The 60,948-nt window shown below is 50.0% G+C and overlaps 5 protein-coding genes and 2 pseudogenes across 5 annotated transcripts; 5 read left to right on the plus strand and 2 right to left on the minus strand.

The window, feature by feature from the left end:
* Positions 1 to 6,828: 6,828 nt before the first annotated feature.
* LOC117841016 (4-hydroxybenzoate polyprenyltransferase, mitochondrial) lies at positions 6,829 to 7,742 on the plus strand. The gene is given in 4 exon segments (XM_072290442.1): positions 6,829 to 6,836; positions 6,945 to 7,014; positions 7,123 to 7,522; positions 7,618 to 7,742. Coding segments are annotated over 4 exon segments (603 nt in total).
* Positions 7,743 to 9,967: 2,225 nt separating this feature from the next.
* LOC117837330 (xyloglucan galactosyltransferase KATAMARI1 homolog) lies at positions 9,968 to 12,518 on the plus strand. Its single transcript, XM_034716937.2, has one exon. It carries the CDS (start codon positions 10,334 to 10,336, stop codon positions 12,176 to 12,178), a length of 1,845 nt encoding a protein of 614 aa, XP_034572828.1. The 5' UTR covers positions 9,968 to 10,333; the 3' UTR covers positions 12,179 to 12,518.
* A 522-nt stretch (positions 12,519 to 13,040) lies between these two features.
* Positions 13,041 to 17,918, plus strand: LOC117835377 (xyloglucan galactosyltransferase KATAMARI1 homolog; annotated as a pseudogene).
* Positions 17,919 to 26,271: 8,353 nt separating this feature from the next.
* On the plus strand, positions 26,272 to 28,408 carry LOC117836975 (xyloglucan galactosyltransferase KATAMARI1 homolog; annotated as a pseudogene).
* A 1,543-nt stretch (positions 28,409 to 29,951) lies between these two features.
* Positions 29,952 to 31,800, minus strand: LOC117835378 (xyloglucan galactosyltransferase KATAMARI1 homolog). Its single transcript, XM_034714740.2, has one exon. The coding sequence runs from the start codon at positions 31,772 to 31,774 to the stop codon at positions 30,215 to 30,217; it is 1,560 nt and encodes a 519-aa protein (XP_034570631.2). The 5' UTR covers positions 31,775 to 31,800; the 3' UTR covers positions 29,952 to 30,214.
* A 2,339-nt stretch (positions 31,801 to 34,139) lies between these two features.
* On the minus strand, positions 34,140 to 36,293 carry LOC117840164 (xyloglucan galactosyltransferase KATAMARI1 homolog). The gene has a single exon (XM_034720625.1). The coding sequence runs from the start codon at positions 36,129 to 36,131 to the stop codon at positions 34,518 to 34,520; it is 1,614 nt and encodes a 537-aa protein (XP_034576516.1). The 5' UTR covers positions 36,132 to 36,293; the 3' UTR covers positions 34,140 to 34,517.
* Positions 36,294 to 47,191: 10,898 nt separating this feature from the next.
* LOC117840452 (uncharacterized) lies at positions 47,192 to 47,993 on the plus strand. The gene has a single exon (XM_072290443.1). It carries the CDS (start codon positions 47,192 to 47,194, stop codon positions 47,819 to 47,821), a length of 630 nt encoding a protein of 209 aa, XP_072146544.1. The 3' UTR covers positions 47,822 to 47,993.
* Positions 47,994 to 60,948: the final 12,955 nt, after the last annotated feature.

Raw genomic sequence — 60,948 nt, forward strand, 5'->3', positions numbered from 1 at the left:
GCTACTCTAGTCGTGTCACTCCACTGCGGTGCCGCCATGACCGCCACGCCCGTCCCCCGTGCAGATCCAAGTGTGAGTGGCAAAATCTGGTTGATTTGCGTCACCGCTGCCATCTTGGAAGGCCTCACGTCACCACCAAGGACTGCGGCTCGTCGGAGCCATTGCTGCACGCTGCAGTTGCCAGCCCCTATCATTGAGCACCGAAAGTCATCCCAGTCCATGGCACGAGTGTGGCACATCGACGCCCAGCTACCACAAGGATGGAAGCCCCTACCCGATGCGACATAGATCCACTCTTTTAACCTAGGGGGTGGCAGATCTAGCCGTCGGCAGACTGGATCTGCGCGACAATGATCTCCATGGCCAGCCAACTGGCCTCCTCAGGTGCCAATGTCATTGGCCACCATTGGCCTTGGAAGGATGAGCGGATGAAGAGGATGCTCCGCTGCCACCGTCCTTGCAGCCAGCCAGGCTTCTAGTGGCTTGCTCGAGCGGCGGTGAGGCAGTAGGAAGGAGGAGGAACCCGTATGAACAACGCAGGGGGCGGAGTTATTGAGTCTCCTGCTCTTTGCCGAGCTACAAATGATAGTTCAGCTATATATAATAGCTTGGCTATATATGACTCTATTTCTTTTTATTAGTGATTTAGGTCCTACAGATACCTTAGGTACTTGCATATTATCTATAGCATTGTTATCTTTATTGGTTTAGACATTAGAAGTAGAAGCATCGGAGTTTTTACCGGAAACTATTCGGCTGATCTTAGCATCTAATTGACTAAAATTTTCACTCATAGCACTAAACTTGTTGTTTATATGGGCAATAACACTAGTATCAAGCAAATTTACAATTTCTGAAATCAACACCAGAAGGTTTACTCACATCGGGTTCTACCTTAGGCTAGGGAGGGTTGAAGACGACATCCTTGATCTTCGTGATTATCCCTTGTCGATCCACAGACAAGTGTGATATTATAGTGTTTCATAGCTTCTTCCTCGATCCTCCTTTTGGATCTCTTGCTCCCGTACTTCTTAGAGCTTTCTCTTCATACCATCAATAGTGTTCTAATCCTCGGCCGAGAGTTGATCAAATATCGGCCTTACAATGTTTTTTTTGCATCAACCTCATTGGGTTTAGGTATTTTATCGATCATGGCAGCCAGTTGATCCTTTTTCTTCCATAGTGGAGTCACCAAAAAGTTTGTTGGAGCCGTCGCACGAGCACTCAAACGTGGACATGCAGGGGCGCACCTTGCAATGCCGATGCACAAAACTGGCCAAGCTAGTTTAGCAAACTGGATAAGCCAGTTTAGTCGGACAGCCCGACGAAGGCCCAGTGAACACTCAAGAGGAAGGGCCCAATCGGGGCAAGTGCACATTGGATTGTTCTAGAGTCGGCAGGACACCTAGAACACCTTCAATCGCCGCCGAGACGAAGGAAGAATAAAGGTTAGGATTTGCAAAAGGAAGACAAAGGAAAAGTTAAAGAAGATAAAGATTGTATTTTTGATCGATTGGATACTCTTAGTTGACCATGACCCTTTATATTTATACGATGGGGAGGTCTTGCCCGGCTTGAAGATAATTTACAAATTAAATACTTGGTTTAAGCTAAAAACCAAGTTAGCCTATTTGGTAAACCGGCTTAGCGAAAAATCTGCTTAGCCTATTTGGCTTTTCACACTAAGAAGCTGACAAGAAGCTCAATTAAATAGACCCTTAGTCAGTTTGGGAAAATCGACTTAGTTGGTTTTGCCTAGTAAACCGACCTTGTGCCAATTTTGATCATCAACAGATATGGTAGCCCTCATTAGCCGGAGCAATAATACACTAGAATTACAAGGCCATGTATTAGAGTTCGCAATGCGTATCAACTTTGTCGTGTCCTAACCGAAATTATTATAACAATGTAAAACATCAGCACATTTTATTATCACTACGGGAGACAGGAGCTTTGCCGAGTGCCGGGGGCACTCGGCGAAGTCTTTGCCGAGTGTAACACTCGGCAAAGAGCACACGGCAAAAAATCACTCGGCAAAGTTAACTTTGCCGAGTGTTTTTGGTCGGGCACTCGGCGAAGACAATTACCGAGTGCTAAACCAACACACGGCGAAGCATTTTCAAAAATAAAAAAATAGCAGGCACCGCTGCCTGCCGTCATGGCCACCACCACGCCGCCGCATTGGCTGCCGACACCATGCCCGCCGCCACCACGCCGGCCCCCAACTGCCTGCCGTCGACACTGCCGTCGTGCCTTGCCTCCTGCCGTTGACGCTGCCGCCGTGCCTTGCACCCGTGCCTCCTACCGGCCGCCGTGCCTTGCCTCCCATCGGCCGTCGTGCCTTGCCTTCCTGCCGCCATGCCTGCCGCCGCCACCATCACCCGCCGGCCACCACCTCCACCACACCCTGGCCTCGATGTCGACCGCCGCACAAGCAAGCTCGCCCCACTCCTTGCTCCGTCGCGGGCCGCAGCAGCACAGCTCGCCACCGCACGACTGCTTGAAGGTCGTCGACGGTCAGGGAGCTAGATCCGGGACGGAGGGGCGAAGTCCCCCTCGGATCCGGGGCGGAGGGGCGGGCGGCGGCCGGATCCGAGGAGGAGGGACGGGCGGCGGTCGGATCCAACTGGATCCGGGGAGAGGGGCGGGATGGCGGTCGGATCCGACCAGATCCGAGGAGAGGGGCGGGACGGCGGCTGGAGACGCCGCCGGAGAGGGGCCGCCGCGCGAGAGAGGGGCGGGGCAGAGAGAGGGAAGAGGGGAGAGGAGGGGGAGGGTCGCCGGTAAGGGAGGAGGGAGGGAGGGGCCGGCGGGGGCCTAGGGAGGGGGGCGCCGGTGGGCGGGTGTGGGAGAGGAGGGGTGCGGGAGGAGAAGGGGTGCGAGAGGAGGGGTGCGGGACGGGTGCCCTGGAGATGGGGAAGAGTGGAGGAGTGGAGGGGCGGCCGGTCGCGGGATTTTAGGGGCGGGGCGTGGGATTTTTTTTCTTTGCCGAGTGTCTTGAGCGTAACACTCGGCAACAAATTTGTTTGCCGAGTGTCGGCACTCGGCAAAGATTTTTTTCATTTCTTTTCATTTTTCCTTCTTGTTCATAACAGTTTCTACTCATATTATTTGATTATATTATGTGGTTTTAGATCAAATTCACTCAACAATATATATTTGATTGTTCTACTCATATTATTTCATTATTTTATGCGGTTATAGTTCAAATTCAATTTATATCAATTAAAATTCTATAATTGCACTTAATACATTAAAATTATCTAACGGTTCCAAAAAATTACAAAAATTTCACATGGAACAATATATGTTCTCTACTACCTATACAAAAAGTTTTGTAGTCAAAACAAAACTCGACCGTCACTCTAACTCCAATTCTTATCGAATCCTTCTCAACGCTACTATTCTTCTTCTGAGATGCTTCGGTTTGTAAACATCGCACGTGATGAAATGTGCGAAACCTTCTCAATTTTTTTCCACAGCCTTCACGTATGATATCATCACATCATAACAAATATCATGATTTTCAGACTTCGCTTGCTTTTTTTACAATTTAAAAATCATTCGGCCACACGTTCGTAGTCGTGTTTCCTAAACAAAATATTCGAAATTTCTTTTCATTTCATGGGTCATGTCTCAAATTTAGCTAAATAACATGAATATCAGTTTTCTACTCATTTTATTGTATAATTTGAATCACTTGCAGTTCAAATTTGACTTATACCAAAAAATTCCTTGAAATGCAATTAAATAAATAAATAAAGCAAATAAATCCAAAAATATACCAAATTTTAACATGGAGTACTACATGTTGTATGTGGGGAGTAGAAAAAATTTCATGGTCGAAAGAGGAAAAAAACTTATTTTTTTGCCGAGTGTCAAAAAAACACTCGGCAAACCCCCCCTCTTTGCCGAGTGTCAAAATTTGCCGAGTGTATTTTTTGACACTCAGCAAAGCCCCCTCTTTGCCGTGTGTTTTTTTTGACACTCGGCAAAGAGGAGGGTTTGCTGAGTGTTTTTTTTTTTTGACACTCGGCAAAGCCCCGATTTGCCGAGTGTTTTTTCTTTGCCGAGTGTTTTTAGCTTGCACTCGGCAAAGAGTTTGTTTGCCGAGTGCTCGAAAAAAAACACTCGGCAAAGAGAAAAATACTCGACAATTTTTAGCTTTCCCGTAGTGTATGTCCAGTACTACTAGTTGGGCTATTAATAACCATGTGAGATGGTGGAATTAGTCAGATCCAACACCACATGAGTAGACTTTTCTAAGGACTAGCTAGCAGCTAAACCAATTATTGCATGCGAGTCTTAGCTAGGGTAATGAATATGTGAAGAGTTATTCCACTGGATTCGCATTAGTTGGAATATTGACGAGTGTGTGCTCATCATATTTAGGACTCACAATAGCGTATCTAAGAAAATGTGAGCTGATGATCGAGAATCTTTTGCCAGGAAAAGTTGACGATGTCCACGTTCAAAAGCCGACGCTACGGAAGCCGCCGTCCCTGCACCTCTGATTACGGGGTTGTAAAAAATCGTCGACGACGGCTAAGGATCCGAAGCTGCTCCGAACCATCGTATCATATATATCCCGACGGCAGCCGAAGCCACCAATAAAATTTGGTCAGTCAAACGAACGGTAGCCTCTGCTGATGTTTTCTTCGTTGCATGCTACGTACAAAAATACAGATGGCCGCCGGCGGAGAGCCACGTCTCCGTAGACCATGACGTGCGTCCGGCGCGCTCCCCAGCCTATATATAGCTGAAAAAGGCGGGATTGTTCCTTCATGCCTCGAACGAAGCCTTAAAGTTGTCGAGGCCTACTTGCTCCAAGCTGAGGGTGGTACGTAATGCATGCATGGCGCAGTGAGCTGAATGAAAGGCTGTCGAGGTAGCAGCCACTGCGTTTTGTCTCTCCTCCGACTGATGATCCATGTCTTCTTCCTCCTGTGTGCAGGGCAGCAGATCGATCGACTCTTTGGAAATGGTGGCTCGTAAGGGTCTATCGTCGTCGTCGTGGCTGGAGCACTGGCTCCCTGAGGCGGCTATGCCGTACGCGAAGCTCGCCCGTCTTGACAAGCCCATCGGTACCTGGCTCATCGTGTGGCCATGTTTTTGGTATGTTAATTAGCAGCACCGCCATCCATTCCTGCCTGCACTCTAGAGTACTCTGGATCATTAGTTCCTACTGTATAAGCACGACCCAAGTATTCGTGCCGTGCTGGCACGGTCCAAAATATATTGTGCCGTGCGGTGCTTTGGGCAGCTCCAAGTAGCTCTACTCCGGACTCTATAGGAAGCCAGCACTGCAGACTGCAGAGCTCAAAGTATAGTCTCTGCAAAATGATTTTGATACACTACAATCATATCCAATAAAAGCAAACATTCACTGTTGGAATGATTTTATTCACTGATCGAACCAGTCAATATGCACTGCAGTCCTCTTTGCAAATGGTCATAAAATTAAATGGGTACGTAGTAAGGATGATTATTGTAACATCTCAGCCTTTCTTCCTGAAGGTGTGTTATTAGATGCTTAGACCTTCATTTCCTGAGAGTATCATACTATTATCATATTGGTTATGCTATGGATAGATAGGAAAAGGTCCATTTTACTCCCCTCACCTATCCACTTTGTTTGTCCGCTTAACCGTACCCCTGGATAAAGTTTTAGCTCATTTTACTTCCCTGAACTATTTCATTTAGTCCAATCTACCCTCTAATTAGATTTCTCTTTTTTGTTTCATCATGTATGAGTTGAATTTTGAGTTTAAATTTTATGAGCATATACAAAACATGATGGCTTATGTTAGAAAATTATACTAAGAATTTTTCATGGTTATTTTCATAGGTTAGGAATATTTAATACGAAATTGATCTTAGATATACAAAATTGTATGAAAAGTGGATGTCAAATTAAATATTCCTAGATATATTTTAGTGTTGAGTGTATAATCTATGTCACATTTTGCCTTTTCATTGAGAAGTGGATGTCTTTGCTTCACAGGTCAATCGCAATAGCAACGCGAAAAGGGGAGATCCCAGACTTGAAAATGCTGGCACTCTTTGGATGCGGATCAGTCATTTTAAGGGGTCTTGGCTGCACAGTGAATGATCTTTTTGATCGAGACATTGATAAGAAGGTGCTTTACATTTCAGTGATATGCTTAACAATTGAACCATTTAGTAAAAGTAAATTTTTGTACTATTTGTTTTTGTTAAAAGTGCCTATCAAATTGGTGTATATGCATTACAGTCATTTTATAAGAGTAAAAAAAGATTGGTACAATTTTGAGATGTGCAAATGTGCAATATGCTCCATCTCTCAGTACAGTTACATGGCGGTTGGCTGGTTGCATCATACTTGCATGAACTAATTAATTAACGAATATGGTGGTTTTATGAACCTCACGTTCATGTTCTTCTTATAGGTTGAGCGGACAAAAAAGAGGCCTTTGGCATCAGGTGCTCTAACCCCTTTGCAAGGATTGTACTTCCTTGTATTCCAGGTCCTACTATGGTTTGGCTTTCTTCTCCAACTGAATAACTACAGGTACTTTAGATCTAATCTCCTTTGCTTCATATTGCTTGTGTGGAGGGTCTTAAAGAAGAAATAATCTCTTGTACGCTATAAAAAAAATTATACTGATCCCTTTAGTGCCATCGGAAAAAAAAAAGACATTTCCTACATAATGCATGAAAATCGGCCCGAGACGCTGTCTGATGGATATATATTTCCTTCAGTAACATAAGGAAACTTCTTTGCAGTTACAATTGAAAAAAAAATAATAAACCTTTTCTAATATTTATGTTTATCTAAGTCCTTTCTAAATGTCACAGTTTGAAAAATTAATCCAGAGCAATTTTCATGCATTATGTGTGTGCATATTTTTGGTGCATAGATTACAATAATATTCACATGTTATATTTTTGTCATTTTCTTGTAGCATTATTCTAGGGGCATCTTTCCTTGTTCCTGTCTTCACCTACCCATTGATGAAGAGGGTCACATATTGGGTACGTATATTAAATCAAATTAAACTAAAAGGTTTGAAATACCTACATATATTGTTCCAGTTTACATGGAGTAACACATGCTTTTAATGATCCACATATATATGACAGCCTCAAGCCTATCTTGGCTTGGCCATAAACTGTGGAGTTGCATTGGGATGGTCAGCTATTAAAGAAGACCTAGACTCTGCAATCATTCTTCCACTGTATACTGCTGCAATATGTTGGACACTGGTATATGATACAATATACGCTCATCAGGTATGTACATGTAATATGTTGGTGGTGGTGCTCGTATGTGTAAGTTGTCCATACTAAAATCAAATTTTGGCAGCATTATTGTGATTGTATTTCCTATACACAAATACATTTCAGGACAAAGAAGATGACATCAAAGTAGGAGTTAAGTCCACAGCCTTATTGTTTGGAGATATGACAAAGTACTGTATTAGTGCATTTGGTGTTGCATGCATTGGCAGCTTAGCACTCAGTGGCTACAATGCTTACCTTGGTTCGTGCTCAGCATCACATTGATATTTTTCTCCAGTACATAACAATACTTGTTTTTACATTATATTGACCGCATACCTCGATCTTGTTGGACAGCATGGTCCTACTATCCTTTCCTGATAGCTTCAGCTGCACAGTTAGCATGGCAGATTACGGCTGTCAACTTATCAAGCCGCTCAGATTGCAACAAGATGTATGTGCTCTCCTGCATTGAAGATTAATTACGTTGTTTGAGGACATTTAGAACATTGGTATTTTTTATGATTGTTATCATACTAGTGCTAAAACTTTGTGTGTTCATGCCTTGCAGGTTTGTGTCCAATAAATGGTTTGGAGCTTTGATATTTGGTGGAATTCTATCCGGAGTAGTTCTACCATGATGGATAAATAAAGCATGTTCTACCACATTATTCTTCCCTACTGCATGATGGACTTTGTTTGAGCTTTGTTTGGAATAAAAAACAATATAATAGTTACGCGTTGGTGGAAAGGATATGTAAACTCATACATGGATTGTCGTACATTTATAAGCATCCTCTTGACAACCAAACCTGGTCGAACTTGGAGCTTCTTACTTATGAGATAGGAACATCTAGATCAAACATGCTTTACCCGACAAAGAACATAACTCCAGCTTAAGGCCTGATCATTCCAGTATATTGGTCTCCCGTTTAATTGGTTGCATCAAACACCTTTAGCGTCATCCACCACTAATAACAAGTAAATGTGGAACGTAAATTGCAATAAGAAATGTGGAAGATAATTGAGGTAGAGAATACAAACTCCGCACACAACTTTTTATCGATGTACTAGAGAATTTTTCCATGATTCTCGTTGGAGGCCGGGGGCAAACCCAGCGTACAAGGAGGGACAGCATAGGCCGCCGCTCAACATCTCAGCATGCAGCGTAACTTAGCACTATTCTACTGTTCTGTTCACTGTAGCAGCGCTGTGGGCCGCCACTCACTTTTGTCGCTTGGGGCGGACCCCAGGCCAAGCTGCTGGTCGAGTAACTCCGTGCATAGGTAGAGCTTTAGTAAATTATCAAGTGCCTCTCCTTTTTCACAACTACCAGAAGCCACTCCACAAATATGGTTGGAGAATCTTGCAAGACTTGCAAGTCTTGGATTTACAATGCTTAGTGCGCACAACCATTGATTGCAAAGAGGTGTGCCAATCTCACCTTAACTCTAGGCTAATCCCTAAAGCAACACGCTAATAGACCTAAACTAGCACTAATCAAATCCAAATCCTTGTTGCTAATTGCCTTGATCACTTTGGTGGAGATAAAGCAATTGCGTGTATATGAAAACCAAGTCTATAGCTTCTTCAAGCTCTAACACTCTTCAAATAGCTAGGCAATTAGTATATTTATAGCTCCAACCAAAAAACTAGTCATTGCAACTTCGAGCTACAAATCTACGTAACACTAACTGATCCAGCGTTGCACAGGTGGGTAGCTCCGGATGAATCAGCTGTTGATGCCAACTTAGGGCCTGTTTGGTAGGGATTCATCTGATTATGATTCTTTATGGCAGCTAATTCTCTGAAAGAAGTGATTTTATGACTGAAGCGATTCTTTGTGATTCTCTATAAACTTTATGGATAAAGGTTTTCCATGCAAGAAGTAAATCAGGAGAAGTTAGTTTTTTCAACTTCCGGTTCATTTCAGAAAAATCACTTCACTAAATCAACACAGAATCACTTTTTCCTGAAAAACTATTTGACAGAGCTCTACCTAGATGAGGCAAGGGAAAAACTGAGGAATCCTAAGACACAAAAGAAAGAAAATATGAGGTTGGACCTCATGCTTATTTTCCTTCAAAATCCCCATGGAAGAGCCTATTCCATAAGAATTTCGAAGGAATTGGCCTTTGTTCCAAAAGCTCTCATACGGAAAAATCCTATAATTCCTTTATAATTCCTCTACTTTTCCTCCAGAGGGGCCCTAAGTCAAATGTTTAATTTGACCGAGTTTACATAAAACCATGTTAACCATCTACGATATCACCTATCACGCGCCTTTCGAAGCATTGTTATATTCAAGCAAATTTGAAGGTGCAGATTTCAGTCAACCCCGTTCATGAGTACGTAACTGGCCTGATCATCGGTTTAATCATGGTCTACCCATCGTGACATCGTGTCAGATGGCTCAGACATCTATCGCGCGTGAGTCAGGCTCCACGATTAGAGGGTGAAACAAACAAACAGTCCACCCATTGCCCTCGAAGCAAAGAAACTGGTAGAAACAGTACTGCCGGCCGAAGACAAAGAAACACGGATAAGCCAATGCCAATGCCAATGAATGAGCCAGAGTTCATGTGACCTTAATCGAGCCTGGTCAACAGTAACCACGCCGGCCATTAACTCCCTGTCTCCACATACTGCCCGGACGCATCCCGTTGACATGGCTGACGAGCTGACTTTCGATTACTCTGCTCTCGCTCGCACGTGAACGGGCACCTTGCCTTTAGCACTCCGGCATCCATCCCCAGGCAAGCCAGCCACGCTTTGTCACGCTCGGAGATTACTGTGAAGCTGATTCACTTTTGAGATCCCCGCAGTTTCCGTGTCAGTGGCAGTGACCAGCTGCGAGCTGATCGCTGCCACTAGCAGCGATTTGATTCGCCCGACGCGGGCGCGCTCGGCTTTTCACGCCCGCCCTCTCCCCCTGCGCGCGCTTCAAACACCGCCACCTCGGATCCCTCGCGAGCCTCAGCCAGCTCCCGCGGGTCGCTCCACTGACCTGCCAGTGCCAGTGCCCCGGCTCGACGTCGCGCCACCTACAGGTCTGCCGTCAGGGTGAGGCGGCATGAAGCGGCACAACGCGGGCGACCTGCCGCTGTCGGCGCCGGCGGGCGACGGCAGCGGCGGCAAGCGGGCGGTGGAGAAGGAGGAGGAGGCGGAGGACAAGATGGACAAGTACGACAAGGGCCGGATCCGCTGCTCCCGGCTCTGCTTCCTCTTCGCGCTCGCCGCCACCGTCTCCATCCTCGCGCGCCACTGCTACGCCGCCGGCCTTGGCCGTGGCGGCAACGCCGGCGTGGTGCGCATTGAGGCCGTGCACGCTCCGCCACCGCCGCCGTCGGTGCGTCAAGATCGGAAGATAGTTCCGATCGCTCGGCGCGAGCCGTCGGTCTCCGATCACTCCCCATCGGCTCCTGTGGACGCCGGCGATGACGCGTCGTGGAAGCCTTCGGCGTCGGAACCGGCTGCGTCTGACAATGGAGGCAAGACGACGTCGTCGAAGGAGAAGCACTCGCCCTCGCCGCCTCGCGGCAGCAAGTACGGCGGCCGCCCCTTCGCCCGCGCCCTGGCGTCGGCGGACAACAAGAACGACCTGTGCGGCGGGCAGTACATCTACGTGCAGGAGCTGCTGGCCCGCTTTAACAAGGACATGGTCCAGCACTGCGACAAGCTCTCGCCGTGGACGGACATGTGCAGGTACACGACCAACGGCGGCTTCGGCCCGCTGCTCCGCGGCGGCAAGGGCGCGTTCCAGGGCACAGGCGCCGGCTGGTACGACACCGACGAGCACGCGCTGGACATCATCTTCCACGAGCGGATCAAGCGGTACGAGTGCCTCACCGACGACCCTTCCCTCGCCGCCGCCGTCTTCGTGCCGTTCTACGCCGGCCTCGACGTCGCGCGGCACCTCTGGGGAAACAACGTCTCCGCGCGGGACGAGCTGGCGCTGGACCTGGCGCACCACATCGCCGGGCGCCCCGAGTGGCGCGCCATGGGCGGCCGCGACCACTTCTTCGTCGCCGGCCGCACCACATGGGACTTCCGGCGGAAGGCCGACGGCCAGGCCGAGTGGGGGAGCAAGCTCCTCAACCTCCCCGCCGCACAAAACATGACGGCGCTAGTCGTGGAGGCCAGCCCGTGGCACCTCAACGACGTCGCCATCCCCTACCCGACGGCGTTCCACCCGGCGAGCGACGAGGACCTCTTCTTCTGGCAGGACCGGGTGCGCGCGCTCAACCGCACCCACCTCTTCTCCTTCGCCGGCGTGGCGCGGCCCGGCGACGCCAAGTCTATCGAGGGCCGCCTCGTCGACCAGTGCAAGGAGTCGCCGGCCTGCGCGCTCATGGAGTGCAGCACCACGGGCCCGGACAACAAGTGCGAGTCGCCGGCGAGCGTCATGAGGCTGTTCCAGAGCTCGACGTTCTGCCTCCTGCCGCGGGCCGGCACCGACACCAGCCGCCCCGCCTTCGACGCCGTGCTCGCCGGCTGCATCCCGGTGTTCTTCCACCCCGCCTCGGCGTACGTGCAGTACAGCTGGCACCTGCCCAAGAGCCATACCGACTACTCGGTGTACATCCCCGAGGAGGACGTGCGCAGCAAGAACGCGAGCGTGGAGGAGAGGCTCCGGAAAATTCCGCCGGAAATGGTCGGGAAGATGAGAGACGCCGTCGTCGGCCTGATCCCGTCGGTGACCTACAGCGACGCGACGTCGCGGCTCGAGACGACTGTGAAGGACGCGTTCGACATCGCCGTGGCGGCCGTGATCAGCAAGGTGACGAAGCTCAGGAGAGGCATCGTGGACGGTCGACCGGAGGAGGAGAAGATAGAGAGGTACAGTTGGAAGTACCCGTTGTTGGGAGAAGGGCAGAAGGCTGAGGACCCTCACGAATGGGATCCCCTATTCAATTAGTTCGTCATCATTGCACCATTTTGCGTGACATTGTTTGGTGAAGAATTTAGGGTCGTTTGGAACGTTGAGAATTTTTTCCCTCCTGGTTTCTAGTGGAATTGAGCTATTTCTTCATGTAAATTCCTGCATTCCAAGCATGCTCTTATTGTTTTTTTCTCGAACGTCGAAGAGAGTTGTGATCATTTGTAGTATTAGTGAGGAGAAAAAGTTTGTGTTATTACAAGCAGATGGTTTGTAGCCTTGTGGGCATACCAAGATTGGGCCAAGAGTGATGTTGGGCCTATTGTAATTGGGCTACTATTGTGATCTTGGGCTAAACAATATGAAGGAAATTGTCTCCCATCTCTGCACAATGCAAGCACGCAGCCCAGGGATAAGGATGCTACATGAAAACAATGCTAACATATATTTCTTCTAGTTTGGCCATGCACCAACAGCAACTATGCACCTATGAAGCTACTAGCTCGTCTTTCCACTCATGAATCAGGATTAAGAATCACCATGCGTGTAACAGATCCTGAACTGAAATAGCAAAATGATTCAGAGCCGAAATGCGTAGCAAGCCATCAAGCACCAAGCTACTACTGTAGTTGACACACCAATCGTTTTACGACAAGGATGCTCTGAATCCTCCTGTGGACAACCAGATCAATCTGGACGACGTGCCGCGCACCGTGGTGCTCCAGCCTCCAGCTAGTGTCATGTCAGACCAAAAATCGCCTTAAAAATGTGACTAAAAATCACTCGTGTATCAACAAGCAGCACGAGTTGCTCGATAAAAGCTGTTCATTTATTTAATTTCTTACTCGACTCTTTCCTAACTATCAATGATAAGATGCACCAGCATTTCGATTCGATTGCGATGAACTGTTACAGGAACTGGCTGCCAGCCAGTTGACCTGGAGAAACCAAGGTTTGCCAACTGATATTAAGGTCGACAAAGCTCCATGATTGTGTTTTGGATGTCATGAAAAATTGCTAAGCGGATGAGCCACTCCAACGCCGGCGAGCAACGAAGGCTATGGACAAGTCCAGCTCCACCGTCACTCCCCGCCTCCGCTTCCTCATGGTCGTTTCCGCCGTTTTCTGGGTCCTCGAACTCTGCTTACGCCTCACCGTCCTCACAAGCGTGCGCATCGTCGGCGCCGGGTTTGGACCACGAGACTGCTAGCAGTGGGGATGATCCGTGCCGAGGCAGGTACGTGTACATCCACGACCTGCCATCGCGATTCAACGAGGACATCCTCCGCGGCTGCGGCGCGGCCGGCCGCCGGTGGCCCGACATGTGCAACGACGTGAGCAACGGCGGCCTCGGCAGGCCGCTCGACGGCGTCGCCGGAGACGGCGCTGCGCTCACGGGCGCCAACGGCTGGTACGCCACGCACCAGTTCGCGCTGGACGCCATCTTCCACGCCCGCATGCGCCGGTACGAGTGCCTCACCAACGACTCATCCGCGGCGGCCGCGGTGTTCGTCCCGTTCTACGCCGGCTTCGACTACGCCCTGCACTGCGGGGGCGGAGATGGAGACGATGACAACGCGGCGCGGGACGCCGCCTCGCTGGACCTGGCGCGGTGGCTCGTGCGCCGGCCGGAGTGGCGCAGGTCGGGCGGCCGCGACCATTTCCTCGTGGCGGGGCGGACGACGTGGGACTTCCGACGCAGGGGCACCAACCTCCTCCTCCTCCTCCCGGCGATCAGGAACATGACCGTCCTCGTCGTGGAGTCGTCCAACCCCGGCGGCGCCGCCGGCAACGACGTGGCCGTGCCGTACCCGACCTCCTTCCACCCGCGCACGGACGCCGAGGTCCTGCGCTGGCAGCGCAGGATCCGCCGCTCCCGCCGCCGGTGGCTCATGTCCTTCGCCGGCTCTCCGCGGGCGGACGACCAGCTGTCCGTCCGGTCGCAGGTCATCGTCCAGTGCGCCGCGTCACCCGCGTGCCGGCAGCTGCGGTTCGCCGCCGGGAGCAGCCAGTCGCAGTGCTGACACCCTCGCAACATCACGGCGCTGTTCCGGAGGTCCACCTTCTGCCTCCAGCCAGGGCCGGTCCTAAGATTTGGGAGGCCCGGGGCGAAAGTAAAATTTGGGGCCTTTTAATATAAATATTATACAAATATATATAAAATATTACCAATACATAATTAAATGTATCTAAAAGCAATATTCATATCAAATTATTTATACATATTACCTTAAAAGTTTCTTCTAACATTCCTCGATGTAAAGTCACTTATGATAGAGTTTATGTCAATCTCATCCAACAATTTCTTCTCGATGCATAATGTTGCCAAACCATTTAACCTCTCCTGAGTCATTGTTGACCTCAAATAGTTCCTCAATAACTTCAACTTTGAAAAGCTTCTTTCAGCCGATGCGACAGTCACAGGCACAGTAAATAAGAGTCGGTAAGCAATGGAGACATTAGGATAACAATCCACATCTCTGACATACTCAAAAATCTCCATAGCAGACATTACGTCATCTGGCAAAGTGAATTTCATAATCTTCAATTCAGAAATAAGATTATATACCTCAACATCAGATGAACCATCAAAAGAAAAGGTTTCTGCAAATTTAATGCAACATTCTTCAAGTTCATTATCATTTAATGACTTCAAAGTGCTTGAGCTCATCAAAAATCCAAATATATCTTTAAACATCATGAGTTCTTCAAATCTGTTCTTCAAAGAAGCGAGTGCCATATCAACCAAAACAAAAAAATATTCAACTTCAAAAGCCTTCTCAGCTTCAAGAATTTCTTCTTGGCAATTACTTTCATCAAATTGTTTCTTCCTCGTAGCACGACGTTTTTCAGGAAATGATGCCTCCACACCCATGTCTGTTGCAATACCTTTGGCGATGATCAGACTAGAAGAAAACCCCTCATTTCTGTAATTCTCAAAGTATTGCATTATACCTTGTATTTGCTTCAAAGTAGAGTCAATGCACATGGCTGGTGATTGCAACTTCTTGCTCACTTTATTTACAGCAAATAAAATATCATGCCAGATAACCATACCAATTAGAAACTCAAAGCTGCCAAGTGCATCAAATAAATTTTTTGCATCACTTCTATCCTTAGGTTCAACGTCAGAATCATGATGTAACTCAGACAAAGCAGATCTTAACTCAGTAGCTTGATATCTTATTGCTGTAACACTTTTGATTCGACTCTCCCAACGAGTATTGGATAATGATTTCACAATTAGACTAGGAACATGTTTAAGCAAAACATTCCATCTTTTCGTAGAACCAGCAAATAACACATATATGCGTTAAACAATTCCAAAAAATGAAACAGCTTTCCCACTAGATTTTGCCATATCACAAAGAGTAAGATTTAGACTATGGCACGCACATGGCAGATACAATGCTCTTGGATTGATATCAAGTAACCGTGTTTTTACCCCTTTGTATTTTCCTTTCATATTAGAACCATTGTCATATCCTTGACCCCTTATGTCACTAATATTTAGGCCAAAGGACTCCATAGATTCAAGCAATACATTAAAAAGCCCCATACCAGATGTGTCATCCACCTTCAAGAACCCCAAAAAGTACTCCTCAATTTTTATCTTGCCATCAGACAAATTAACACATCGAACTAACAAAGTCATTTGTTCTTGATGACTGACATCAGGGGTACAATCTAGGATAACAGAGAAATACTTGGCCTCTTTAACAACCTTTATGATATAACTTGCGATATCAGAAGCCAAAAGAGAGATCAACTCATTCTGAATTTTGTGACTAAGATAATGATAATGAATTTCTTTGTTCTGAATATGTCTAAGGTGGTCTTGCATTACCAAGTCAAATTCTGCAATCATCTCAACACAAGCTAAGAAATTACCATTACAATCATTATAAAGCTGCTCACTGCTTCCTCTGAAAGCCAAATTGCGTTTACCAAGAAATTTCACAATGGCTATTATTCTTAACAAAACTTGCCTCAACCGTTCTTTCTCCTTTGTGATTTGCTGCTGCAATTCTTTGTCAATTGTTTCCTTTTTCCGCAGTCTAGCTCTTAATTCATTCCAACTATTCATGTTACTAATATGCTCAACACTATTTTCATGTTCTTTAAGCTTCTCACTGATATGCTTCCAATTTCTTAATCCATCACCTGCTAAGGAACTAGGACTCTTGCTAGTGCTAGACTTGAAGATCTTACAGCAGAAACAAAAAACTTTGTCAACATGCTTTGAATAAACTAACCATTTTCTATCATGTACCTCTCCATTGCTTAATTTTCTAGAATAATGAGCATATGAAAAATGTCTTGAGGCAGCATCTAGAGGAAATTTGATATTTTCTTCTCTTATAGGCCCTTTCTCGACTAATATGTCTCTTGCTTTATTATCAAGATTATCCCAATTTCTTGGATCATAAATATCTGAAGTGTAAATTGGTTCCGCATCAACATTAGCAGACTGTGCATGTGCACCTGATGCATTTACTGTGGTCTGAGAGTCACTTACATTGTTATCATCGACGTTGATGTTAACATTTTCTTCCTGATTCCCATTAGTTGGTTCATCCGCAACAACTATTGCCAACTCATCTGGGTTCGTCGAGGCGCCCGTATTACTCTTAGAGCCATGATAACTCTTGCAAAATTTATCCATAGCTCCTCTCTGTGATTCTATCAACTCATCCACACGTCTTTTCTTTTTCCTTTTCTCGCAGCCTGATTCATATTTTCTAGACGACATGATATCCCAATTCCCACTGTGCTGAAATTATTATAAATATACAATAGTTATAAATCAGTTGAGATTAAATAACTTGTGAATTAATAATTAATGATATGGAGAATTGGGGAATTGGTAATCGAGCAGCGTACCTTTGTGCTGACGCAGTCGAACAGGAACAACACGCGCACGACGGCACGAGTCACGACGAGGATCGCGCGTGCATGCGCTGGGAGCGCGGGCACAAGCGCGCAGCACGCGTGCGGTGGCGTCCCTGGCCGGCACTGCGGTAGTGCGGTGTGCCGCGTGCGGCGGCGGCGCTGCGGTACCAGGACTCCAGGAGGCTAGGATGCACTGCCTAATTGCGTGCGATCTACTGTGCGTACATAGGTGACCTATCGTCCGAATCGCTAATTACATCCTGATTACGTCGCCCGGCCGGCCCAAAGGCCAAAATACCTGGACCTCCTGCTCTCGAGTACCTGGTCCTCCTGCAGTCCTGCTACCTAACCTGACACCTGGTGGGGCCCCTGGTGGTTTGGCGGCCCAGGGCAGCCGCCCCCCCTGCCCCCCCCCCAAGGGCCGGCCCTGCCTCCAGCCGCCGGGGGACTCGTACACGCGGCGGTCGGCGTTCGACGCGATGGTCGCCGGGTGCATCCCCGTGTTCTTCCACGGCGCGTCGGCGCGCCTGCAGTACCGGTGGCACCTCCCGGTGACGTTGCCGCGTACTCGGTGCTCGTACCGGAGGACGACGTGCGGGCCGGCGGTGGGAACGCGAGCGTGGAGGCGGCGCTGAGGAGGATACCGCGCGCGGAGGTGGAGAGGTCGAGAGGATGCGGGAGGAGGTGGTCAGGCTCGTGCCGAGGCTGGTGTACCCGACCCGAGGGGTAGGCTGGGCACGGTGAGGGACGCGTTCGACGTCGCCTTGGAAGGTGTCGTGGCGAAGGTGGCAGAGGAGACGAGACGAGGAGCTAGGTGCGAGGCGGCGGCGTCTGTGGCGTCTGGGATGGTAGAAATGGGTACACAGAATGTACAGATGGAGTAACCTGTAACGTACAGAAACCAAAACATACTAACATTCATGTGTACCATTTGTTCTCCTATCTTACTATTATTAATTGGAGATTAATCCTAGGAAAAAAGAGAAATTCTAGAAATTTTCTTAAAAAAACAAAACATCTAACCACCAATTCGCTAGACTCAATCATCGGATCTATTATATTTTCTAAAAAATTACCCACCTTTACTATTATGAAAGTAGTTTAGAGTAACCACTAAATCTATATCTAAATTACCCACATCTGCCACTATATAAAATAAACTAAAGGAACCCCCTAATCTTCATCTAAATTACCCACCTATCCCATTATAAAAAATAATTTAAAATAACCCCTTAAATTTCCATCTAAATTGCTTACCACTAACATAATAAAAAAATAATTTTATCTAAATCATCCTCATATACCATTATTGAAAATTTGAATCAAAATCACATTCACTAAAAATATACCCAGAGGTATGTCAATATATGATTTTAAATTATCTATTCTTACACTATTGATATAGAAAATAATAATTAAGGTAGATACACATGATGTGTGTCGCCATTTATTAATACATAAAGGAAACGATAAGAATATAGATTTTCATGTTAAAATATAGTTCAAATTTAAAATTCATTAAATAAATTCAAGTGCATACCTGCAATGCAAAGTGAAAAAAAGAAAGATTATGAATGTGGAGAAAATGTTGTGCAGTTTTTACTAACTAAAGTTTATCAAAAACTAAAGTCTATCACAATTGATTGAAGATAATAATTATATATTTATATAAGTATTGTGTTATCATATTTAACAAATGAGAGAGAGTTCAAGAGAACAATTTTGATAGTAAGATATGTGCCCTTACTTTTTAAAAATTGGAGACTGTGCATTAATTTTCACAAGCGCGCTAAACATTCTCACAAAATTAAAAAATATTTAGGCATCAATTGTGTAGACTCTAATAATTATAGACATCGATCTATTATATTTTATAAAATATTACCCATCGGTATTATTGTGAAATATTCTAATGGCATATGTGGGTAAATTTATAATGGCATATATAGTTGGGTAATTTTTTAGAAAATATAATAAACCCTAACCAAGATTTGAATTCCGTGCGGACCCATCCCCAATTGCTACCGCGTGTCCACTCGAGGAATCCAACAGAAAGACTCTCAGCTCTGCATCAACACGTGCAGCTTGGACGGTTAGCTCCCAGGTGGAAGGCTTAGCTCTTTTTCCTCGACAAGAGCTGCTTGCATCTCATCTGGGGTCCACCTACTTGTGGTCGAGCCCGCCGACCGCCACCGCCGCCCTCCGTCATCCGCCGCCATCGTCCTCATCCGCGAGGGGCCACCACTCGTGCTCGTCATCTTCCGCTGCAGTCCTCCGTCGTCCGGCTCCGTCCGCCGCCGTCTTCCTCGTCCGTGAGACGCCACCACTCGTGCTCATCGTCAGCCACCGCCGTCCTCTGTCGTCCGCTGCTGCCATCCTCCATCATCCGCCGTCTCCCTCATCCGTGAGGGGCCACCACTTGTGCCCATTCCCTCTCCATCCGTCTCTCTTGCTTCTCCTGTTGATTGGCAGTCCGGAGTGAAAAAGTGCCCTGCTTCAACTCTTTAGATACTTGGTGCTGAAAAGGCACTTTCAGGTACTTCAGGAGTTGTTTGTGTATTTTTTAGCCTCTTATTGATTTCAAGATACTTGGATCCAGACAATTGATTATTGTTGCAAATATTCAAACTTTTCCCTTTATGCCTTTGAACTCATTTAGTTTGCTATTCTCTTTTCAATTGTAGAGCTCTGAAAACTCGTGGAAATACACCAAAGTATGACCTTATATTCCACTCATCATTCATTGGCCGTGCATAAGCTAGGAACAAGGGCTGAATGGCTCGATACCTGGCCAACAAGTGTTCCATTGCTTCACGTATTGATTGTTATTCAGGTCAGCTACAGAATTTGTTTGCACACTTTACATATGTTGACACCCTACTCTGAGACTCCTAACTGTTATTTTTCTTTGGATTCCAGAGTTGAATACATCCATTTTTGAACAAAACAAGTTGAGGAGAGACTAGACTTCTATGACAAGGGTGTTGCACCTCATAAGAACATTGATGTGATGAAAGCTGCCATCGAGGGTATAAATAGGAGGAAAGCTGCCATCAAGTTCCTCGACGAGATCGAGCTCACCACCTAGTTGGAAGTCATGTTCTTGGAGCAGTTCGGAGTGTAAATGTTTGATGTTGTAGTTTGTACTTTGTAGTAATCACAGATGTACAGAGATTTTTTGTTGACAAGATCAATTGTCCATGTAGGATCTGTGCAATGATATGTAGATGGCTTGACATGACCAATGTATCACCTTTTCTTTTGATATGAAATATATATGGATGTTTCAAATTTTGGAATGTGATGCATGTCGGCGTTTAAACCCGGCAACCTACCTAGGGGAGTACCTAGGATAGAGTTTTGGTTGGTGGGTGTTACCGAAATCAGGAACTCGATGGTGTACGTAGGCACGTGATTTAGACAGGTTCGGGCCGCTAGATCGCGTAATACCCTACGTCCTGTGTGTCGTTTTCTTGTATTGGATTGAACTTGTTTTGAGGGGGTCCCTGCCCATCCTTATATATCGAGGGAGCAGGGTTACAAGTCGGTTATCTTACAGGAATACTAGTTGGATTCGACTAGAGAGTCCTACTCTAATTGTTACGAGTATTTTTTCGAGTCCTCGAGTAGTTCCTGTCCTCCACATAGACTACGCTGCCCTGCACTGTAGTCTTCATATCTGACATGTCTTGGTGTGCAGCCTTATATACGGATCTGTCCAAACCCTCTAGTGGGCCCATAGATGTATGTACGACAAGCCACCGAGTATGTTTTAGTCAAATGCAGCAGTTTTGAGTACCTTCACAGGCTTCATCCGACTGGTTTTTAGTGCTCTCCTGTGTAATCTGTCAAGGTTGAGTCTTTAAGTGACTCGAGTACTACCATGCAGCTAGAATGTACTCGAGTCTCATTTGATGTTGTCTTGAATGTCTATCCTTGAATTCATATATGGAGGTGTGATGAAAATCGTACTCCATATAGAGTAGCCCCCGAGCCTTAGGTTGAATCGAAGAATCAGGCTGAGGGTCAATCTGCAACTTCATTATCTTTGCCTTGAACTTCAAAAGAAAAAACTTTCCTACTAACGGGCATGTGGCACACAGCCCCCGAGCCGTTACCCGACTAGTTTCAGGAGGTATAAGGGTCAACCAATAGTCATCGTGACCGTTTGCCAATAGTAACATTATCTCTTGTGAAAATTTTGGTAACTGACGGTCATATGCAAATTTTGCAGCTGGGGGTGAAAACATCGGGCCATTACCTCCGTTTACTCCGCCTCTATTATAAATAGATGGGAGAAGTTACTCCTCCCATTTACTTTGCCATTTGCATATGCTATTTGCCTTTGCTGAAAACCCTAGCCCCGAGCGCCACCGTAGTCCAATCTTAGATCGCCAACGCCGTCTCCCCCCTTTCGAGCCCCCAAGTATATACGCATGAAGAGGCTTGCAACAATCAGGATGAGGAGGAAAGCTGCTAGTGTCAAAGGTGCTGAAGGTTCCAAGAAGGGATCCAAAAGGGGGAAGGAGCCACGGTTGCCTCCGCCCAAGTACGAGAAAATGAACTAGACCGTGCCGCCAAATCAGGCCTTGGCTTGGAAGAGGTCCACCTTGAAGAAGGAGGAGATCCAGGCCCTGATGATGGTGAAGCTACTGAAGGACCAAGCAGTCGTAGGCTGGTGGTGTGCCTACTGTCGGTGTTTAAACCCGGCAACCTACCAAGGGAGTACCTGAGATAGAGTTTTGGTTGGTCGGTGTTGCCGAAATCAGCAACTCGATGGTGTACGTAGGCACGCGATTTAGAAAGGTTCGGGCAGCTAGATCGCGTAATACCCTACATCCTGTGTATAGCTTGCTCGTATTGGATCGAACTTATTTTGAGGAGGTCCCTACCCGCCCTTATATGCCGGTGGAGCAGGGTTACAGGTCGGTTGTCTTACAAGAGTACTAGTCAGATTCAACCAGAGAATTCTATTCCAACTAGGAAGAGTAGTTTCCTTGTCCTCGGCTAGTCAGTGATGTGTGAGGCAACTTCAGACTTGTGAACTAGAGGAAACATCCAGCAAAAATGCGAGAAGTCGTCCAAAATGACTAGGTAGTAGCGATAACTAGAGACGCTAGCAACGGGAGAAATCCAAACATCACAGTGAACTAACTCAAAAGGAGCAGAGCTGCGAGAGCTAGAATGTGAGAAAGGTAACCGCACATGTTTCCCTAATTGACATGAATGACATAGAGTGTGACTGTCTTTAATACAGGCAATAAATGAAGTCTGTCTAAGTGTAGCGATGGCGATAGGACCAGAGTGACTAAGATGGAGATGCCACAAACTGGAGGAGATGGCGAGGCCGGCGTGGGGCGCTGCAAAGCTGGATGCTGAAGGCATGGTGTAAAGATCGTCGACGCTATTGCAGCAAAGAATCACGCGTCTGGTCGGAAAATCCTGGACAGAAAAACCAAAGGCATCAAACTCTATGGTGCAGTTATTGTCCTTTGTAAACTGACGAACAGAAAGCAGATTACGAATTAAAGAAGGGACAACAAGGACATTGTTAAGGCGAAAGTGGGAGGTGGGGGTGGTGAGGGTGGAGTTGCCACGGCACGTGGCGGGAAGGGTGTGACCGTTACCGATAGTAATAGAGGAGTGAGAGGGAGGAAGAGGGGAAAGAATAATACCATCCAAAGACGACATGTGACCGGATGCACCCGAGTCAATGACCTAGCCGCCGTTCTGCAGCACCATCTGGTTCAAGATGGCAACCAAGCCCGCTTGGTCCCAAGTTTGCACCTGAGGGGATGCCTGAATGGGGACGTAGGTGGCGTGGGCCTGCGGAGGGGGGCTGAGGAGGCTAAGGGCGCCGGCATGCCAGCCCCCACCGCCCTGACCGCCGACCTGCTGGAAACCCGGGGCACCATAGGAGGCAGGCCCCGGACTGAAGCAGAACCACGGGCTGGTGGGCCGTGGGGGCCCGCGCCGCCCTTCTTATGCTGCCACTTATTTTTGCCGCCGCCGTCGCCAGTCTGGACAGAACCAGACGGCAGGCGACACCCGCCCCGTACAGCCGGAGGATGATGACGACGAAGAGTTCCTAGCGAGGAAGGCGGTGGAGTTGGAGATCTTCTCCTCGTTGGCAAGGCGAAGTTCCTTCAGGGCGAGCATGTCCCGCGCCTAGGCGAAGGATGGGAAGTTGGCGGTGGAGTTGGCGATGTTGTCGGCGGTGTTGGAGAAGCATGGGTTGAGGCCGCGGAGGAGGTTCAGGACAAGCTAGGAGTCCTGAATGGGATGGCCAACATCACGGAAGGCGTCGGCGAGGGTCTTCATGCGGCTGTAGTACTCGGCGATGAAGGAGTCGCCCTGTGTCATGGAGTGGAAGTCGTGGCTGAGGAAGATCGCCCGGGACTGCTTGTTGGCGTGAAAGAGGCCCTCGATGGTGAGCCAAAGATCCCGGGTGGTCTGATCGTTGGCGGTCATGGCAAGGTTGAGCACGGAGTCGTCAACGGAGCCGAAGAACCAGGAGCGGATGCAGCAATCCGCTTGATCCCGGTCGGGATCCTAGGGATGGGGCGCTACCGTACTGTCGATGTGCGACTTGCGGCCAAACTTGCCACACATGGACTTGAAGAAAGACGCCTACTTAGTGTAGGCGGAGGACTTCATCGTCAACATCATGGGAATGTGAGACTTGACAGAGACGATGGCGTAGGGGTGGATGACGGGTGGCGGAGCATGAATAAGATGCAAACCGCCAGCAGGGGGAGCGCCACCGCCGGCGCCAGGAGGGGGACCGGGGGGTGGCACAGGGGCACCACTGCCAGCGCCAGGAGGAGACGGACCAGGAGGCGGCGGCACAAGGGCACCACCATCGGCGCCAACTGGCGGCACAGAGCCATCAGCAAGGGCGGTGGCGTCGCCGGATACGGAAGAGTCGGAAGAGGAGAGGGTGGCCATGGTGTGCGGCAGGGAGGGAGCGCACGCGACAGGAGGTGCAACGGAGGGTGTGGTGGCGACGTAGCAGGAGGGGCGCCGCCCTAGGGTTACGTGCGCTAAGGAGAGGAGAGGAGGCCCACGACCTAATCTCATGATACCATGTAGAGAAGTAGATGGAACCACACATCCTAATCAGGGGGTGACCTCTATATATATGGCCAATATGGCTTGGAGTACAAGAAATACATCAAGTGTACAAGGAAAGGATAAATACATCATAATATACACATATACTTCCTAATAGTGATTACCAAAAAGTACAAACTACAACATCAAACTTTTACACTCCGGACTGCTCCAAGAACATGACTTCCAACTAGGTAGTGAGCTCGATCTCGTCGAGGAACTCGATGGCAACTTTCCTCCTGTTTATACCCTCGATGGCAGCTTTCATCACACCAAGATTCTTACGAGGTGCAACACCCTTATCATAGAAGTCTAGTCTCCCCTCAACTTGTTCACACAACTTCTTTCTGAAAATGGATGTATTCAACTATGGAATCCAAAGCAAAATAACAGTCATGAGTCTCAGAGCAGAGTGTCAACATATGTAAAGTGTGCAAACAAATTCTGCAACTAACCTGAATAACAATCAATACGTGAAGCAACACTTGTTGGCTAGGTATCGAGCCATTCGGCCCTTGTTCCTAGCTGATGCACGACCAATGAATGATGAGTGGAATATAAGGCCATACTTTGGTATATTTCTATGAGTTTTCAGAGCTTTGCAACTGAATAGAGAACAACAAACTAAATGAGTTCAGAGGCGTAAAGGGAAAAGTTTGAATATTTGCAACAATAATCTATGGTCAGCATCCAAGTATCTTGAAATCCATAAGAGGCTAAAAAATACACAAACAACTCCTGAAGTACCTGAAAAGTGTCTTTTCAGCACCAAGTATCTGAAGAGTTAAGGTAGGGCACTTCTCGCTCCGGACTGCCAATCAACACGAGAAGCGAGAGGGACGGATGGAGAGGGAATGTGCACGAGTGGTGGCCCCTCACGGATGAGGGAGACGGTGGCGGACGACGGCGGCGGCTGACGACGAGCACGAGTGGTGGCCTCTCGCGGACAAGGGAGACGGCGCCGAACGACGGAGGACGGCGACCGGACGACGGAGGACGAGTGGTGACCCCTCGCGAATGAGGATGGGGCGGCGGACTACGGAGGATGGCGGTGGCGGCCGGCGGGCTCGACCACAATTAGGTGGACCCCGCGTGAGATGAGAGCAGCTGGACTACGGAGGATGGCGGTGGCGGCCGGCGGACTTGACCACAAGTAGGTGGACCCCGCGTGAGATGAGAGCGGCTCTTGTCGAGGAAAAAGAGCTAAGCTGTCCGCTGGGAGCTGACCGTCCAAGTCAAACGTGTTGATGCAAAGCTGAGAGTCTTTTCATTGGATTTCTTAGGTGGACACGCGGCAGCAATCGGAATGGGTCCGCACAGGACCGTCCCCACGGAATTCTTTTTTCCGTCTTCTCGTGTATTTTGCCGCGCGGGTGCCGCGGTACCGTCCGGCGTCCGCGCCTGCCGTCCAGTTCAGACTCCAGAATGGTCACCGCAAAACGTGCAGTGAGGCACGCACACGCTGGCGCGCATGTGCCAATCTCCTGCCGGCTTTTATGCGAGCGGCCGCCTTCCCCACGGCCAGTCGGTCACACCGACTGCTGCAGTGACCCGTGAGCACTGGTCCCGGTTAGCTGGATCAGCTCCTCTTTTTGAGGACCAGCACAAGCAGAGAAGCAGTCCTTGAAAGCGATGCGCGCCCTCAGTAGTCACAGTCAGTACTGCTTTGCTGGACGTCCAATGAGGACTTTGGCCACCCTTTTCCAATTTTCTTTTCAGGATTCCTCGATGTCACATCAAATATTAGAAGATGATTAAATATAAGTTAATTATAAAACTTCGATGTCACATCAAATATTAGAAGATGATTAAATATAAGTTAATTATAAAACTAATTACAAAGACGGAAGCTAATTCCCGAGACGAATCTATTAAGTCTAATTAATTCATCATTAGTACATATTTATTGTAGCATCACATTATCAAATCATGAACTAATTAAACTTAATTGATTCGTCTCGTAGTTTGTGCGATTGATTTTATAATTAATTTATGTTTAATACTTCTAATTAATATCTAAATATTTGATGTGATAGGAATTTTACGAGCTCCAAGAACCAAACGGAACCTAATTTCTTGGCAAGGAAACGGGGAAACTGACAAATCTAGAGATTTGACTTGCTACTAGAACTACAATGATCAGTGCCGTTGATGCTTCCTCGTTTAATTACGCTCAACCCGGTACTAGAGCGCGCAGTCCGGTACGAGAGATTCCGTAATAATTACGCTCTTAGTACTGCAGATTCTTGAGAGCTGGGCTCCGCCGCAGATCGACTGCAAGCAAGACAACGGCTACTGTACTAGCTCCACTCCACCTGCGACTGCAAACCGATGAAGCCCACCACCCTCGGCCCAACCTTCCAGAACCCCGCCGCCGACAAGCCTGATGCCACCGCCGGTGGCGTGCTCTGGCCGTCCCGGGTATGCTACCTCGTCGCTCTCGCCACCACTCTCTGGGCCGTGGCATCCATTTTGTTCCCGCCGACGCCGTTCTCCCTCCCCCTGCTGCCCAGCGTCACCGTCACCCAGCACCCTCCACGCGAGCCGCCGCCGCCGCCGGTGCTCGCCGGGCAAGCTATGCAGGCGCCGTCCCCGAAGTCAAATCGAGCCGTGACGGCCGACCGCTGCGCGGGGCGGTACATCTACGTGTACGACTTGCCACCGCGCTTCAACGACGACATCGTCCGCGGCTGCCGCGCGCTCCGGCCGTGGATGGACATGTGCCCGTACATGCCCAACTGCGGCATGGGCCGGCCGCTGGGCGCCGAGGGAGGCGCCTTCCCGGGCCCCGGTTGGTACGCCACCGACCAGTTCATGCTCGACGTCATCGTCCGCTGCCGGATGCGGCGCTACGAGTGCCTCACCCGCGACCCCGCCCGCGCCGCGGCCGTGTTCGTGCCGGCCTACACCAGCCTCGACGGCGGCCGGTACCTCTGGAACGGCACCGCGACGCGGGACGCGCTCGCGCTGGACCTCGTCGCGTGGCTGTCGCGGCGCCCCGAGTGGCGCGCCATGGGCGGCCGCGACCACTTCCTGGCGGCCGGCCGGACCGCGTGGGACTTCCTGCGGAAGACCGACGACGGCGGCGACTGGGGCACCAAGCTGCTCCGCCTCCCGGCCGTCCGGAACATGACGGCGCTCGTCCTCGAGATCGACCCGTGGAACCAGTCGACCACCCTCGCGGTGCCTTACCCGACCTACTTCCACCCGGCGACGGCCGCCGACGTGTGCGCCTGGCAGGAGAAGGCGCGCGCGGCGGAGCGCAGGTGGCTCTTTTCGTTCGCCGGCGCGGCGCGGCCCGGGAGCAAGAAGACCGTCCGCGCCGAGATCTTCCAGCAGTGCGGCGCGTCGAGCCGCTGCGGGATGTTCCGGTGCACGAACGCGTCCGACTGCGAGTCGCCGGCGGCGCCGGGCGCCGTGATGCGCCTGTTCGGGAGCTCCAGCTTCTGCCTCCAGCCGCGCGGGGACACGCCGACGCGGCGGTCCACGTTCGACGCCGTCCTGGCCGGGTGCATCCCGGTCTTCTTCCACCCGGACTCGGCGTACACGCAGTACACGGCGCACCTCCCGCCGGATCCCGAGAGCTGGTCGGTGCTCATCATGCACACCGACGTGACGGGCCGGAACGTGAGCATCGAGGAGACGCTGAGCAAGATCCCGCCGGCGGCGGTGAAGGGGATGCGCGAGGAGGTCATCCGGCTCATCCCGAGGTTGGTGTACGCGGACCCGAGGTCGACGCGCGTCGACTTCAAGGACGCGTTCGACATCGCGGTGGAGGCAGTCCTCGATCGAGTGGCCAAGCGGCGTCAGGGCGATGTCGTCGACGGCGAGGGACGCTGATGGACCGGTGGCTGGCGAGGGGATCTCATCAGCTGTCTCGACTCTGCCACCGTCACGTGGAATCCCCTCATCGATGGCGACGTGCGCGCACGCATCTAGGAGCATACGGATGGCACTTCGACGCGTGTCTTCCTGCCATGCGGCATGGCTACCGGCGGAGTGGCGCGCTCTGCGGAGCAGCCCTGGGCATTCGTTTTTAAAACTTGGTTTGGTTTTCTCTTTAAGGCCTTCTTTTAGAAAAACATGATATTTTTGTCCTTTTTTTGCAATCCAATTGATGCGTATATTGTCATTGTGAAGGAATGACCTTATGCAAACTAGCTCTAAAGAAGATTTTTGTTTTCTCATGGTTGTTTTTTCTGCGGAGTAGTGCCTAACAGAATTGCTAACTACTGGCACAAACAAGCGGCTTGAGTTGGTTTACACTACGGGCTGTATGGGAGGCTTCACCCAAAATTGATGAAGCTAAAGTACTAACTTCATTCAGCTTCTAGTTTATTTTTACTTTGCTTTACGAAACAGTTACATCACACAACATGTGAAGCTAAAGTCACTATAAATCCTGCTAAATAAGCCCTGACTGACTATATAAATGGTCAGATCGGTTGCACGAATCAAGTTGGCACAATAGCCGACAAATTTAGCCTAGCCTAAGCTTGTACCGTCGCTAGGCACGCCGAATGGCCCAACCACGATCATATTCTAGCCAGCCTGAGTTTGTAAAACCAACCCCTCATTTTTCATGCTCGAGCGACCCGACATGTAGGGAGAGAGAGAGTTTGGCTTATGATAGATTTTATAAATAATTATACATTAAGTTTGAATTTGATTAAATTGAATTGCATACTTCACTCATGCCAAAAAAAATGAAGGATAAGATCAATCATGCACATTTTCTAAATTAATGCACAAATTTAAATTACTATATGATTTTTTGATGTGAGAGGAGAGAGTTTTGACTTACCTCTATGTGAGTTCAAACCGTCACAAAAAATTCGAGATTTTTACACAACTAGTTTAGCACAAAATATAGTATGTTTTAATAAGATACGATATAAATTGGTACTAAAGTCAGAATGACACAATATTAAGTCTTCGGTAGGACTCCCACAGAAGTTTTGGTCAGAAATAGCAAGAAATTGCTCGGCCGGTCCAAATGCAAAGGTTTGTTCTTTGTTTGTACCGCAAATTTATCCATTCCCAGGTTTGCATTGTTAACACTTGTGAAGCCATAGAAATCAACGTGTACGTTATTGAGCAAGGAAGAAGTGACAAAGAGCTACTCCCTCCGTTACAAATTGTAGGTCGTTTTAGTTTTTCTAGGTGCATATATATTATTATGTATCTAAATGTACTGTATATCTAAATGCATAATATTTAAATACACTGTATGTCTAGATGCATAATAATATCTATCAACCTAGAAAAGTCAAACCGACCTACAATTTGAAATGGATGAAGTATTATATTAAAAAATTTACTCAAGCATCGTGCGTAGAGGTATAGCTTGTACTAAAAAATTTTGCTATATAGGGCACGGTAGATCTTCAAGCTTTGGATCGCGTGCTCGGCCTAGCGCCCGACCGGTTGATCGAGTTGACACATCACTAACGACGGTGTTGAACGATCGTAACACAGCACGATCGAACGTACACTGATGATGCCACGCGTTTGATTAGAGGCAAGATGTGTCACGTGCACCATAGACAGGGGCGGATCCAGGGCCCGGGCTGCAGCCTGGGGCGAGACTATGGAGTCCCTTTAACCTATGTGCTATTTAGCCTAACAAAATGAGGTTTAGGAGACAAAATTAGACTATTTTAGGTGTGATTCAACAGCTCAGCCCGGGGCGCAGCCCCGTTCTGGATCCGCCCCTGACTGGCCATAGAGGTTCGTTGTTGAAGTTCGGTGGCTGCGTTCCAGGTGCCAACAAATTCAAGCAAATGAACAAAATCGTGCATTGAGGATTTAAAATCGCATAGTTTTGTGCACACATTCGAATTTTGGCGACCTTTAATATCTGAACCAAAGCCTAAAGTACAAGAGAGAAAAAGAAGACTTCTCGAGGCTCCCGTGCTCCTGACTCCTACGGTCATAAGGTCTAGGGACAAGCCGAAGATCCCCATGCAAATGCTCCGGAATGCCATGACAAGAAGGCAGCTCCATACGAGTGCGTCCCAAAGCCACCGGTGCATCAGCGTTCCGGCCCCGACGCCACCGGCGCGTCCCTCAGGACACCCGGCCAAAGACCGCGCCCCGGCGCCGCTTAGCCACCCGATCAATGACCGCATCCAAGGCTATATCGAACGCGTCCTTGAAATCCAGGCGCGTCGACCTCGGGTCCGCGTACACCACCCTCGGGATGAGCCTGATCACCTCCTCCCGCATCGCCCTCACCGCCTCCGGCGAGATCCTGCTCAGCGTCTCCTCGATGCTGACGTTCCGGCCGGTCACGTCGGTGTGCATGATGAGCACCGACCAGCTGTTGGGGTCGCTCGGGAAGTGCAGCTTGTACTGCGTGTACGCCGAACCCGGGTGGAAGAACACCGGGATGCAGCCGGCCAGGATGGCGTCGAACGTGGACCGCCGCGTCAGGGTGTCCCCGCGCGGCTGCAGGCAGAACTCCGAGCTCTCGAACACGCGCGTGGCGCCGCCCGGCCAGTAGCAGCTGGCGCCGCTGCCGCAGTCGAACAGGTTGCAGCGGCTCGACGCGCCGCACTGCCGGATGATCTCCGCGCGGATCGTTTTCTTGCTCCCGGGCCGCGGCGCGCCGGCGAACGAGAAGTGCCACGGGCGCTCCGCCCTCCGCACCTTCTCCTGCCAGGCGGCGACGTCGGCGGCCGCCTCCGGGTGGAAGTACGTCGGGTAAGGTATCGCGAGGCTGCTCCAGGTCCGAGCCTCGCTTGTTCCGAAATTGTCCCGGTCCCACGGGCTGGTCTCCAGGATGAGCGCCGTCATGTTCCGGATGGCCGGGAGGGTGAGCAGCTTGGTGCCCCACTCCTCGTCCACGTCGGCCTTCCGCTCCAGCTCCCACGAGGTCCGCCCGGCCACCATGAAGTGATCGCGGCCGCCCATGGCGCACCACTCCGGGCGCCGCACCAGCCACTCGGCGAGGTCGAGGGCGAGCGCGTCCCGCGTCGAGGTGGCGTTGAAGAAGTACCTCCCGGCGTCCATGGCGGCGTAGAACGGCACGTAAACCGCGGAGGCGAGGGAGGGGTCGCCGGTGAGGCACCCGTAGCGCTTCATCCGGCAGTGGGAGATGATCTCGAGCGTGAACTGGTCGGTGGCGTACCAGCCGCGGGCCTGGAAGACGCCGCCCTCGTCGCCCAGCGCCGGGCCCATGCCGCAATTGGCCAGGTACGGGCACATGTCCATCCACGGCGAGAGGTTCCGGCAGCCGCGGACGAGATCGGCGTTGAAGCGCGGTGGCAGGTCGTACATGTAGATGTACCGTCCCGCGCAACGGTCGTCGGCCGGCGCCGTGACGCTCCGGTTCACCGCCGGCGCGACCGACGCCGGTGGCTGCTCGGATGGAGGGCGCCGGTCGACAGGGACGACGCTGGACAGCTTCGGCAGGGAGAACGCAGCTGGCTTGAACAGCACGGACGCGACGCCGCCGTCGCTGCCTTGCATGCAGGAGTACAACACCAGGGCCCAGAATGCGGTGGATAGAATGACGAGGTGGCACATCCGGGGTGACCGGATCACGGCGCCGCTGCCGGCATCGGGCTTGTCGACGGCGTCCATGGCTTTGTTCTGGAAGTTTTCAGCGACGGGGGTGGGATTCATTGGTTTGCATGTGTTGTTTGGTTTCAGGTTACGCACACTCTGAACGTGTTCCCCATGCTACTACTAGATTTAGATATGCAGGAAGTGTCGATCTGCATCAACACTATAACACGTCAGTGAAGTATACAAGTTGTGAATGTTACGGCATTGACTTCACTGGATCGCGCGCTCTTCGTTCTTTAACAACAAAGTCGGCAACGAGCCAACGAATTGTATGACCCTAATCCGTCCTAGCATTTGCAGGTCCACTGAAAATAGTAACACATTGACAAGAATTTGCAGATTGCCCAGTTTCTCCTAAACTAATTATCGGTGCAAACAAGCATCAAGAAAGTTAATACTACCGGAAACAGAAATATTCCTATGAGTGCAGTGTGGAATTTTTTTATGGTCAGGGACTCAGGATAACCTGTGGGTGCACAAAAAAAAAAGGCTTGGAGAGAAATGAATTTTCAAAACACAAACGGAAATACACAATCTTCGTTGTCATCCGGGGCGGAGCTACGTTGTAAGTTCTAGTGCGACCGCACTCAGAAAAATTTCATCTGCCTCCTATCAAATCTAAAATTTCCAGGAGCAGAGCTACGTTGTAAGTTCTGGGTGTAGCCGCACCCAGAAAAAATTTACCTATCTCCTATAAAACCTAAAATTTCACAATGTTTACTTAACTATCTACCTATCCTATGAAGGTGCCACACCCCCTCACTTTCCTCTAGCTCCGCCCCTGGTTGTCATTAAACACATAGGAAAAATACCACCCTGATATACAACTCCAACCTCTCCTGGCTCTTCTATCCCAAAGACCCAAACCATATCCTGCTCCCTCCCATCTTGTATTCTTGTATCGGGCTGGTCACGGTGGTGCACCTCCCTAGCCCGTGCTCTTCTATCCCAAAGACCCAAACCATATCCTGCTCCCTCCCATCTTGTATTCTTGTATCGGGCTGGTCACGGTGGTGCACCTCCCTAGCCCGTGCTCTTCTATCCCAAAGACCCAAACCATATCCTGCTCCCTCCCATCTTGTATTCTTGTATCGGGCTAGTCACGGTGGTGCACCTCCCTAGCCCGACCCAGGCATGCATCTTCTCCACACAAGTTCGTAGGGCTGCTTATCGACAATAACCTTTTAGCAAAACTTCAAAAATGGTGTCAGGAGAGCTTTTTACGCAACTTTTATGCTTTGATTTTCTAATAATTTCTCAGCACAACTTTGCCTTGAGGATAACTTCTTATGGGGAACTTTCTATGTTTGTAAACTTTTATAGCCAGCCAATGCACATAAGTTTTTTTTGCTAATCAACTTCTCTGATAGAACTTGTTCAAAAATAAGTTTTCGAGTGGAGTAATTTGGACTCAAGTATACAAAGTCTGTATAACCTCTAAATTATTTTTTGGGTTCAATTTACTCCCACAACTATATCAATTGTCCAATTTACCTGTTAGTCAGGTTTGTTTTTTTTTGTCCACACACAAGTGGGAAATTAAGCTAAACTTTTTAGGGTGATAGCAAACATGTATAATATAAGTTAAAAATACATTATGAATCTTATAATTATTTTGAAGGCTGGACCATATAATAACAAGTTAATCATTAGGATATATAATTGTACAAAAATTAATGATGGAAAATCCATATATTTAACAGACGTTCACTATCATCCTACACAGTTTAAACATAAAACTTCACTTGTGCATAGAGAAACAAAAATTACAAATATGGTCAAGGGGGGCAAATTTGTCCGATTGATGTGATTGTGGATGTAAATTAAACTAAAATGGTTTATAAGGTTATTCGGACTTTGGCAGAGTAATTTGAAATGTATTCTATTTGAACCGTCAACTAATTTTATTAAAACGTATAATCTAAAAAAATCGAAAAGTTTCCTAAAAATTTTTTGTTTAGAAACAAAAGTGGAAAAGGGAAGGGAACGAATTGTGTTGCTGGTTTGGGTAGCTTGGGTGTTTGGATACGAGCTTCTAAAGAGGGTCACATCGGATGTTCGGACGCTAATTAGGAGGACTAAACATGAGCTAATTATAAAACTAACTGCAGAACTCCTATACTAATTCGCGAGACGAATCTATTAAGCCTAATTAATCCATCATTAGCAAATGGTTACTGTAGCACCATATTGGCAAATCATGGACTAATTAGGCTTAATAGATTCGTCTCGCGAATTAGACTCCATCTGTGCAATTAGTTTTGTAATTAAACTATATTTAATACTTCTAATTAGTATCAAACATCTGATGTGACACGTACTAAAGTTTAGGAGGGTGTATCAAACACCCTCTGAATTATATAGTAGGGGCAACGAACACACGTGGGTAGCAAAAAAAAGAAAGCTCCGACGCTTCGTGAAAGGAGCACGAGCACCCTATGGTCAGACCGAAGTACCGAACCGATGCAAGCGGATGAACAGAAAACCGGAATCCTACAGTAGCAGGTTGAATCATGCATAGGTTCCTGTCTGAGCACCATCCGGAAACACATTCAACTTCAGCATTGGAACCAAATGGTTTTGGAGTGCATAGACTCCAATGCCGAGCTACCACGCTCGTTGTGATGCCCACCTAGATTCGTAGTGCAAAATTTCTGCGTGACAAAGAAATCAATCATGTGCAGGACAACGAAGATTACACTTTGACAAGGCAGCTGATGGGTGCAGTCATGCGACTCTAGAGCCTTGGGCAGATGCAAGGCAGACGATGAGACAGCAAGCCAAGCCAGCCGCCGGTGCATCAGCGTGCGTCGGCGTCTCCCCGCCGCCGCTTGGCCACCCGGTCAATGACCGCCTCCACCGCGACGTCGAACGCGTCCTTGAAATCGACGCGCCTCGACGTCGGGTCCGCGTACACCACCCTCGGGATGAGCCGGATCACCTCCTCCCGCATCGCCTTCACCGTCTCCGGCGGGATCTTGCTCAGCCTCTCCTCGATGCTCACGTTCCGCTCGCTCACCTCCGTGTGCATGATGAGCACCGACCAGCTGTTGGGTTCCTTGGGCAGGTGCAGCGTGTACTGCGTGTACGCCGACCCGGGGTGGAAGAACACCGGGATGCACCCGGCCAAGATGGCGTCGAACATGGACCGCCGCGTCAGCGAGTCCCCGCGCGGCTGCAGGCAGAACTCCGAGATCTCGAACACGCGCATCACGGCGCCCGGCGACTTGCAGCTGTTGGCGTCACCCTTGCCGCTGCACCGGAAGAGCTTGCAGCGGCTCGACGCGCCGCACTGCTGGAAGATCTGCGGCCGCACGGTCTCGCGCTGCCACGGGTGTGGCGCGCCGGCGAACGCGAAGAGCCACGTGCGCTCCGCCCCGCGCACCTTTTCCTGCCAGGCGGCGACGTCCGCGGCCGCCTCCGGGTGGAAGTAGGTCGGGTAGGGCACGGCGAAGTTGGCCCGGCGCCACGGGCTGGTCTCCAGGACGAGCACCGTCATGTTCTGGACGGCCGGGAAGTTGAGCAGCTTGGTGCCCCACTGCTCGTCGACGTCGTCGTAGCGCCGGAAGTCCCAGGCGGTCCGTCCGGCCACCATGAAGTGGTCGCGGCCGCCCATGGCGCGCCACGGCGGGCGCTCTGCCAGCCACGCGACGAGGTCGACGCCGAGCGCGTCACGCAGCGAGGTGCTATTCCACATGTGCCTCCCGCCGTCGAGGCTGGCGTAAAAGGGGACGTACACGGCGGCGGCGAGGGACGGGTCGCCGGTGAGGCAGTCGTAGCCCTTCATCCGGACGTGGAAGATGAGATCGAGCGTGAACTGGTTGGTGGCGTACCAGCCGTGGGGGAAGAAGACGCCGCCCTCGTCGCCCAGCGGCCGGCCCATGCCGGAGTTGGCCAAGAGCGGGCACATGTCGTAGAACCGCCATAGCTTCTTGCAGTCGCGGACGAGGTCGTCGTTGAAGCGCGGCGGGAGTTCGTACATGTAGATGTACCGCCCCGCGCAACGGTCGCCCGGCGGCGCCGTCGCGCTCCGGTCCAAGTGCGCCGCGGCTTCCACCGCCGGCGGCGACCGTGCCTGCACGGAGAGCGCCGACGGCGGCGGCGGCTGCTCGGGTGGAGTGCGCCCGCGGTCGGCTGTGTTGCCGGACAGCAGGGGAGGAAGGGAGAACGCCGCCTGCTTGAAGAGGACGGACGCCACGCCTCCGCCGTCGCCTTGAGTGCTTGAGTAGTGCAGGAAGAACACGAAAGCCCAGAAGGCGGTGGAGAGGATGGCGAGGTGGCATATCCGGGAAGGCCGGAGCACGCCGCCGCCGCCGCTGTGCTTGCCGGCGGCGCCCTCGGCATCTTTCTGCAAGTTTACTTCGAAGCTGGTGGTGAGCTTCGTGGCTTCATCGGTTTGTATCTGGCTAGCCATGGTTTGCAGTTTTCGCACAGATCGCTAAACGTCTTCCACTTCTACGCACATGGTGCTTGCTACCGTATGGGGAGGGTCTGTGATCTTAATCTAGTATAACCGCTACGATTAATCTTGTGTTCCCTGAAATTAACACAGAAGCGCTACGATACCGAGAGAGATGCAGACAACAAAAGATGGGTACAGACGAGACCAACTGGCTACCGTGGTCAATGCTTCGACTACTTACAAGTTGTGAGTTTTCTTTAACACATTACACATGCATGGCATTAAAAAACTGTAGAGATTTGTCTGCTCTTGACTTTCCTTCTATTCTTGTTCTTTGATTCTTCAAAGGGATCAACGAAACGGTATGCAGAGAATCCATCCTTACAAGATACAGTATTATTCAGCCTGCTACATGAATTAGAGGAAAATATTTTTGGATTAGGGATAGTGGTGGAGCCAAAATCAAAACTTATGGGGAGGGGCTTGCTTCTTCCTCCTCCTTCATCTCCACCTCCTTTTCTTCTTTTTTATCTCTTCTCCTCCTGCTGTAGGGGGCTAAGGGGGTGTTTGGATATGAGGTGCTAAACTTTAGGAGTGTCACATCGGATGTTCGGATGCTAATTAGAAGGACTAAATATGAGCTAATTATAAAACTAATTGCAGAACCCCTATACTAATTCGCGAGACGAATCTATTGAGCCTAATTAATCCATGATTAGCACATGTTTACTGTAGCAGCACATTGTCAAATTATGAACTAACTAGGCTTAATAGATTCGTCTCGCGAATTAGATTCCATCTGTGCAATGGGTTTTGTAAATAGTCTATATTTAATACTCCTAATTAGTATCCAAACATCCGATGTGACGGGTACTAAACTTTAGGAGGTGTATCCAAACACCTCCTAAGAGCCCCCTTAGCGCACCCCTCCCTTGTATATCCGTCGGAATGGAAGAAGGGAATTTCAGCCAACGGCTACTCGTGGGGTTTAGGATTTTGGTGAAGAGCGTGGAGTCATTGGTCCATTTGAAGAAGAAAGCTTTGAGATGGTCAGTTGGTGACTGTGGAGAGCACAAGGATTTGGAGCAGGAGGACTTCTGTTCATGGTAGTCGATGTAGCAAGGAAGAAGGTAATAATCGATTGACAACAAGTCATTCCCATGTCTGTTAAATTAAATTGAGCTTTAGCCTACGCCTGTACAGTAATAATACTTTAACCATGTGCTCCTTTGTCCACAAATATAGCTTTTTTTAGTTTTTTCAGAAGTCAAATATTTTAAACAATGACCGTTAATAGAAAAAAATATAAAAGTTACTAACGTATAAATGACCAACTAGCATAATATGCAATTCTTTCTGTCTGAAGTAATTTATTTTTGTAGATATTATTGATTAAAGTGACGTATTAAAGACCGTATTTTAACATACGAATCTCGGTCAGGGTCTCGGGCCATTCTCGAGTTGTTATTGAGCCACGTCGCTCGTTTTCCCAGTTGTTGGATCTCAGCCTGCGCCGTGCTCTAGCCGTTGATCTCGGGCTTGGTTACTCGACGTTTCTCGAGAGCTCTCTGTTACTTTCCAGGCCACAGCCGCGGGCGGAGAGCTCGAGCTCCGCCATGGCCTCGGCCCTCTCCCTCCGGGAGCACCGCGCTGCAGCTGCGGAGTAGACGCCACCAAGCGCGGACTTTGGCGAGAGGTCCTGCTCGTGGCATTTTGCGTGAGCGCGACTCCGGTAACCCCGGCGCCCTCTCACAGTATTGGTGGGCCATGCGCTTGTCCCATCTCCGGCGGCCGGCGGCAGCGCCACGCGGGGCTCGTTCGCTTAGGTGCATCCCGCCGCATCCATCTCGCTCTCCCATCGTCGCTGCGCCTAGACAGCATGCGCTCAACCTTCCCCGTATACTCTCTTCCTCCACTGCTGTGCATGTATCTAAGCTCTTCCGTCAGTGATGCTGTATAGGAGGGAGTTCAGGAGTACGCACACAAGTTATTCGACGAAATACCACTTCGATTGAGGTAGCAGGCTCAGGACATCTAAGCCTCAAAGTCGCTGCTACAAGATTGTATCCTGCTGTTTGGACCCAAAGATTTGCATCCTTGTAGACTTCAAAAAATTTCTCAATCAAATTGATAGTTTGATATCTCTACTGCAGATCATTGAAATCATAGCAATCAGCATGTCCATTGTCTTGCTCGGTAGATATCTCAACAGATCTGCGCACGGTTATATTAGAGGTATGTTTAAAGTTTCAAATATTTTTACATGCAAGATTTGTACTTTTATACTATGATTAGATTAGGCTTTGATGTGCCTAGCTAAGTTGTTCCCTCTGGCAAAGCTAGATTTCATTGCGATTAAGTGATTCATACATGAAGGCGTAGACAGTAGGATTTGGATTAACAAATGAAAGAGATGGACAAAGAAACATGGTAGTGTATATGAATATGTTTGAGAAACCTGTTCATCTTAAACATGTAAACTATCGTACTTCTCGAAAGTTATGGTAAACAAAGCTGTTGTCACAGGTACATTTTCAATGGTCAAATAGTGCATTTCCCTGAGCTGTTTTCCTCTGATCAAAATAGTTTAAAGGGGCTGAAATTCGAAAAAAAAAGAAAAACAGTTTTCACATTGTACTGGCTTACTGAATTTTTATTTCTATTAGACATTGGCACCGTCGGTTCATCATCCTTCAGATGCTACATAACGTGCTGATTGCTAATGAGAACCCATCCAGAACAAAAAAACGATGTGTATACTATAAAGCCAGACGATATGAATAATCGATGCTGCTTTCAAATGGACATGTGTTATTTTAAATATTTGGCTACTGCTAGAGCCCTCAGTAACTATGAACAATACATCAATTGGTGGTCTCTCAAGTCAAAGCTTCGTGTACGCCACGGTCCCCCTTCAACGATGGTAACTCATACCCAACACTAGTAACGCCGCACCATCTTTCTAGTCAATATTCTAAAATGCTTATGTTTGTGAACGGAACGAGTATAGCAGAACGGTCACCGGTTCACAACAGTGCAATTGGTACTCGATCTCCTCATTCATGCATGCGCAGCCCGTTGCACTTGCGCGCATGGTTTTGCCATAGGGATTTAACAACACGTACGTCGAGTTAGCAAATTTTCTTAGGACTTAGTAAGCTGTGTCAGCTTGGTTTTTTCATTTCAAGGTGTCACTGACACTCCATAATTACTGCTCTGACACATGGAAGAAACTAAACTATGCACGCCGTAATTACTGCCGGCTGGTGAGCTAGGTTGACAACCCCGCGAGCTACGCCGACGTATGTGCGCTCCCGTGGGATCACTACACAGATAGAAATTTGTGGTTACCAAGATGGTCAGTCTGCCTTCATTCGGTTGTTAGAGCAACTTCAAAAATTCCCTTTAATTACCCCAAAACTTTTTTTGAGAAAAATATCAAAACAGAGACTCCAACAGCTCACCTATTCCTCCCGTATAAAAAGAGTGACACGAAAAACAGCTCTGTCCTCCCACAAATTTCCGCGTATCCATACCTCCCCCAATCGGCCTCCGGGTACTCCTTTCTCGCGCGCAGATCCATTGCCATAATTTTTCCCAGTTTCATGGATAAGTTTCATCGGCTCATAATGAATCTGTTTTGCCTATTTTCAACTATAGCAGCTTTGCCGGACGGTAAACCGGAGGGGCGACGGGATGAAGGACCGGCGGCGGCGCTTGGAGGGTGACGCGAGGAAATGGGGGGCTCCTATACATCTTGTGGAAGGTGTATAAGAGATGTAATTATAAAACCCACGAAAGCCTATTATAGCACGCTGCAGCACAGCCCAACAATCGTGCATCAAAGTCCACCAAAATCTATTTAACTGAAAAATATTGTCAACATTTTTAAAAAAAGTTGGAACAACATTTTTCAAAAAAAATTGGACCAATATTTCTTGGAAAAAAATTGAACCAACATTTATTCAAAACCAACATTTATTCAAAAAAAGTTGAGCCACACATTTCTTTAGATAAAGTTGAATCCAAGATTTTTTGGAAAAAAGTTGCACCAACATTTTTCAAAGAAAAGTTGATTAAACATTTTTTCAACCTTTTTTCTGGCTTCGGCCGTCAGCGGCAAGCGTGCTGGGGTCAGCGAGGCGTGGCGGTGCGGGGAGGCGCGGTGGTGGTGGGACCTGCGCAGGGGGCGGTGGCGCAGGCAGGGGAGGGAGTTAGGGTTTAGGTTTGATGCATGTGAGGGACCTCATTCCTTGCACGAATCTCAAATACTGGAAGGCACAATGCCTTCCTATCTTCTGGAAGATGGATAGGTTTTCCGTGAGGGAGGAGTTCACATGAGGTGTACAGAGGCCGGCCCAACTGATTAGCCCATTCATGCTAATGTTGCATGAGGGATAAGGGTACCCACGGGTCCCCACTGACTAGGATACTGGTCGGCCCTGACAGGCAGGCCCGCCTAACCACGCCGTGCGGGTCAAGGCATGAAGATTGTGGAGAACAAGCTTGGAGGTCGGGCAAACGGTTCTATCCGGATATCACGGGATATTTGTTGTAAACCGACTCAGATTGCTTTTTCATGTAACAATCAACTAGAATTAGATCCTATCTGATTGTAACCCTAGGTCGTGAGCCTGTATAAGGCGGCCAGGGGCGCCCCCCCCCCCCCGCCCCGAGGGCAACGAACCTCAGCTCGACTCTTCGCATCCCATACTAGCAATACAATCCAACAGAACATAGGACACAGGGTATTACTCTCCGAAGGCTCGAACCTATCTAAACCTTGCGCCCCTGTATTACCATTCGAGCTCTTGGTCAAACGATTTCCCCCGCCTACAAACCTACCACCTGGGTAACCCCTGGTGGACTGCCGGTCACTAAATCCAATAGTTAGCGCGCCAGGTAGGGGTGATCATGAGATCCTCCCAAGTGAGCTTGATGGCAATCATCAACAATGTCTCCTAGAAGATCGGGTGAGTCGTTCCTAACCTCATGGTTAGATCAACCTGCTATTTCGAGTTCTTAAATCGCATCTTAGTTTTGTTTTCTAAGTCGACACCTCATCACCGCGTATAAGATTCTCCATCAACGCCGACCTACATCAATATCCGGCTGAGTCTGTCTACGTTGAGCGGCAGCGCAAGACTCTGAGCCGGCCCTAGCTGTTGACTAACACTTGGAGGACATCGCTGTGTATTGTTGGTATACGCTGGAACCCGCGGTGGCCGGTACAAGATACGGGCCCACGGATGCAGCGTCGCCACCTCTCCCTGCAATGTGCGCGCCGGTCAAGATCTTGTGGAGTTCGAACTCCACCGTCGCGTAAAACATGGAACAGTTTCCCTTCCTTTTTATTATCGGGCTTGCTAGCGTCCGGACGTCCGGCGGGAGCAACTCCTGTTGCATCACCATCCGTTTTAAATCTGACGGCTACAGTAGTACCATAATAAATACCACTAATTATCCGACATTCTATTGCAACATCAAAACAAAATAGCTGCAACATCAAAAATATATGGTTGTAACATGAAAAAGATGCGAAAAAAATAGCTCAATATAAACATAATATTCGTGAGGAAAAATTCCCACCGCAACATTGAACACATGTTTCATGCAACATTTCTAAAAAATTATCATATGTTGAGTTGGGGTTGAGCTCGTACGGGAAGAAATATTGCAACATGAAAAATTGACAGATGAAACAACAAAAGCCAACTATTGCAACATCGAAACATCTCAGAAAATCAATCGTGCAACATCAGACGATACGTTCATCCGCAACACCCGTGCGCATCTACAGCTTTTGCAACATCCAATAATCCCTACTGCAACATCGTGAGATACCTATTGCAACATGGCAGTCGGGGGGCTATCTTCATATCTAGGCTCCTATGGCCATCAGTGCTGAAGATCCTGCTACGGCTGCTGCCAGTGCTGGCGTGCACGGTGATGCTCAGCTACGGCGTGTCGGCCTTGGTCTCTTCTTCTCCATCCTCTCCGTCACCTCGATAAGGCCCTTGGAGCGCTACCCCCTATCAGTGGGAGGGAGGGAGAGGAGGAGGCGCTGCTGGGTAGAGCAGTAGGAAGCAGAGCAGGTTGGGGAGGAGCCCTCGCGACGGCGAGGCACCCTGGCCAGCGGGAGGGACAGAGAGGAGGAGGGCACGGCCGGGTAGAGTAGCAGGAAGCGGAGCAGGCTGGGGAGGAGCCCCCGCGACGGCGAGGCACGAGGGATGGAGAGGAGGAGGGCACGGCCGAGCAGAGCAGCAGGAAGCAAAGCAGCCTGGGGGAGTGGGCCAGCGGGAGGGACGGAGAGGAGGAGGGCACGGTCCGGCAGAGCAGCAGGAAGGGGAGCCGTACAAGGGGAAGCGGGCCAGCATCAGCCTCCACCGCCGATCTCGCCGTCTCGAGCACTGGCATTGATAGGGAGCAGAGCAGGGAGCACAAAGCAGAAGTAGCAAGGGGACAGGATGAGGTTGCACTTGCAAAACGAGATTCGGGTGCGGTGGAAGGAATCATCGTGCAGATAAGAATGTTGCGCTAGTTTTTTATCCATGTGTGATATTTTTACTGGTGATAATATGTGAACGACACCGTACCACGTGCCTGTCCGGAGGAGGGACGCGCGTCCGGATGCACGGGCCTAAGCATTACCGTTTTATTATTTAATCTATATTCCATCCAATCATCTTCATGGCTAATGAAACTAAGAAAGATTACTTTATTCTGGTTTTTCCTTGATACGAGAGGATTTCGACTACGCGAAGGATTTGGTTTACGTCGGCCTGGCGAGCACGCGAAGGATGCGACCGGCAGATCCCTACGTCCCTGCACGTCTGCGTGCAGCCGGCAAAATCGATCTACAAGGAGCATACGTTAATAAGGAATACTCTTTTTTTTTCTTATCCGATCATAAGCAACCGACCGCTTTGTCTTTTGGTCTAAGGATTATTCTAATGTATCTTTTTTATGAATCGTGATGCATGCATCTTCGTGCATGTGACTTGCCGAGCACCGGTGGCTCGGAGCTTGCATACTCGGTGCGGCATCGACGAGACGGCCGATGGCATCAAGCAACCATGGCAGCCCGATCTGATGCCCCTATAGCCGGCATCAACCAACACACCGCCGACTTCTTCGACACATCAACCCAACATACTAGTCAGGACGAGTCCCGACCTGTTCTCTTCATCAACAACCGCAGATCACAACCAAGATGGCACCCGACGGAAGCCCTAACTCAAGGATGACGGCGATCACTCCTCTTGGTTTTAATTAAATATTTTACGACTTCTGTATATCTCAATATGCCTCAGCTTTTCTATGTCTCCATGACTTCCGCCGAGCACCCTGATCACACCTCCAACTGCTTATACAGCTTGATCCGTCCACTAAACGGGCAGTTAGAGGCTGCGCCGACCCTACAAATGCCCAGTGCACGCTTTCTCTTTTCCGCACAGTTCCGACTACTTTGCGGCTTGCCCGTCTCTCTTAACGGCTGCTAAAGCACTCGGGTAGCACATGCCTTAATCCGTGAAGCTTGGCCCTCATGTGTCGCTTCCTGCTAAGCCCGCTCGAGCCCGCTCTCGGCAACACCCAGGCAGGGTTAGGTGCTTAAACGTAACAGGCTAACTACCCGGGAAAATTACATGACCTACACGAGCATGACACGCAAGAATTTACTTCTACGTCGAATAAAACTTTAAGTTATTCAATTATTAATTTTTGTACATTATGCTACATAATCTTTGTATTGTCCTTTTACAGCTCCGAAACTAATTGGCGTACCTCACGTTGCCCGGTTGACCTCTCTGGATCGGGGCGGGAAGTGACTCGGAGTGCTTCCATGGCACGGCCGGCTCCCAGGCTTGGGGGTTGGATGTCACAGATGACTCGGCGTGCCTCCTGCTGCTCGGGCGACCTAGGCTGTGCGGGTAGCAACTTGGCGTGCTTTGGCGGCTCAACGTGCCTCCCAGGCTTGGGGGCTGGGTACCACAGACGACTCGGCATGCCTCCTATTGCCGGGCTGACCTCCCTAGCTGGGCGGGTAGCGACTTGGCGTGCTTTGGCAGCTCAGCCAGCTCCCAGGCTTGGGGGCTATGTACCACAGATGACTCAGCGTGCCTCCCGTTGCCCAACTGACCTCTCTAGCTCAGGGCGGGAGGCGACTCGGCATGCTTCTGTGGCTCGGCCGGCTCCCAGGCTCAGGGGCTGGGTGCCACAGATGACTCGGCGTGCATCCCGCTGCTCGACCGACCTAGGCTAGGAGGGTGGTGACTTGGCATGCTTCCGCGGCTCGGCCAGCTCCCAGGCTCAGGGCTGGGCGCCACAAACGACTCCGCGTGCCTCCCGTCGCCCGGCCGACCTCTCTGGCTCAGGACGGGAGGCGACTCGGCGTGCCTCCTCAGCTCCACCAATCCTCACGCTCAGGGGCTGGGCGCTTAGATTTGGTCGGCGTGCCTCCTTAGCTCCGCCAGTCCTTGGGGCTAGGCGCCTAAATTTGGTCGGCATGCCTCCTTGGCTTCGCTGTGCCTCGCGTTCCGACGCTGGGCACCTGATATTTGGTCGGTGTGCCTCCTTGGCTTCGCTGTGCCTCGCGTTCCGGCGCTGGGCACCTGATTTTTGGTCGGTGTGCCTCCTTGGCTTCGCTGTGCCTCGTGTTTCGGCGCTGGGCGCTTGATCTTTGGGTTAATAATACAGCTACTACATGACAAGACAATTCGCCCCTTGGACCGATTACTTTAATCGCTTCAATGCTCGAGGACTACTCCATATGGAGTGTATCTTGCGACACCCTCCATGTGCTTCCCTTTGAGGATGCCAAACATCCCGAAGCTCGGTAATCGCATAGCCATGTGCATTTGGTCATACGCATGTGGAAGTTTCAATTTTTCTTTCTTTTTTGAGCACTGCGTAGCCTCTTCATCACTATGACGACACCACAACTTCAACCAAGTACATTACAAGTTCCGTTGCGCATCCGTCAGGCTCCTATTCGACTCCACATTGCTCGAGGGCTTGAGGGATAAGGGTACCCACGGGTCCCCACCGACTAGGATACTAGTCAGCCCTGATAGGTGGGCGTGCATGACCACGCCGTGTGGGCCAAGGCATGAAGATACGTGGAGAACATGCTCAGAGGCCGGGGAACGGATTCTGCCCGGATATCACGAGATATTTGTTGTAAACCGACTCAGATTGCTTTCCATGTAACAATCGATTAGAATTACATCCTATCCGTCCGATTGTAACCCTAGGTCATCAGCCTATATAAGGCAGCCAGGGGCGCCCCCCTCCCCCCGAGGGCAACGGACCTCAACTCGACTCTTCGTATTCCATACCAGCAATACAATCCAACAGAACACATGACATAGGGTACTCTCCGGAGGCCCATGTCTAAACCTTGCGTCCTTGTGTTACCATTCGAGCTCTTGGTCTTACGATTTTCCCCGCGAACAAATCTACCACCTGGTAACCTCCTAGTGGACTGCCGGTTACTAAATCCGACCTGTCCTATTTTAAAATATTGGGGAGGCTAGTATTAGAGATCTGCTGTGGGATGATATAATCTTGGGGGAGACAAATTTTAGAAAAACTCCAATACATAGTTTTGGGTATAGTTTCTTAAGAAACTTTTGGAGTTGCTCTTAGTCGGAATGAGGGAGAGGAGATAGAATGAAATGGATACTGTTCACTTGGGCCCGTTTGGAATAAGTGGGATTTCTTAGGCCTGTTTTGCTTCCATGATTGGGCCTAGATTTCACAGATCGGGAATCGGGAGCACAGATCAGATCCGAAATGTGATCCAGTAGCGCTACCAGGATCTTTGTTTTTTTCTTCATGCATCCAATGGGTTGCTTATCTATCATCGGCTCGGACTGACTCACTGTTCACCAGGACTCTGGAGTGATGGCTGGTCCCTGATCCAGGCAGCAGCCTGAGGGGTGCACGTATTTGGGCTAACGGGCTGCACAGGAGGTGAAAAGTTCCTACTGGAGTACCGACTGAAAAAACATTTGTACCCTGGTACCGGTGCATCAGGCTAGGCCTATGTGACTTCACCCTGGTAGGGCATATGAATCGAGTTTCTTTTATTTTAGAGCCAGAAAAGGAAGAGGAATTTTGTGTACAAACATGTTGAGTGTAACTTGAGTGTGGCGATGGTGTACGTTTTCAAACCATTTGAGGTATTTATGAGTTTCATCTATCTAATTTCAAATAGGTGTTCAGAAAGAAACAAACTTCTCACTCAGAGAATCAAGGCACTTGTCATTCGCCTTGCTTTTGCGGCCCGTGCTGAAAACATACGCGTCAATTTCATTTCCATGTTTCTATGAGTATTATCAAACCGGAATGGCTTTTGCAGATTACTTGTGTCCACGTCAGAACATAGCCCCGTTTGTTTCTTAGGACCTCCTAAAATTTCTGTCACATCAAATATTTAGATACTAAGAGTATTAAATATAAATTAATGATAAAATCAATTGCACAGATGGAGGCTAATTTGCAAGACGAATCTATTAAGCCTAATTAGTTCATGATTTGACAATATGGTGCTACAGTAAATATGTGCTAATGATGGATTAATTAGGTTTGATAGATTCGTCTCAAGAATTAGCCTCCATCTGTGTAATTAGTTCTATAATTAGCTTATATTTAGTCCTCCTAATTAGTCTTCGAATATTCGATATGACATGAATTTTAGTTAGGATTAAAGATCATATGGAAAAATATGAGAAAAATGTTTCACTTCGCCGTATCATGCCATTCCACCTGATCAAGGGTGTGATTTGTGAGTGAGACCACACCGACCGCAGATGGCCTTTCGAGCGTGTGGTTTTAACCGTGCGAACTGTGACATCGGTCACGACATTATGTCTCTGGGTAAAGTAAAATTCCTGCAAAAAATAAATTACTGAGACTGTAACCTGTAGCCGCAAGAAGAAGAAAACGTGCAGTGGAAGGCATCTTTTACAAACCGAAACCAAAAAGGTGAAGTCCTCGAAAGGTCTTTTCCTCTGCTTTAACCCCTGCTCTTGGCCTCTTGCTAGAGAGGCGCCCAAACAGAGGCGGCCATGGTGGTGGAAAACGCGCCCCACGGCGACTCAGTGGCGGCGGTCGCGGACGAGCTCTTCTTCAGCGCCGGCGCCGGCGTCGATCTCGAGACCTTCTTCGACCACGCGGTACGGGTGGCCGCGGCCCCTTGTTTCAGGGTTTTCGCGGTTCTTGGTTGGGAAATGAGGGGGCTCACTCAAGGTCGGTTCTTGCAGGCGCTGGAGGTGGCGGCCGCCGGCAGCAGCGGCGCCAAGGGCGAGGAGGAGGAGCTCGAGTGGCTGTCGAACAAGGACGCGTTCCCGGCGGTGGAGACGATGCTGCCGGCAGCGGCGCCGCGGCCGCCGACGAAGGGCGCGCGCCGGCGCCGGCGGGTGGTGGCGAAGAAGGCGATGGCGGGGAGGCGGTGCCGGCACTGCGGGACGGAGGAGACGCCACAGTGGCGCGAAGGCCCCGAGGGTGCCGCCACGCTGTGCAACGCGTGCGGCTTGCGGTACCGGAGCGGCCGCCTGGTGCCGGAGTACCGGCCGGCGAGCAGCCCCACCTTCTCCCCGGAGATGCACTCCAACCGGCACAACCGCGTCGTCGAGATGCGCCGCCAACGGCAGGTGGCGGCCGTGGCCTCCCCCGGCGCAGCCTTCGGCGAGAAGTGAAGAGGGGTTGATTAACAATGTCGTTTGGAGGTTTTCGCTTCTGCACCTTCCCATGGGTTTTAGGATTAAGGAATGGTTGATTAGAGTTTTGACGTGATTAGAAACTAGGAAATGAATTAAGAAGGACTCGGGTGTCTTGTTTTGCGGTTCCTGGGTTATGCCAAGTGGCCTGTTCTCTTCCAAAGATTTTAGCTGAAAGAACGTGCATCATCGTGGTTTTCGATCGACATATTACGGTTGATGCTTCAAAAGATGGCTTGTATGCATTCGGGGTCTTTACGTGTCTGTTTTTATCGAGCAAAGTATTTTATACTATATAATACTTCTTCTATTCCAAATCATAAGTCATTCCAACTTTCTTGAAAAGTTAAAATATCTCAATTTTGATCAAATTTATATAATAAAGTATTAGTATTCATGACACCAAATAAATACCGTTAGTTTTTTCATTAAGTCCTCGTTTGGCAGGGCTCTGGGAGCGGTTTCTTCCGAAGCCCTGCCAAAGGGCGAGCGCCCAGCAAAACGGCTCCGGTTCCGGCAGCAGAGCCCCGCGAATCCTGCTCTTAGGAGCCCTTTCGAGGAGGCGGAGCCAAAAAACCCGGCTCCCGCGGCTCCTCCTCGGCTATTTCCCACCCTTACCCTTGAGGAGGGCCCGCAGGCAGTGGAGGCGACAGCAGGCAGGCTGGGAGGTGGCGACGGGGATGGTGGTGGAGCCCAGGTGTGGCGGAACCGCCCCAATTAACTTAGCTAAAGCACGATTAAGTTGCCTAACACGCGATCTTGTGCTTTAATCAAGTTAACTTGGCAGTTCGTCGGATTTCATCCGATAAACCACTATTCAGGACCGAGATAGCAGAGCTCACACGAAGGTGAGCAGTTCCAGAGAATACAATAGGTCATCGAACTTGAACAAGCACATTAATTTCTTACAACACTGGTTTGAAAATCAAAGTTTTACAAAGTTCTTAAGCAGCGGAAAAGATAAACTAGCGGAAGCTAGTGCCGGGGTCAGATGTCACGGTGAGGCCGATCCTGACATCACTGATCCCTATCCTCGCCGTCCGAGGAGGGATCCCACTCGACCGTCCACCCAGGTGGAAGCTGGGGAGGCCAAGTGCCAACAGCAGCAAACTCAGGAGCTTCAACATCACCTGAAAGATGTGCCACAAGCAAGGCTGAGCAACTAAGCTCAACAAGACTCAACCGACCGGGGAAACTACTCCACCATCTTCTAGACATGCAAGGCTTTTTGGCTGAGGGGTTTGCTTTGCCAAAAGCGCCTACAGTAGGTCCTTACTTTCAAGATTTTAGCGTCCAGTTCTAAGTTCATTTACCAAACTAAGTCAGCAGCTATACTTAAACAAGCAAAAGTTCCAAGCAATTTATGACAAGCATTCATATGATCATCACCATCAAGTTCCATTCTTACTCAGTGTAGCATAGCGATCAAGCAGTCCCAAACTGTGAGAGGCAGACGAATCGATTCGAATTTCTTCACCATGCATGGTGAACCTAATCTCACGACATCCGCGCACCACAAAGGGTCGCTTCCCTTATCGGCCGTCCCCATCAATCATCTGAACCGTCTCGGGCCCACTTCTCTTGGTACAAGGCTCCGCAGACCCAGCCTCTGCCATTCTATGACCGCGCTTGTCACCACATGCTGCCGCAAGGGAAACTCTGTTCCAAAGACAGTGGATCGAACCACTCACATCCTAGTTGAATCAGGTACTAGGCTTCCCCATCCCATACTAGGTATGAGATTAGTACTTTCAAACACTTGATCACAAACACTATCACATCTCGGCCTTAGTCCAATTTCAAGTAGACAGACGGGGCAATCCACTGACCACCAAAATAGTTCATAGAGCTCTACCCCGTCCATCGTCCTTATAGTTGTAGCAAAAAGGAGAACAAACAACTCCTATAACTCGCGAGTGATAGGGAATCACTCGAGTTTTACCGAGTCCTGTTTAAGCATTGCAACTACTCGGCCTACCATACTAGTGTTCAGATCAAAGGGAACTAAGTCATGCATCTATGGTTCCAAACAACTCCTGAACGGAAATGCAAATACATACAAAAGAAGGCATGCGCAAGTTTAGAGAGACTGGGTTATGCTTCGGGGCTTGCCTTTGAGCGGGGTGGAAGCAAACTGATCTTCGATGTACTCGGCTTCAGCTCCTACAGGCAGCAGCTCAGCTACAACTCCGTCCTTGGGCACCGGGTGCAGCTCGTACGTGCTGTCGGTGAGGTTCAGCTCTACACAAAATGCAATGCCAGGGTGAGACACTTAGACGGTTATTTCAACAATACCCGCAAGGATTTAGCCCAAAAACTATAGCAAAACTACAGGAAAAGTGAAAAAGAGGATTCCAACCCAAGTGATTTCACATTTTTCTGATTTTTCCTCGATTTAAGATGAATTTCCTAAGCTTCCGTTGATTTGGAACAAGATAAAAGAGTCGGGTCGGGAAAAACTTGCAAATCTAACCCTTAGACCTAAGGAATAACTGTACCGGGGTCCTTGGATTTAACATAGATAAGTCCTCAAAATTTTACACAGATACCCTTGGTCAAAAGAAAAATGAACAACCGAGCCCTCGGGCGAGGCGGACAGGGGTCGGTCGAAACAGATAGGGTCGGGCGAGACGGACAGGGGTCGGGCGAGCTGGAAGGGGTCGACAGCTCACCTTTGGTTCTACTGACGAAATCTTGGGGTCGGGAAGAAGTAAGCTTAGGCGGAATGAGGAACGACGGCGTTTCGGAGGCGGTGGGGCTTCTCGTGGACAACAAACAAACTCTAGCGCTGTGCGAAGGAAGGCGAAGCGGTTGGCGGGGTTGGCAAGGCACGACGTTGGGAGGAAGGGGGAGCTCCACAGAGAGCTCAGGCGGCGGCACTTGCGCGTGAAGCAGAGGAGTGTGCAACGGCGAGTGCGATGGAGAAGAAACCACGCAATCAGTGCGACGAGGGCAAGGATGGCGAAGGGAACTTCAGTAGTAGGCTGCGGTATCCTCTTTATAGTTGCATGGAAGTGAACGAGCTCGAGCGGCGTGAGGATAAGATCGAGGGAGAAGAGGAGTGCTCTGCCTCAGCGGTGATTGGTCGGCGTCTCCATTGGTCGAAGAAGCGGAGCTCCAGGGACAGGATTCTTCGGTCATTGGGCAAGGAAGACAGCGCTAGTCAAGCGCGGTTTTGCCGGGTGGAAGGATTGGCGAGGTCGAGCACGTGGTCTGGTCGCGTCAAGTGCCGGATTGGGTGCCGCGGCTCGGTATTGGCGGACAGGAGGGAGGGAAGGGCACTGCAGGCGAGGGTGCTGCAGGCGAGGTGACCGGGCGAGCGATGTGACGCGAGCATGCACGGGACCAGCGTCTCTGCCGGGGTACACTACTAGCGAGGTGGGGGAAAAGAGTTGTCACTGCTTGTGCTGCGATTGGCGACGATGGCAGCGTCGCGGGGCACGCGCTTGGGCAGCGCGACTGAGGTGTGACGGAAGGGTCGGAAGGCGTTGGGGCGCGCAACTGGGGATCCGGGTGAGGCGATGCGCGCGGGAGGTGAGGTGGTATTGCCGCGGCAGCAGCCAATCTTCAGTTGCAACGGCGGGCAGTGCGCCTGGCGAGGCCGGCGAGGTCTCGGGCGGGACGAGACAGGGCGGAAAAGTCTGCAGGGTGCTTCTGCGCGCGATTGGGAAGTAGGCGCGCTGATCCATCTTGTCGCGGCCGGCGACTGGGCGAGGCGGCGCTTGCCGGTGAGGTCACGCCACGCGGCGGCGGGGCTCTGAAACGGGGCGCACGCGCGCTCTGGCGCTCTTTGTTCGATAGATCCGCGGATCCCTTTCTGGGCCCATCTTCCAGCCTCTGCATCTCCCTATTTCAAAACTGCACCACTTTGACTCCGTTAACAAGAGTTGTAGTACTCAGTCCAAGGCCCAACTCGGGTAACTGGACCAAGTTTAAAAACGTAGTGAATTTGGAGATCCAAGACCCCAAAGTTTGGAGGAACACTGGCTTCGGGACTTAGAGAAAACGACGGTTTGGTTGGGTTTCAAGGGTCGGGGCTGATTTGAGCTGCAGATTCAGGAATCTTCGGAGGCGAATTGGACCAAGGTCCAATTAACAAAGTTAAAGCAGGGACTTCATTCTCCAACTTCTTTAAAGAGGTTTCTTGACGGTCTGCTCAACCTTCCAAAGATAAACCCTCCCTAAGGTGCTAGGTTGGACTGAAAACCAGACTCAGCTGGTATAGCTCACGAAAGGCTGAGTCAACCGGATTAGGGGATTTGTCTTAAGATTAAACTCGGCTGAGTTAATCTAGATTGTTACACCAGGGGTGACGGCGAGGGGAGGTGGCGCGGCACCGGGGGACCCTGTGGCGGAACTGCCCAAATTAACCTGACTAAAATGCACTTAAGTCGCCTGACATGCGATCATGCACTTTAAGCAAGTCAACTTGGTCGTCCGTTGAATTTCATCCGATTAACCACTTACTCAGGATCGAGAAGCATTACTTACACGAAGGTGAGTAGCACAGAGATTACAACATTCCCATCACATTAACATGGTTCAACAATTTATTACATTAGAGTTTTGAAACTCAAACAAGTTTGCAAGGTTCAACAAAGATAGAAAAACAACGAAAGCTACCCGACGATACATAACACCATGGTGAAGCCGACCATGATATCCATTCAACGCTCCCCGCTATCTGAGGCGGGTGCCCACTCAACCGACCAACCCGGAGGGAGCTGGGTCGGCCAAGTCAGGCTGGCAACCATTTCCTCATGCTCAACACTTCCTGAAAACATAGCCAGAACAAGGCTGAGCAACTAATACTCAGCAAGACTGACCCGACAGGTGATAACTGCACCACCAACTCCTAGATATGCAAGGCTTTTGGCTGTGGGTTTGTTTTTGCCAAATGCCTAATGTTGGTCCTTACTTTCAATATTTTAGCTCAAGTTCTAAGTTCATTAACCAGTCTAGATTAGCAGCTTATACTAAGCAGGCATTGTTTCCAAACAATTAAAGAACAAGCATCAAGATTAAATCATCATCATGTTCCATCTTTACTCAGTGCAGAATAGCGATCAAGCAGTCCCAAACTGTGAGAGGCAGATGAATCAATTTGAATTTATTAACCATACATGGCGAACCTAATCTCACAACATCCGTGCACCACGAAGGGTCGCTTCATTTGTTAGCCGTCTGATCGATCCCTTCGGCACGTGTCAGGGCCAACTTCCTTTGGCATGCAATGCTCCATAGTCCTGGCCTCTGCCGTACTATGACCGCACTTGCACCCACATGATGCACCATGGGAACGATGTTCCAAGGACAGCCGGGGGAGGGTATGACACGCCCTAGTTCAATCAGGTACTAGGCTTCCCTATCCCATACTAGGTATGAGATTAGTACTTTCAAACACTTGATCACGAACGCCGACACATTTCGACCTTAGCAAGTTCATTGCTAGACAGACGGGGCAAACCACCACATCGGAACCATTCCCGGTCCCGTCCGTCATCCTTATAGTTGTAGAAAGAGTAAACAAGCAACTCCTATAACTCGCGAGTGACAGGCAATCACTCGACTTTTACCGGGTCCTATTTAGCACAGCAATTATTCGTCTTTAGCAACTAGTGTTCAGATTCAAAGGTACTAAGTTCATGCATCTATAATTTCAATCAACTCCTACAAAAGTAAATGCATAGGCATAAGCATCAACATATTGCATAATTTAAAACAGGGAAACATGCACTGGGGCTTGCCTTCTGGAAAAGTTAGCGGTTCCTCGGGGTCTTGATCTAGCTCGGGCTCAACCTCCGCGTGATGTAGCTCCGCGACGGTTTCCTCTTCCAACGTAGGGTGGAGCTCGTAGGTTCCGTCGGCAATGTTAGCTTCTACATGACATGCACATGCAAGAGTTTAGATTTCTCCATGGTTTTACACGAATGATGCAAGGCATGACTTATTGCTAGAAAGAAAGTTGTATTTAGGCCACATTCACCTAACAAGGTTTTATTTTTCAACAATTTCATAAAGTAAGATGGGTTGCGATTTAAACTCGAGGTTGACTTTTGATGGCGATTGTGTACATATATAAGATCCTCACAACTAGAGTTGTATAAAGAAGGTGGGGTCGTTTTTGGGGTTGTTTAGGTGCATTTCGAGAGTTATTCACTTCTGAATGTTTTTTTATCTCTTCCAAAATTACCTATTTAGATTATTAGGATTTATATTTCTTTTATTCCTTTAAACCAATTTCTTAGCCAAAAAGTGGTTCCACAAGCAAACAACAAAAAAAGGCACTGGCAAAAATTACATCACTTTACTTAAGTCATAAATAAGTTACTATAAAAATTTTGGGAGCCTCGGGATTACCACAACAAGAATTAAACGTATTTTACCACCAAGGGTAGCATACACTTAACTATTTTTGTCTCAAAACCTACTGTGATTGTGAGGGTGAAATTTTAACAGTAGGTTGAAGGTGTGTTACAGAGACTTTGGTGAATTGTTTATGATTGTTGGAGAAGGATATCTATTTCCCATATTTTTCTCCTATTTATCATGTTCTATAAGGAAGGTGAGTTTCTTTCTGATTCTGACCACAACCCATATTTTTTCTACAAACTACACTTCAAAATTAAGCTACTACAAGTGGATTCATATTTTTCCCAGCTCTGGATTAAAACTTATGCAAAAAGGAAGATTTAACCCTAGATTTAAAATATAAGGTTAAAACAGTGACTTTAAGTTCTACTCCAGGGCCCTAAGTATTTTTCTAAGCTTCTACTCACTGAAACATACACCACAGAGTTGGATTTGACTTTTTAGCATTTTTCTTCTATTTACTATGATTTAAAAGGCCAAAGCAAGAAATAAAACTATAGGATAAACTTTACAGCAATAACATGGGCAAACTTATTTTTGTATGAAACTGCAAAGTTCATTGAGTTCAACAAAAGTGGTTTGGCATTTTTCTTTTTTTTTCTACGATTTATGGTGCATTTATAAAGTTTAAACCATTTTCTGCCAATTTAAACAATAAACCGAAAACAACTTACAAACTAACCCTCAGGTCTACGGTTTAATTACACAAGGGTCCCTAGTTCTTGCGCTAAGGCTCCTGGAAGAAGGTAAACGATACAGAGAGGTCGTCGTGTCGGCCGGCGGCGATCTTCGCCCGATTCCGGTGAGGTGAGGCTCGGGCCAGGGCAACAAGTAACTGGGGAGGAGCGCGGGCTCACCTAGGGTCGATTGGCGGCAGTTAGGGTGGCGGATCAGGCTTGGCGGCGGTGGAACGGCTTGGGGATGAAAGCGGCTTCGGTGGCAAAATCCCAGCAATGTTCCAGCGATGGCGGGGCTCCTGGAGGGCAACAAGTTGCTCGGAGACGTGCGAAGTGGTGCGGCGGAGCAAGTGGTGGTGTCAGCGAGGTGAGGGGTGGCGCGGAAGTGGGGGCTCCATGGGAGACCCGTGCGGCAGTGCTGGAAAACAGGGGAGCGGCGGCACTAGAAGTGGTGGAGGGCGGCGTAGGTGGCGCCACAGGTCCTTATATAGGGCCAGGGAGGTGTGGGGGAGCGGGGCGGAGCTTCAGGCACGGGCAGATAGGATCGGAGGACTCGTTGGGCTGCGGGCTGGAGCTCCATTAGCGGCGGCGCCATTGGCCAGGGTGCGGAGACCGCGGGATAGGATCTCCTGGTCATTGGCCTTGGGGAAAGCGAGTCGTGCAAGCGCGGCTTTGCCGCGACCAAGGGTTGGCGGAGCGAGACGCGTGTGTGGTCGCTACCCGGGCAGCGATAGGCGGTCGGAGCTTGGCTGGTCTGAGGCGGCAGCGTGGCATCCTCGGTGGGTGGAGCTTGCTCGGGACGGGGCGAAGATATGTGTGACGCCAGGGGCGGGATAAGCGCGCTCGCCTACTAGGCAGCCGGGTGCATGAGGGGTCTTGTCACGACGGTTGGTTGGGCGACGGCGAGCTCACCGGTGGACGGCGGCCACGCGGCGGGCGGCGCGCAGGCGAACGTGCGGGCGCGCTTCGGACGCGCGCTGAGCGGGGTGCCCTTTGAGGCAGCCAAAGGGGCCGGTTTTTGGGCCTTTTTCTCCAAACTTTTCAAAAGAACTCGTGAAACTCCAAAAGTAAAACTTGTAGACTTGATGTCCGGCTTCAAACTTTACAAAAGGACTAGATCAATTTTAAACTATGGAGTTGCAAAGTTTGGTAGAACACCGGCCTCCGGGGACTTAGGCAGATTTCGATTTTGTTGTTTTCCAGCATTTTAGCCAACTTTGGCTTAGATTTTGAGTAGCTTTCCATTTGAATCAGGTCAAGGTGTAATTGAAGGAAAACTTCTTCGATCTTAGGATTCCAAATCCTATTAAGGATTATTCTTGAGTTCAGTTCAGATTTTTGGAGGAACAGGCTCGCCAAGATGCACGCTCTGGATGTTTTCTAGGCTCGGCGCTGGAATGCCAAAAAGGCTGAGTTGACCATTTTACACGACTTTGACCAAGTTTTTGAGCAGGTTCGGTTGCAATTTGGACCTGGGTTAGTGTAACAAAGTTGGAATGCACTGAAAGTAATGCAACTTCTATTAAAGTTCTGACTTGAGGTTAGATATAGAATTGTGAGATAACAGGTTGCAAAGTTGAGGAAAAACCTGACTTCCAGGACTTTAATATACTCCTGGTTTGATTCTTGTTTTTGACCCTCTCCCACTCTGAATTAGCCAAAGTATTATTAACAAAAGTTGTTTAAAATTAAAAGTTTTACAACTCTTATTTGAGCAAAACTTTAAGTTTGTATATAAAAACTCAAGTGTTATATTTAACTCCAAAAGAAGCTTTTTAGGGGCAACTTGGATATTTCACCTATTTTACTTAGTGACTAATGACTTGTTTAAATTTAATTACACCTAATTAAGGTAGAGTTGTTATAGACCCGAGGGTCGGGCGGTGACCCGAGGCGGCGCGGCGACAGGGATGGCGGTGGAGCCCAGGGGCAGTGGCGAGCTGAGGCGGCATGGCGACGGGGGAGCCAAGGGTCGGGCGGCGACCCGAGGTGGTGTAGCGACGGGGATGACGGTGGAGCCCAGGGGCGGTGGCAAGCTGAGGCGGCATGGCGACGGGGGAGCCAAGGGTCGGGCGGCGACCCGAGGTGGTGTAGCGACGGGGATGACGGTGGAGCCCGGGGACGGCGGCAAGCTGAGGTGGCATGGCGACGGGGGACCCGAGGCGGTGCGGCGACAGGGATGGCGGTGGAGCCCGGGGGCGGTGGCGAGCTAAGGCGGCATGGCGACGGGGGACCCAAGGGCCGGGCGGCGACCCGAGGTGGCGCGGCGACGGGGATGGCGGTGTAGCCCAGGGGTGGCGGCGAGCCGAGGCGGCACGACGTTGGGGGACCTGAGGGCCGGGCGGCAATGGGGAGCTAGGTGCTGGGGCGCGCGTGGTAGGGAGAAGGGCGACGGAAGTCTAGAGGAGATGGGGAAAATGAGATAAGGCAGATGGAGAACGTGGTGAAAAAAAGAAAAGGAGTAGTAAAATAAAGAAAAAAGAAAAAGTGAACGAAAAAAAGAAAAGGAGAGAAGAGTCCCGTTTTATTTATTTTTTTTAATTCAAATGGACTTAAATTATAAACTAATATTAAACATTCAATTCATCTATTAAAAATATATATCCAAGGGCATATAGGACATTTGACCTCTTACATCCATTCCTATAAATACAGGAGAAGTCGTTTTATCAAACACTTTTCAAAATGGCTCCATCTACACCCAAGAAGCCGCTCCACCAGAGGAGTCAGAGCCGGAGCCATTTTAGAAGGAGCCGGAGCTCTGCCAAACTGGCCCTAAATATATTTTCATAGTATATCTATTCGGTACCATAAATCTTTGAGATCCTCTCTATAATTTTGGTCAAACATAAAATGGTTTGACTCTCTAAAAGAGTTGGAATTTGAATTTGAAATGGAGGGAGTAACAATTAACAATTGTAGATGTGTCCAAAGAAGATCTTTTCAAGGTGTGTCAAAATTATAGGGTTGTTTATACTTCATACCCCATCGCGCCCCCTTTTAAGCTTCGGTAGCCAAAACCCACTTGCTCTTGATGGCATAGAAAAAAAATCGAACCAGTCATCGAACTGGTGAGGTCATCGGTTCGGTGGTTCACTAGTCCATCCAGTGGGTTGACCGGTTCCGTGGTTCAATGATATGTTATATAATATGTATACTCCCCTCACACACATGCAAACTCCGGTCAAGTTGGTCACATGAGAGGACTCTAACCTTGCAGATACAGATTTCCAAATGGGCGCCCCGGCCCGACTAGGCCCGACCAACTTCGTGTCGGGCTAGACCCGGCACTACGCCTCCATCGTGTCGGGCCATGCCTGCCCACGGGTTGCACCAATGGCCTAGGCACAAGCCCATGGGCCTATTTCGTGCTGGGCTAGCCTGTAAAGCACGGGCACAATGTGCGTCCTGTGCCGGCCCACACGACCTGCATCGCGAGCGCCCCCGCCCCCTCGCTTGGCTCCTATCGTACCCGCCTACGCCGTGCCGCCGCATGTCTCTCCATGCGCACCCCATGCGCACCGCAGCTTGCCAGCTTGCTGGTGCCACCCCCAGGACCCAGCTCACCGTCGCATGCTAGCTCACCACCGTTGCCCCCGTGCGTCGCTGCCTACCAGCTCGCCGTGGCCACCCCTGCCCCCTACTGTCATTGTCAGGAATTGCCAGTCAAGACGACGGCAAGTGAATTTGTTTTTATGCGCATAAGGCTCGGATGGTTTGCACGAGAGGACACAGGGTTAGACTAGTTCGAGCAGGAATAGCCCTACGTCCAGTATGAGAGGCAGCTCGTGTTACTCGTACAGAGTTTGTAGTAGGGGTTACAAACGGGCGAGAGAGGGAAGCTGGTCCCAAGTCTCTTAGGTGTGCACTGATGCTCGTATGGAGAGAGTGTGAGTTGGGAGGTGTTCGGTTGGCTTGAAAGTTGTCTCCTGCTCGGTTCCCCCGGTCTTCCTTTTATAGTGAAAGGAAGAGACGAGAGTTACAGTTGAGCCAGGAGTCCAGAGAAGTAAAAGAGATAAGCAAGCAAAGTAAAGAAAAGCATGGGGGGAAGGACCGAGTCCTCGCGGTCACCGCCTTCCCTTCCGGTCTCTGTCTCCCGTCAGTGTGACCGCCGGAGAGGGCCAGCTATCGTTAGACCCTGTCGACGACCCTCCGGTCGACCGTCGTTGCCGAGCGTGCGAGATGTGTGTGTGGCGTCCGACCGCTGTAGCCATGCATGATGATGATGATGTCCGGGTGCCGCAGCTGTGCACATTGTGGAGGACGGCTAACCTCTGTAGCCCTGCGTGCTGACTAGGAGGTGCGGCCGGCATGTCTCTGTCGTCGGACCAAGCGCGGAACCGGGCAGCGCTCCCTCCTGTGCTAGGGGGCGTGGGTAATTAGTGCCCTGCGGTGAACAGGGGATGTAGCAGATTAGGACGGTGCCGCTGTAGCCTGTGCGGTCGTGGCTACAGTGTACCGCCCGAATACTGTGGCGAGTCACGTCGAGGAGCGCGGGCGCCTTTCTACGCGCCAGAGCCGCATCACATTTATGGCGAGGTTGGTGGGGGGCCACGAGATCTGCGCCCTCATCCGTTGGTCTCCGCCCGCCCTCGGGCGAGGCAGATCCTTGTCTTGTGGGGCCGGATGCGTCCGACCTGCTGCGCCCGGGGTCGGGCGAGGCGGAGCCTTGTGGCGAGGGGTCGGGCGTGTCCGATCCTGGACCATGGGTTGGGCGAGGCGAAGTGGAATACTCCGTCGATGCCGAGTTGGCGGAGGTCACTATCGCCGCAGGTGGGCCCGGGCCCTTATGACCATTTTTTAAGGAGCATAAGGAGATCATTAATACTTTCCCCCAACAGTAGCCCCCGAGCCTTTGGTGGAGCAAAAGATGCTCCTCCAGAGGCTACATTCGTCGTTTGTCGGGGATCCTTGTTTGTCCTGCAACCTGCAGTTGATCAGGGAGAAGAAGTTTCGCTCGTTCGGCTTGGCCAGGGAGTTTGGTTAGGCAGGGTGTTCTGAGGATAGCTCGGCGTGGGAAGATTCCTATTGTTTCACCGACCACTCCTGCTCCCCGACTCCGAATCGCGACCACACGCGTGGTCGTTGGTTGCGATGCCAGCCCCCGCGTGTTGCGGGAGACCGTTCGGGAGGCTAGATCGACTTTTGGTATTTCATACTCTCGTTCTTCTTTCCTGTATTTCTTGGCTTGTCGTTCTGACGCGGAGTCTTTATATCTACAGGGCAATCTGACCTAGGTCGTGGCCTCGTGCCCGCCGGTGCTAGAGGACGCAGAGCGGCGAGGGCAGAACTGCCTCCTCGCTGAGAAGCAAAAGGGAGGAAGGATAAAGAGACGGCGAGGGAGAGGAAGAGGGCCGCGAAGGAGTTCTAAAGGCGGCGGAGCGGCGCGGTCGTGTCGGACGATGACGACGATGACGGTGATGAGGATGATGAGGACGAGACCGAGGAGGACGAGGAGGAGGAGTATGTTCAGGCCCAAGGCCGGGTGCGCTCGTCATCCAGAAGCAGCCCCCTCAACCGGCTGCGGGGGACAGGTCGAGCGGAGCGCCCGCCCAGGGCCCCACCCCGCAGGGCTCTGGGGCCGCGCCTTAGGGGTTGGCGAGGGGGGCGCCCCGTGGGTCGACGGAGCTGAGCCCCGACCCTCTGCCTGCGTCACGCGAGCAGAGGAGTAGCGGCAAGCGGCCACTGTTGGACGTCCCGGGGTCGGCGTCGAGCTCGGAGGCGAAGCGCGCTTGCCGTCATCGTGCTGTGGGAAGGTAAGTGGAAATTCTCGCGTACCTTATTCCTTTCCTGGCATCGAGCGGCTTTTGATGATGTTGTCATCATCTCGCAGTGCTGCTCCTCGAGACTTCATCCCGCCGCTGGCGCCGAAGAAAGCGCTCTGGGTACCGACCTCCTCTGTGGGGCCAACTGCGACCCCGCCGGGACCTAACGGTGGTGTCGTTGTAGAGGCCATGGTGCCTCCTGCGGATGCGGCCCCTGTAGTGATGATTGGCGAAAGGGTGCCACCTTCGGGCACGGTGCAGGGGCCATCCCTTGTTCCGCCTTCTGCCCTCG

The sequence above is a fragment of the Setaria viridis genome, chromosome 9 (genome assembly GCF_005286985.2).
Source record: "Setaria viridis chromosome 9, Setaria_viridis_v4.0, whole genome shotgun sequence".
Classification (NCBI taxonomy): domain Eukaryota; kingdom Viridiplantae; phylum Streptophyta; class Magnoliopsida; order Poales; family Poaceae; genus Setaria; species Setaria viridis.

Excerpts from the sequence above, each read along its gene's own strand:
- LOC117837330 (XM_034716937.2), top strand. The coding sequence starts at position 10,334 with ATGAAGCGGCACAACGCGGGCGACCTGCCGCTGTCGGCGCCGGCGGGC.
- LOC117840164 (XM_034720625.1), bottom strand. The coding sequence starts at position 36,131 with ATGGCTAGCCAGATACAAACCGATGAAGCCACGAAGCTCACCACCAGC.
- LOC117840452 (XM_072290443.1), top strand. The coding sequence starts at position 47,192 with ATGGTGGTGGAAAACGCGCCCCACGGCGACTCAGTGGCGGCGGTCGCG.
- LOC117835378 (XM_034714740.2), bottom strand. The coding sequence starts at position 31,774 with ATGAATCCCACCCCCGTCGCTGAAAACTTCCAGAACAAAGCCATGGAC.